Source organism: Hypanus sabinus, chromosome 5 (assembly GCF_030144855.1).
Source record: "Hypanus sabinus isolate sHypSab1 chromosome 5, sHypSab1.hap1, whole genome shotgun sequence".
Taxonomy (NCBI): Eukaryota; Metazoa; Chordata; class Chondrichthyes; order Myliobatiformes; family Dasyatidae; genus Hypanus; species Hypanus sabinus.
This window is the reverse complement of record NC_082710.1, coordinates 163,837,454-163,909,542: the sequence shown is the minus strand read 5'-3', so window position 1 is coordinate 163,909,542 and position 72,089 is coordinate 163,837,454. Positions and strand designations below refer to the sequence as shown.

At 46.8% G+C, this 72,089-nt stretch overlaps 1 protein-coding gene across 1 annotated transcript; it reads left to right on the top strand.

Moving 5' to 3' along the window:
- The first annotated feature begins 17,639 nt into the window (after positions 1 to 17,639).
- LOC132394811 (uncharacterized) lies at positions 17,640 to 71,370 on the top strand. Its single transcript, XM_059971218.1, has 10 exons — positions 17,640 to 17,694; positions 22,008 to 22,109; positions 30,424 to 30,534; positions 32,926 to 33,000; positions 37,676 to 37,789; positions 40,688 to 40,780; positions 55,963 to 56,070; positions 57,483 to 57,575; positions 69,838 to 69,884; positions 70,393 to 71,370. Exons 1-10 carry the CDS (start codon positions 17,640 to 17,642, stop codon positions 70,468 to 70,470), a joined length of 876 nt encoding a protein of 291 aa, XP_059827201.1. The 3' UTR covers positions 70,471 to 71,370.
- The last annotated feature ends 719 nt before the right edge of the window (positions 71,371 to 72,089 follow it).

Sequence of the window (72,089 nt, the reverse complement as noted above, 5' to 3'; positions counted from 1 at the left end):
AGATTCTTCTGCATGAACACGGTCAATATTCCTCCATCCCCTGCAGATTCTTCTGAATGAACGCGATCCATATCCCTCCATTCCCTGCAGATTCTTCTGCCTGAACACAATCCATATCCCTCCATCCCCTGCAGATTCTTCTGATTGAACACGATCCATATCCCTATATCCCCTGCAGTTTCTTCTGCCTGAACACGATCCATATCACTCTATCCCCTGCAGATTCTTCTGCTGGAACACGATCCATATCCCTCCATCCCCTGCAGATTCTTCTGCCGGAACACGATCCATATCCCTCCATCCCCTGCAGATTCTTCTGCCTGAACACAATCCATATCCCTCCATTCCCTGCAGATTCTTCTGCCTGAACACAATCCATATCCCTCCATCCCCTGCAGATTCTTCTGCCTGAACACGATCCATATCCCTCCATCCTCTCCAGATTCTTTTGTCTGAACACGATCCATATCCCTCCATCCCCTGCAGATTCTTCTGCCTGAACACGATCCATATCCCTCCATCCCCTGCAGATTCTTCTGTCTGAACACGATCCATATCCCTCCATCCCCTGCAGATTCTTCTGCCTGAACACGATCCATATCCCTCCATCCCCTCCAGATTCTTCTGTCTGAACACGATCCATATCCCTCCATCCCCTGCAGATTTTTCTGCCTGAACACGATCCATATCCCTCCATCCCCTGCAGATTATTCTGCCTGACCACGATCCATATCCCGCCATCCCCTGCAGATTCTTCTGCCTGAACACGATCCATATCCCTCCATCCCCTGCAGATTCTTCTGCTTGAACACGATCCATATTCCTCCATCCCCTGTTGATTCTTCTGCCTGAGCACAATCTATATCCCTCCATCCCCTGCAGTTTCTTCTGCCTGAACACGATACATATCCCTCCATCCCCTGCATATTCTTCTGGCTGAACACGATCCATATCCCTCCATCCCCTCCAGATTCTTCTGCCTGAACACGATCCTAATCCCTCCATCCCCTGCAGATTCTTCTGCCTGAACACCATCCATATCCCTCCATCCCCTGCAGATTCTTCTGCCTGAACACGATCCATATCCCTCCATCCCCTGCAGTTTCTTCTGCCTGAACACGATCCATATCCCTCCATCCCCTGCAGCTTCCTCTGCCTGAAAACGATCCATATCCCTCCATCCTCTGCCGATACTTCTGTCTGAACACGATCCATATCCATCCATTGCCTCCGGATTATTCTGTCTGAACACGATCACTATCCCTCCATCCCCTGCAGATTCTTCTGACTGAACACGATCCATATCCCTCCATCCGCTGCAGACTATTCTGCCTGAACACGATCCATATCCCTCCATCCCCTGCAGTTTCTTCTGTCTGAACACGATCCATATCCCTCCATCCCCTGTAGATTCTTCTGCTTGAACACGATCCATATCCCTCCATCCTCTCCATATTCTTCTGCCTGAACACGATCCATATCCCTCCATTCCCTGCAGTTTCTTCTGCCTGAAAACGATCCATATCCTTCCATCCTCTGCAGATTCTTATGTCTGAACACGATTCATATCCCTCCATCCCCTCCATATTCTTCTGCCTGAACACGATCCATATCCCTCCATTCGCTGCAGTTTCTTCTGCCTGAAAACGATCCATATCCCTCCATCCTCTGCAGATTCTTATGTCTGAACACGATCCATATCCCTCCATCCCCTGCAGACTCTTCTGTCTGAACACAATCCATATCACTCCATCCCCTGCAGATTCTTCTGTCTGAACACGATACATATCCCTCCATTCCCTGCAGATACTTCTGTCTGAACACGATCCATATCCCTCCATCCCCTGCAGATTCTTCTGTCTGAACACGATCCATATCCCTCCATCCCCTGTAGATTCTTCTGCTTGAACACGATCCATATCCCTCCAACCTCTCCATATTCTTCTGCCTGAACACGATCCATATCCCTCCATTCCCTGCAGTTTCTTCTGCCTGAAAACGATCCATATCCTTCCATCCTCTGCAGATTCTTATGTCTGAACACGATCCATATCCCTCCATCCCCTCCATATTCTTCTGCCTGAACACGATCCATATCCCTCCATTCCCTGCAGTTTCTTCTGCCTGAAAACGATCCATATCCCTCCATCCTCTGCAGATTCTTATGTCTGAACACGATCCATATCCCTCCATCCCCTACAGACTCTTCTGTCTGAACACAATCCATATCACTCCATCCCCTGCAGATTCTTCTGTCTGAACACTATACATATCCCTCCATTCCCTGCAGATACTTCTGTCTGAACACGATCCATATCCCTCCATCCCCTGCAGATGCGTCTGCCTGAACATGATCCATGTCCCTCCATCCCCTGCAGATTCTTCTGTCTGAACACGATCCATATCCCTCCATCCCCTGCAGATTCTTCTGCCTGAACATGATCCATGTCCCTCCATCCCCTGCAGATTCTTCTGTCTGAACACGATCCATATCCCTCCATCCCCTGCAGATTCTTCTGCCTGAACATGATCCACATCCCTGCATCCCCTGCAGATTCTTCTGCCTGAAAATGATCCATATCCCTGCATCCCCTGCAGATTCTTCTGCCTGATCATGATCCATATCCCTCCATCCCCTGCAGATTCTTCTGTCTGAACACGATCCATATCCCTCCATCCCCTGCAGATTCTTCTGCCTGAACATGATCCATATCCCTCCATCCCCTGCAGTTTCTTCTCCCTGATCATGATCCATATCCCTCCTTCCCCTGCAGATTCTTCTGTCTGAACACGATCCATATCCCTCCATCCCCTGCAGATTTTTCTGCCTGAACACGATCCATATCCCTCCATCCCCTGCAGTTTCTTCTCCCTGATCATGATCCATATCCCTCCATCCCCTGCAGATTCTTCTGCCGGAACACGATCCATATCCCGCCATACCCTGCAGATTCTTCTGTCTGAACACTATACATATCCCTCCATCCCCTGCAGATTCTTCTGACTGAACACGATCCATATCCCACCAACCCCTCCAGATTCTTCTGCATGAACACGGTCAATATTCCTCCATCCCCTGCAGATTCTTCTGAATGAACGCGATCCATATCCCTCCATTCCCTGCAGATTCTTCTGCCTGAACACAATCCATATCCCTCCATCCCCTGCAGATTCTTCTGATTGAACACGATCCATATCCCTATATCCCCTGCAGTTTCTTCTGCCTGAACACGATCCATATCACTCTATCCCCTGCAGATTCTTCTGCCGGAACACGATCCATATCCCTCCATCCCCTGCAGATTCTTCTGCCGGAACACGATCGATATCCCTCCATCCCCTGCAGATTCTTCTGCCTGAACACAATCCATATCCCTCCATTCCCTGCAGATTCTTCTGCCTGAACACAATCCATATCCCTCCATCCCCTGCAGATTCTTCTGCCTGAACACGATCCATATCCCTCCATCCTCTCCAGATTCTTCTGTCTGAACACGATCCATATCCCTCCATCCCCTGCAGATTCTTCTGCCTGAACACGATCCATATCCCTCCATCCCCTGCAGATTCTTCTGTCTGAACACGATCCATATCCCTCCATCCCCTGCAGATTCTTCTGCCTGAACACGATCCATATCCCTCCATCCCCTCCAGATTCTTCTGTCTGAACACGATCCATATCCCTCCATCCCCTGCAGATTTTTCTGCCTGAACACGATCCATATCCCTCCATCCCCTGCAGATTATTCTGCCTGAACACGATCCATATCCCTCCATCCCCTGCAGATTCTTCTGCCTGAACACGATCCATATCCCTCCATCCCCTGCAGATTCTTCTGCTTGAACACGATCCATATTCCTCCATCCCCTGTTGATTCTTCTGCCTGAGCACAATCTATACCCCTCCATCCCCTGCAGTTTCTTCTGCCTGAACACGATACATATCCCTCCATCCCCTGCATATTCTTCTGGCTGAACACGATCCATATCCCTCCATCCCCTCCAGATTCTTCTGCCTGAACACGATCCTAATCCCTCCATCCCCTGCAGATTCTTCTGCCTGAACACCATCCATATCCCTCCATCCCCTGCAGATTCTTCTGCCTGAACACGATCCATATCCCTCCATCCCCTGCAGTTTCTTCTGCCTGAACACGATCCATATCCCTCCATCCCCTGCAGCTTCCTCTGCCTGAAAACGATCCATATCCCTCCATCCTCTGCCGATACTTCTGTCTGAACACGATCCATATCCATCCATTGCCTCCGGATTATTCTGTCTGAACACGATCACTATCCCTCCATCCCCTGCAGATTCTTCTGTCTGAACACGATCCATATCCCTCCATCCGCTGCAGACTATTCTGCCTGAACACGATCCATATCCCTCCATCCCCTGCAGTTTCTTCTGTCTGAACACGATCCATATCCCTCCATCCCCTGTAGATTCTTCTGCTTGAACACGATCCATATCCCTCCATCCTCTCCATATTCTTCTGCCTGAACACGATCCATATCCCTCCATTCCCTGCAGTTTCTTCTGCCTGAAAACGATCCATATCCTTCCATCCTCTGCAGATTCTTATGTCTGAACACGATTCATATCCCTCCATCCCCTCCATATTCTTCTGCCTGAACACGATCCATATCCCTCCATTCGCTGCAGTTTCTTCTGCCTGAAAACGATCCATATCCCTCCATCCTCTGCAGATTCTTATGTCTGAACACGATCCATATCCCTCCATCCCCTGCAGACTCTTCTGTCTGAACACAATCCATATCACTCCATCCCCTGCAGATTCTTCTGTCTGAACACGATACATATCCCTCCATTCCCTGCAGATACTTCTGTCTGAACACGATCCATATCCCTCCATCCCCTGCAGATTCTTCTGTCTGAACACGATCCATATCCCTCCATCCCCTGTAGATTCTTCTGCTTGAACACGATCCATATCCCTCCAACCTCTCCATATTCTTCTGCCTGAACACGATCCATATCCCTCCATTCCCTGCAGTTTCTTCTGCCTGAAAACGATCCATATCCTTCCATCCTCTGCAGATTCTTATGTCTGAACACGATCCATATCCCTCCATCCCCTCCATATTCTTCTGCCTGAACACGATCCATATCCCTCCATTCCCTGCAGTTTCTTCTGCCTGAAAACGATCCATATCCCTCCATCCTCTGCAGATTCTTATGTCTGAACACGATCCATATCCCTCCATCCCCTACAGACTCTTCTGTCTGAACACAATCCATATCACTCCATCCCCTGCAGATTCTTCTGTCTGAACACGATCCATATCCCTCCATCCCCTGCAGATGCTTCTGCCTGAACATGATCCATGTCCCTCCATCCCCTGCAGATTCTTCTGCCGGAACACGATCCATATCCCGCCATACCCTGCAGATTCTTCTGCCTGAACACGATCCCTATCCCTCCATCCCCTGCAGATTCTTCTGACTGAACACGATCCATATCCCACCAACCCCTCCAGATTCTTCTGCATGAACACGGTCAATATTCCTCCATCCCCTGCAGATTCTTCTGAATGAACGCGATCCATATCCCTCCATTCCCTGCAGATTCTTCTGCCTGAACACAATCAATATCCCTCCATCCCCTGCAGATTCTTCTGATTGAACCCGATCCATATCCCTATATCCCCTGCAGTTTCTTCTGCCTGAACACGATCCATATCACTCTATCCCCTGCAGATTCTTCTGCCGGAACACGATCCATATCCCTCCATCCCCTGCAGATTCTTCTGCCGGAACACGATCCATATCCCTCCATTCCCTGCAGATTCTTCTGCCTGAACACAATCCATATCCCTCCATTCCCTGCAGATTCTTCTGCCTGAACACAATCCATATCCCTCCATCCCCTGCAGATTCTTCTGCCTGAACACGATCCATATCCCTCCATCCTCTCCAGATTCTTCTGTCTGAACACGATCCATATCCCTCCATCCCCTGCAGATTCTTCTGCCTGAACACGATCCATATCCCTCCATCCCCTGCAGATTCTTCTGTCTGAACACGATCCATATCCCTCCATCCCCTGCAGATTCTTCTGCCTGAACACGATCCATATCCCTCCATCCCCTCCAGATTCTTCTGTCTGAACACGATCCATATCCCTCCATCCCCTGCAGATTTTTCTGCCTGAACACGATCCATATCCCTCCATCCCCTGCAGATTATTCTGCCTGAACACGATCCATATCCCTCCATCCCCTGCAGATTCTTCTGCCTGAACACGATCCATATCCCTCCATCCCCTGCAGATTCTTCTGCTTGAACACGATCCATATTCCTCCATCCCCTGTTGATTCTTCTGCCTGAGCACAATCTATATCCCTCCATCCCCTGCAGTTTCTTCTGCCTGAAAACGATACATATCCCTCCATCCCCTGCATATTCTTCTGGCTGAACACGATCCATATCCCTCCATCCCCTCCAGATTCTTCTGCCTGAACACGATCCTAATCCCTCCATCCCCTGCAGATTCTTCTGCCTGAACACCATCCATATCCCTCCATCCCCTGCAGATTCTTCTGCCTGAACACGATCCATATCCCTCCATCCCCTGCAGTTTCTTCTGCCTGAACACGATCCATATCCCTCCATCCCCTGCAGCTTCCTCTGCCTGAAAACGATCCATATCCCTCCATCCTCTGCCGATACTTCTGTCTGAACACGATCCATATCCATCCATTGCCTCCGGATTATTCTGTCTGAACACGATCACTATCCCTCCATTCCCTGCAGATTCTTCTGCCTGAACACAATCCATATCCCTCCATTCCCTGCAGATTCTTCTGCCTGAACACGATCCATATCCCTCCATCCCCTGCAGATTCTTCTGCCTGAACACAATCCATATCCCTCCATTCCCTGCAGATTCTTCTGCCTGAACACAATCCATATCCCTCCATCCCCTGCAGATTCTTCTGCCTGAACACGATCCATATCCCTCCATCCTCTCCAGATTCTTTTGTCTGAACACGATCCATATCCCTCCATCCCCTGCAGATTCTTCTGCCTGAACACGATCCATATCCCTCCATCCCCTGCAGATTCTTCTGTCTGAACACGATCCATATCCCTCCATCCCCTGCAGATTCTTCTGCCTGAACACGATCCATATCCCTCCATCCCCTCCAGATTCTTCTGTCTGAACACGATCCATATCCCTCCATCCCCTGCAGATTTTTCTGCCTGAACACGATCCATATCCCTCCATCCCCTGCAGATTATTCTGCCTGACCACGATCCATATCCCGCCATCCCCTGCAGATTCTTCTGCCTGAACACGATCCATATCCCTCCATCCCCTGCAGATTCTTCTGCTTGAAAACGATCCATATTCCTCCATCCCCTGTTGATTCTTCTGCCTGAGCACAATCTATATCCCTCCATCCCCTGCAGTTTCTTCTGCCTGAACACGATACATATCCCTCCATCCCCTGCATATTCTTCTGGCTGAACACGATCCATATCCCTCCATCCCCTCCAGATTCTTCTGCCTGAACACGATCCTAATCCCTCCATCCCCTGCAGATTCTTCTGCCTGAACACCATCCATATCCCTCCATCCCCTGCAGATTCTTCTGCCTGAACACGATCCATATCCCTCCATCCCCTGCAGTTTCTTCTGCCTGAACACGATCCATATCCCTCCATCCCCTGCAGCTTCCTCTGCCTGAAAACGATCCATATCCCTCCATCCTCTGCCGATACTTCTGTCTGAACACGATCCATATCCATCCATTGCCTCCGGATTATTCTGTCTGAACACGATCACTATCCCTCCATCCCCTGCAGATTCTTCTGTCTGAACACGATACATATCCCTCCATCCCCTGCAAATTCTTCTGCCTGAACACGATCCATATCCCTCTATCCCCTGCAGATTCTTCTACCTGTACATGATCCATATCCCTCCATCCCCTGCAGTTTCTTCTGCCTGAACACGATCCATATCCCTCCATCCCCTGCAGCTTCCTCTGCCTGAAAACGATCCATATCCCTCCATCCTCTGCCGATACTTCTGTCTGAACACGATCCATATCCCTCCATCCCCTGCAGATTATTCTGCCTGAACACGATCCATATCCCTCCATCCCCTGCAGATTCTTCTGCCTGATCACGATCCATATCCCTCCATCCCGTGCAGTTTCTTCTGTCTGAACACGATCCATATCCCTCCATCCCCTGTAGATTCTTTTGCTTGAACACGATCCATATCCCTCCATCCTCTCCATATTCTTATGTCTGAACACGATCCATATCCCTCCATCCCCTCCATATTCTTCTGCCTGAACACGATCCATATCCCTCCATTCCCTGCAGTTTCTTCTGCCTGAAAACGATCCATATCCCTCCATCCTCTGCAGATTCTTATGTCTGAACACGATCCATATCCCTCCATCCCCTGCAGATTCTTCTGCCTGAACACGATCCATATCCCTCCATCCCCTGCAGTTTCTTCTCCCTGATCATGATCCATATCCCTCCATCCCCTGCAGATTCTTCTGCCGGAACACGATCCATATCCCGCCATACCCTGCAGATTCTTCTGCCTGAACACGATCCCTATCCCTCCATCCTCTGCAGATTCTTCTGACTGAACACGATCCATATCCCACCAACCCCTCCAGATTCTTCTGCATGAACACGGTCAATATTCCTCCATCCCCTGCAGATTCTTCTGAATGAACGCGATCCATATCCCTCCATTCCCTGCAAATTCTTCTGATTGAACACGATCCATATCCCTATATCCCCTGCAGTTTCTTCTGCCTGAACACGATCCATATCACTCTATCCCCTGCAGATTCTTCTGCTGGAACACGATCCATATCCCTCCATCCCCTGCAGATTCTTCTGCCGGAACACGATCCATATCCCTCCATCCCCTGCAGATTCTTCTGCCTGAACACAATCCATATCCCTCCATTCCCTGCAGATTCTTCTGCCTGAACACAATCCATATCCCTCCATCCCCTGCAGATTCTTCTGCCTGAACACGATCCATATCCCTCCATCCTCTCCAGATTCTTTTGTCTGAACACGATCCATATCCCTCCATCCCCTGCAGATTCTTCTGCCTGAACACGATCCATATCCCTCCATCCCCTGCAGATTCTTCTGTCTGAACACGATCCATATCCCTCCATCCCCTGCAGATTCTTCTGCCTGAACACGATCCATATCCCTCCATCCCCTCCAGATTCTTCTGTCTGAACACGATCCATATCCCTCCATCCCCTGCAGATTTTTCTGCCTGAACACGATCCATATCCCTCCATCCCCTGCAGATTATTCTGCCTGACCACGATCCATATCCCGCCATCCCCTGCAGATTCTTCTGCCTGAACACGATCCATATCCCTCCATCCCCTGCAGATTCTTCTGCTTGAACACGATCCATATTCCTCCATCCCCTGTTGATTCTTCTGCCTGAGCACAATCTATATCCCTCCATCCCCTGCAGTTTCTTCTGCCTGAACACGATACATATCCCTCCATCCCCTGCATATTCTTCTGGCTGAACACGATCCATATCCCTCCATCCCCTCCAGATTCTTCTGCCTGAACACGATCCTAATCCCTCCATCCCCTGCAGATTCTTCTGCCTGAACACCATCCATATCCCTCCATCCCCTGCAGATTCTTCTGCCTGAACACGATCCATATCCCTCCATCCCCTGCAGTTTCTTCTGCCTGAACACGATCCATATCCCTCCATCCCCTGCAGCTTCCTCTGCCTGAAAACGATCCATATCCCTCCATCCTCTGCCGATACTTCTGTCTGAACACGATCCATATCCATCCATTGCCTCCGGATTATTCTGTCTGAACACGATCACTATCCCTCCATCCCCTGCAGATTCTTCTGACTGAACACGATCCATATCCCTCCATCCGCTGCAGACTATTCTGCCTGAACACGATCCATATCCCTCCATCCCCTGCAGTTTCTTCTGTCTGAACACGATCCATATCCCTCCATCCCCTGTAGATTCTTCTGCTTGAACACGATCCATATCCCTCCATCCTCTCCATATTCTTCTGCCTGAACACGATCCATATCCCTCCATTCCCTGCAGTTTCTTCTGCCTGAAAACGATCCATATCCTTCCATCCTCTGCAGATTCTTATGTCTGAACACGATTCATATCCCTCCATCCCCTCCATATTCTTCTGCCTGAACACGATCCATATCCCTCCATTCGCTGCAGTTTCTTCTGCCTGAAAACGATCCATATCCCTCCATCCTCTGCAGATTCTTATGTCTGAACACGATCCATATCCCTCCATCCCCTGCAGACTCTTCTGTCTGAACACAATCCATATCACTCCATCCCCTGCAGATTCTTCTGTCTGAACACGATACATATCCCTCCATTCCCTGCAGATACTTCTGTCTGAACACGATCCATATCCCTCCATCCCCTGCAGATTCTTCTGTCTGAACACGATCCATATCCCTCCATCCCCTGTAGATTCTTCTGCTTGAACACGATCCATATCCCTCCAACCTCTCCATATTCTTCTGCCTGAACACGATCCATATCCCTCCATTCCCTGCAGTTTCTTCTGCCTGAAAACGATCCATATCCTTCCATCCTCTGCAGATTCTTATGTCTGAACACGATCCATATCCCTCCATCCCCTCCATATTCTTCTGCCTGAACACGATCCATATCCCTCCATTCCCTGCAGTTTCTTCTGCCTGAAAACGATCCATATCCCTCCATCCTCTGCAGATTCTTATGTCTGAACACGATCCATATCCCTCCATCCCCTACAGACTCTTCTGTCTGAACACAATCCATATCACTCCATCCCCTGCAGATTCTTCTGTCTGAACACTATACATATCCCTCCATTCCCTGCAGATACTTCTGTCTGAACACGATCCATATCCCTCCATCCCCTGCAGATGCGTCTGCCTGAACATGATCCATGTCCCTCCATCCCCTGCAGATTCTTCTGTCTGAACACGATCCATATCCCTCCATCCCCTGTAGATTCTTCTGCCTGAACATGATCCATGTCCCTCCATCCCCTGCAGATTCTTCTGTCTGAACACGATCCATATCCCTCCATCCCCTGCAGATTCTTCTGCCTGAACATGATCCACATCCCTGCATCCCCTGCAGATTCTTCTGCCTGAAAATGATCCATATCCCTGCATCCCCTGCAGATTCTTCTGCCTGATCATGATCCATATCCCTCCATCCCCTGCAGATTCTTCTGTCTGAACACGATCCATATCCCTCCATCCCCTGCAGATTCTTCTGCCTGAACATGATCCATATCCCTCCATCCCCTGCAGTTTCTTCTCCCTGATCATGATCCATATCCCTCCTTCCCCTGCAGATTCTTCTGTCTGAACACGATCCATATCCCTCCATCCCCTGCAGATTTTTCTGCCTGAACACGATCCATATCCCTCCATCCCCTGCAGTTTCTTCTCCCTGATCATGATCCATATCCCTCCATCCCCTGCAGATTCTTCTGCCGGAACACGATCCATATCCCGCCATACCCTGCAGATTCTTCTGTCTGAACACTATACATATCCCTCCATCCCCTGCAGATTCTTCTGACTGAACACGATCCATATCCCACCAACCCCTCCAGATTCTTCTGCATGAACACGGTCAATATTCCTCCATCCCCTGCAGATTCTTCTGAATGAACGCGATCCATATCCCTCCATTCCCTGCAGATTCTTCTGCCTGAACACAATCCATATCCCTCCATCCCCTGCAGATTCTTCTGATTGAACACGATCCATATCCCTATATCCCCTGCAGTTTCTTCTGCCTGAACACGATCCATATCACTCTATCCCCTGCAGATTCTTCTGCCGGAACACGATCCATATCCCTCCATCCCCTGCAGATTCTTCTGCCGGAACACGATCGATATCCCTCCATCCCCTGCAGATTCTTCTGCCTGAACACAATCCATATCCCTCCATTCCCTGCAGATTCTTCTGCCTGAACACAATCCATATCCCTCCATCCCCTGCAGATTCTTCTGCCTGAACACGATCCATATCCCTCCATCCTCTCCAGATTCTTCTGTCTGAACACGATCCATATCCCTCCATCCCCTGCAGATTCTTCTGCCTGAACACGATCCATATCCCTCCATCCCCTGCAGATTCTTCTGTCTGAACACGATCCATATCCCTCCATCCCCTGCAGATTCTTCTGCCTGAACACGATCCATATCCCTCCATCCCCTCCAGATTCTTCTGTCTGAACACGATCCATATCCCTCCATCCCCTGCAGATTTTTCTGCCTGAACACGATCCATATCCCTCCATCCCCTGCAGATTATTCTGCCTGAACACGATCCATATCCCTCCATCCCCTGCAGATTCTTCTGCCTGAACACGATCCATATCCCTCCATCCCCTGCAGATTCTTCTGCTTGAACACGATCCATATTCCTCCATCCCCTGTTGATTCTTCTGCCTGAGCACAATCTATACCCCTCCATCCCCTGCAGTTTCTTCTGCCTGAACACGATACATATCCCTCCATCCCCTGCATATTCTTCTGGCTGAACACGATCCATATCCCTCCATCCCCTCCAGATTCTTCTGCCTGAACACGATCCTAATCCCTCCATCCCCTGCAGATTCTTCTGCCTGAACACCATCCATATCCCTCCATCCCCTGCAGATTCTTCTGCCTGAACACGATCCATATCCCTCCATCCCCTGCAGTTTCTTCTGCCTGAACACGATCCATATCCCTCCATCCCCTGCAGCTTCCTCTGCCTGAAAACGATCCATATCCCTCCATCCTCTGCCGATACTTCTGTCTGAACACGATCCATATCCATCCATTGCCTCCGGATTATTCTGTCTGAACACGATCACTATCCCTCCATCCCCTGCAGATTCTTCTGTCTGAACACGATCCATATCCCTCCATCCGCTGCAGACTATTCTGCCTGAACACGATCCATATCCCTCCATCCCCTGCAGTTTCTTCTGTCTGAACACGATCCATATCCCTCCATCCCCTGTAGATTCTTCTGCTTGAACACGATCCATATCCCTCCATCCTCTCCATATTCTTCTGCCTGAACACGATCCATATCCCTCCATTCCCTGCAGTTTCTTCTGCCTGAAAACGATCCATATCCTTCCATCCTCTGCAGATTCTTATGTCTGAACACGATTCATATCCCTCCATCCCCTCCATATTCTTCTGCCTGAACACGATCCATATCCCTCCATTCGCTGCAGTTTCTTCTGCCTGAAAACGATCCATATCCCTCCATCCTCTGCAGATTCTTATGTCTGAACACGATCCATATCCCTCCATCCCCTGCAGACTCTTCTGTCTGAACACAATCCATATCACTCCATCCCCTGCAGATTCTTCTGTCTGAACACGATACATATCCCTCCATTCCCTGCAGATACTTCTGTCTGAACACGATCCATATCCCTCCATCCCCTGCAGATTCTTCTGTCTGAACACGATCCATATCCCTCCATCCCCTGTAGATTCTTCTGCTTGAACACGATCCATATCCCTCCAACCTCTCCATATTCTTCTGCCTGAACACGATCCATATCCCTCCATTCCCTGCAGTTTCTTCTGCCTGAAAACGATCCATATCCTTCCATCCTCTGCAGATTCTTATGTCTGAACACGATCCATATCCCTCCATCCCCTCCATATTCTTCTGCCTGAACACGATCCATATCCCTCCATTCCCTGCAGTTTCTTCTGCCTGAAAACGATCCATATCCCTCCATCCTCTGCAGATTCTTATGTCTGAACACGATCCATATCCCTCCATCCCCTACAGACTCTTCTGTCTGAACACAATCCATATCACTCCATCCCCTGCAGATTCTTCTGTCTGAACACGATCCATATCCCTCCATCCCCTGCAGATGCTTCTGCCTGAACATGATCCATGTCCCTCCATCCCCTGCAGATTCTTCTGCCGGAACACGATCCATATCCCGCCATACCCTGCAGATTCTTCTGCCTGAACACGATCCCTATCCCTCCATCCCCTGCAGATTCTTCTGACTGAACACGATCCATATCCCACCAACCCCTCCAGATTCTTCTGCATGAACACGGTCAATATTCCTCCATCCCCTGCAGATTCTTCTGAATGAACGCGATCCATATCCCTCCATTCCCTGCAGATTCTTCTGCCTGAACACAATCAATATCCCTCCATCCCCTGCAGATTCTTCTGATTGAACCCGATCCATATCCCTATATCCCCTGCAGTTTCTTCTGCCTGAACACGATCCATATCACTCTATCCCCTGCAGATTCTTCTGCCGGAACACGATCCATATCCCTCCATCCCCTGCAGATTCTTCTGCCGGAACACGATCCATATCCCTCCATTCCCTGCAGATTCTTCTGCCTGAACACAATCCATATCCCTCCATTCCCTGCAGATTCTTCTGCCTGAACACAATCCATATCCCTCCATCCCCTGCAGATTCTTCTGCCTGAACACGATCCATATCCCTCCATCCTCTCCAGATTCTTCTGTCTGAACACGATCCATATCCCTCCATCCCCTGCAGATTCTTCTGCCTGAACACGATCCATATCCCTCCATCCCCTGCAGATTCTTCTGTCTGAACACGATCCATATCCCTCCATCCCCTGCAGATTCTTCTGCCTGAACACGATCCATATCCCTCCATCCCCTCCAGATTCTTCTGTCTGAACACGATCCATATCCCTCCATCCCCTGCAGATTTTTCTGCCTGAACACGATCCATATCCCTCCATCCCCTGCAGATTATTCTGCCTGAACACGATCCATATCCCTCCATCCCCTGCAGATTCTTCTGCCTGAACACGATCCATATCCCTCCATCCCCTGCAGATTCTTCTGCTTGAACACGATCCATATTCCTCCATCCCCTGTTGATTCTTCTGCCTGAGCACAATCTATATCCCTCCATCCCCTGCAGTTTCTTCTGCCTGAAAACGATACATATCCCTCCATCCCCTGCATATTCTTCTGGCTGAACACGATCCATATCCCTCCATCCCCTCCAGATTCTTCTGCCTGAACACGATCCTAATCCCTCCATCCCCTGCAGATTCTTCTGCCTGAACACCATCCATATCCCTCCATCCCCTGCAGATTCTTCTGCCTGAACACGATCCATATCCCTCCATCCCCTGCAGTTTCTTCTGCCTGAACACGATCCATATCCCTCCATCCCCTGCAGCTTCCTCTGCCTGAAAACGATCCATATCCCTCCATCCTCTGCCGATACTTCTGTCTGAACACGATCCATATCCATCCATTGCCTCCGGATTATTCTGTCTGAACACGATCACTATCCCTCCATTCCCTGCAGATTCTTCTGCCTGAACACAATCCATATCCCTCCATTCCCTGCAGATTCTTCTGCCTGAACACAATCCATATCCCTCCATCCCCTGCAGATTCTTCTGCCTGAACACGATCCATATCCCTCCATCCTCTCCAGATTCTTTTGTCTGAACACGATCCATATCCCTCCATCCCCTGCAGATTCTTCTGCCTGAACACGATCCATATCCCTCCATCCCCTGCAGATTCTTCTGTCTGAACACGATCCATATCCCTCCATCCCCTGCAGATTCTTCTGCCTGAACACGATCCATATCCCTCCATCCCCTCCAGATTCTTCTGTCTGAACACGATCCATATCCCTCCATCCCCTGCAGATTTTTCTGCCTGAACACGATCCATATCCCTCCATCCCCTGCAGATTATTCTGCCTGACCACGATCCATATCCCTCCATCCCCTGCAGATTCTTCTGCCTGAACAGGATCCATATCCCTCCATCCCCTGCAGATTCTTCTGCTTGAACACGATCCATATTCCTCCATCCCCTGTTGATTCTTCTGCCTGAGCACAATCTATATCCCTCCATCCCCTGCAGTTTCTTCTGCCTGAACACGATACATATCCCTCCATCCCCTGCATATTCTTCTGGCTGAACACGATCCATATCCCTCCATCCCCTCCAGATTCTTCTGCCTGAACACGATCCTAATCCCTCCATCCCCTGCAGATTCTTCTGCCTGAACACCATCCATATCCCTCCATCCCCTGCAGATTCTTCTGCCTGAACACGATCCATATCCCTCCATCCCCTGCAGTTTCTTCTGCCTGAACACGATCCATATCCCTCCATCCCCTGCAGCTTCCTCTGCCTGAAAACGATCCATATCCCTCCATCCTCTGCCGATACTTCTGTCTGAACACGATCCATATCCATCCATTGCCTCCGGATTATTCTGTCTGAACACGATCACTATCCCTCAATCCCCTGCAGATTCTTCTGTCTGAACACGATCCATATCCCTCCATCCGCTGCAGACTATTCTGCCTGAACACGATCCATATCCCTCCATCCCCTGCAGTTTCTTCTGTCTGAACACGATCCATATCCCTCCATCCCCTGTAGATTCTTCTGCTTGAACACGATCCATATCCCTCCATCCTCTCCATATTCTTCTGCCTGAACACGATCCATATCCCTCCATTCCCTGCAGTTTCTTCTGCCTGAAAACGATCCATATCCTTCCATCCTCTGCAGATTCTGATGTCTGAACACGATTCATATCCCTCCATCCCCTCCATATTCTTCTGCCTGAACACGATCCATATCCCTCCATTCGCTGCAGTTTCTTCTGCCTGAAAACGATCCATATCCCTCCATCCTCTGCAGATTCTTATGTCTGAACACGATCCATATCCCTCCATCCCCTGCAGACTCTTCTGTCTGAACACAATCCATATCACTCCATCCTCTGCAGATTCTTCTGTCTGAACATGATACATATCCCTCCATTCCCTGCAGATACTTCTGTCTGAACACGATCCATATCCCTCCATCCCCTGCAGATTCTTCTGTCTGAACACGATCCATATCCCTCCATTCCCTGCAGTTTCTTCTGCCTGAAAACGATCCATATCCTTCCATCCTCTGCAGATTCTTATGTCTGAACACGATCCATATCCCTCCATCCCCTCCATATTCTTCTGCCTGAACACGATCCATATCCCTCCATTCCCTGCAGTTTCTTCTGCCTGAAAACGATCCATATCCCTCCATCCTCTGCAGATTCTTATGTCTGAACACGATCCATATCCCTCCATCCCCTACAGACTCTTCTGTCTGAACACAATCCATATCACTCCATCCCCTGCAGATTCTTCTGTCTGAACACGATACATATCCCTCCATTCCCTGCAGATACTTCTGTCTGAACACGATCCATATCCCTCCATCCCCTGCAGATGCTTCTGCCTGAACATGATCCATGTCCCTCCATCCCCTGCAGATTCTTCTGCCTGAACATGATCCACATCCCTGCATCCCCTGCAGATTCTTCTGCCTGAAAATGATCCATATCCCTGCATCCCCTGCAGTCTGTTCTGCCTGTCGGAATGCCTTTTAAATGTCTCTCCCACCCCTGGCAGCCTGCTCCAAACACTTGGCACTCTGTAAAATAATTTGCCCTGCAGATCTCCTTTAAATTTTTAGCCATTGACCTTCAAGCTACAGCATCTAGTTTTTGACATTTCCACCCTGGGCAAAATGACTGACTGTCTGCCCTATCTACTCCTCTCAGAATTTTATAAACTTCTGTCAGGTATCCCCCCTCAGCCTCTGACACTCCACATAAAACAGTCCAATTTGCTCAACCTCTCTTTTTAGCTCAAACAGTCTAATCCAGTCTTTACTGCACCCTCTCCAAAGCCACCTCATCTTTCCTACAACTGGGCAAACAAAACTGCAAGGATGTTGGAGGACATGAGATACAGAGAAAAATTGAATAAGTTAGGGCTTTATTCCTTGGAAAGTAGAGGTTTGTGGGGAGATTTGACAGAGATTTTGAAGGGTACAGATAGGGTAAATGCAAGCAGGATTTTTCCACTGAGGCTAGGTGGATCTACAAATAGAGGTCATGGGTTAAGTTTCAAAGATCAAAGTTTCAGTGCATTTATTATCAAAGAATGTAGAAATTATACAAGGTTGAGATTTGTTTGCTTTCAGGCAGTCACAAAGCAGGGAACTTGAAAGATCCCAGTTGAAGAATATGAGACCAACTCCCCAGTGCCCAGTGAGAAAGAGAAACAGAAATACCAAAACAAATCATATAAACAAGAGAAGTGAGCGACAACAACAGCATTCTGAACCAAATTGAGTCTTTAGATCCAAACCCTGGAGCAGCCTGGAGTAGGCCCAAAACCTTGGTATTCACTTCTTCACTTTAACGGGGTAAACATCTGCAAAGTTCACAGACACGAAGCACAACTACCAGGGGCAGTCTCACAGCCTTAGTTTCACGGAGAGAGAAACCCCCAGACCAGTGGTCGGCAACCCGCATCTCCGGAGCCGCATGCTGCTCTTTCATCTCTGTGCTGTGGCTCCCTGTGGCTTTGGAAAATAAATGATGAGTATTTAATTAAAATGTATTTTATGTTAGTTTGTTTATTTTTGAAATGTAATTCTAAATTTGAAGATTATGGTGATCTTGTACAATCTAAATAAAACGTGTTTTTTGTTGCTATTAATATATGTCACCACTGCCAATGCCTGACACCCACCAGTGCGCGATTTCTTTAATTTTTCGATCCAAGCTAGGCTAACTATGGAAAATTCTAAAAAAAAGAAAAGTGACTGAAGAAAACAGAACGTTTAATGATATGTGGGCTGATTTATTTGCTTTCACTGCTGACGAGACTGTTTTACCGGTATGCTTAATATACAATAATTTCAAGAAGTGGATGAAGTCTGGAAAATCAACGACATATGCTAGTTTTGTTGCCGCTCAGGAAATAGTCAGGCACAGGAAGCAGTATACCGATGGTGAATATATAAAAGAATCTTTCATTAAGATTTCAAAACATCTATTCACGGACTTTAAAAACAAGAGTGAAATTGTGCAGAAAATCAGTGATATGCCCCTCTCTGCAAAGACTGTCAAAGACAGAACCATAAAAATGGCAGAAGACATCATAAGACAGCAAATTAAAGACATCCGTTCAGCTGTGGCCTACTCGATTGCCTGTGACAAGTCTAAAGACAAAGGTGATATTGAACAAATAGCGTTGTTCTGCCGGTATGTAAACTCTGCCGGGCCACTGGAAGAAATGATTGAGTTGATACCTCTAAAAGGCCAAACACGGGGGGAGGACATCTGTGAGGCTGTCTTGAATTGTTTAAGAGCCAAAGGAATAAAGACCACCCTCCTGGTGTCAGTAGCTACTGATGGGGCACCAAGTATGACAGGAGCGCACAAGGGATTTGTGGCTTTACTGCAGAAGTCGCTGGACAGAAAGCTGCTGACTTTTCACTGCATCTTGCACCAAGAGGCACTGTACGCTCAAACATTTCCTCTGGAATGCACAGAAGTAATGGATGTTGTCATTCAGATTGTCAATAAAATAATGGCAAAAAGTTTAAATCACCGTCAATTCCGTTTGTTCCCAGACGAGCTGGAAAGCAGATATTCTGATCTCCAGTTGCACAACAAAGTCCGGTGGCTGTCCAGTGGGGAGGTGCTGAAACGCTTTGTCGTGTGTCTGGAAGAAGTGAAAACTTTCCTGGGCAGCAAAGGGCTCACCTTTCCTGAGCTGGAGCAGCCAGAGTGGCTGGAAAAGCTACACTTCATGGTAGACATTACAGCACACCTGAACACGCTGAACACAGCTCTTCAGGGGAACGGACGCACAGCCCTGCACATGTTGGAGGATGTTTCGGCATTCAAGCGCAAGTTGACAGTGCTTGCCAGAGATTTACAGAAAGGCACATTGTCTCACTTCCCCAATTTGAGAGAGTTCAAACAAGCTCATGACATGATAAATTTGGAGTATTTACATTCTGCAATCATCGCAATGCAAACATCGTTTGGGAAACACTTCTGTGAGTTCAGAGAGGAAAAAACACATTATCCTTCCCGGTCACTCCCCTAAGCATCGATCCATCCCTACTGAATACGACTGCATTGGCAGGTGTGAGTCAACCTGATCTTGAGATGGAACTGGCCGACATAGCCGACAAAGACATATGGGTGTCCAAGTTTAGATGCTTGACAGCAGACCTTGAAGATGTTGCCCGTCAGAAGGCTGTTCTTGCTCAGAATCACAAATGGAGTGATATTGAAAACCTCCCTAAACCGGACAAACTTGTGTTCGAAACATGGAATGCTATCCCCGACATTTATGTAAACATTAAAAAGTATGCGCTTGGAGTCCTGTCGATCTTTGGATCCACATATGTATGTGAGCAGGTGTTCTCCAACATGAACTTTATTAAAAACAAATATTGCGCACGCCTCACAGATGACAGCTTGCGATCCTGTGTAAAGATGAAGGTGACGTCATACAGCCCTGATGTGCAGACGCTGTGCGCTGAGGTCCAGGAGCAGAAATCCCATTAACCAAGTATGATAAATATTTTAATTGCCTATTATTTTACGTATATTCATATTTTTTCATTGTTCAGTGAAATAGTCTTTTTATTTTTCAGGTTGACAGCTGGCTGACGTTATTTTTGGTTTGCTGCTGGCGGACAATTTAAGTTCAGCATTTTTCATAAATACAAGAAGGACTCAAATAGACATTGAGTATTTTACTTAAAAGTAACCTTCAACCCAACGCCTTTTTTTTCGGAGTTCAAAATGTTTTTGTTGCATGCAGAAATGTAATTTCGTTTTCTCTGCAGGAGTTCATCGATTTCATAAATGCAACACATTATAGTTTGTTTATACATAGCATAAAGGCAAAACAAAACCTTGTATACAGTGTTATTTCATTTTAAATGTCAAACGGGTTTTGTGGCTCCCAGTGTTTTCTTTTCTGTGGGAAACGGGTCCCAATGGCTCTTTCAGTGGTAAAGGTTGCCGACCCCTGCCCCAGACTATCTGAGCTGGTGTTTAAATTCAAAGTACATTTTATTATCAAAGTATGTATACATTATACAACCTTGAGATTCATCTCCTAACAGGCAGCCATGAAACAATGAAACACAACCACTAACTCCATATATCTGAAAAAAGTCTAACACCCAATGTGCAGAGAGTTACAAGGAACATGTCCAGAGGAAAGTAAAAAAATAAATCAACCCACAAAAAGACCTTTGAAACTCCGAACCTCAGTGGTTGAAGTTGTTGGAACCTCACACTAGAACCCAGGCCTTGCTGCTGGTGAATCACTACGGGCTGAGATATAACTTTCGAAAGAGCTGTTCTCAACGTCTCCAAATTGGCTTGGTGCCCGAAGTGATCCAACCTCATCCGACTCTCAACATCCTGCCTTTCCAGTCTATATGGGCCAGCATTTAGATGGTCCAAACAGTGGATTGTACATCATATTAGGAGCCTTGAAAACACCGCCCACGATTCGGTTCAGACCCAGATTTCGCTGCTGAAGAAGCCGTTCTCGACCTCTCCAATTTGGCTCAGTGCACAGAGCAATCCATCCTCATACCCGGTTAGTTGGACGGGCATCCTCTGTCCCGTCTTCTCCCCTCTGAACCATTCACTCCAACCAGCACGGCTCCAACTCCAAGTGAGTTGATCTTGCAGCGCACCAGCAGAGCAGATCCAACGAATTTGCTTTGCCTTCGCTCGCACAGTCACTGGCTGAGGGTTTATCTAAGTTATCAAATGTAAAACAAATCCTGGTAGCAGCCACAAACTGTGTTTTGTGTCTCTCTGAGCTCCCCATTTGCTGCAGTGGTGAGTGAACTCCTGAACCTCCTTCAATCCAAAGCTCTGACATCTGATCCATTTCAGAGTTGTTTGGGTTGCTTGATGTTTAGGACATGCAATATCGTCACCAATCGAAACAACCCTGAGTCAAGCTCTGTTACCGGGACATTTGTCCATTGATGCATGTGTTAAATCATTCATATTGTTTGGTTATCAAATGTTGTTAATTTCTTTTTATTTTTGAAAAGGTTCTCAGATGATCACAATTTGGGGGAGGTTGAAAGCCGTCTGTGCTATCGTCCTCATCAATTGTTTCATCATTGCCTGGATCGTCAGCACTACGACTTTTGGTATGTGGTCAAATGAACTTGTATGAAAGTGATGAACTCAGTTCTCTGCAGGGTGGTTGGAATGCATTGAGTATCTCAGTCAGTACATTGTAAGATGCTTTATCAGGACCACCAGCACCTGCGGTCCTCAGCCCCACAACTGGGTGCAGGGAAACCTGCTGGAGGTTCAGACAGTGATGGCAAAACATCAACAGTTCAGAACCACCAGAAACACAGCACAGGTCAGCTGAACACTTACAGGTCAGATAAATCACTGGAGGGCACATAGATAGACCAGACTGAGTGATGGAACTTGGGTGATTCGGTGAGTTACCAGTGAAATTGTGGGACAGCCGCATAACCAATTGTTGTGGATGTCAGGAGAATCAAACCATTGACCATGTGGGATGTCTGGCTGCAGTGTCGTGCACTCCTCAAGGTGTGGCCATTGGAACACCAGAAGATGCAGCCAGTGCAGAATATTGACAGCAAGTGACCAGGATAGATTAGACTGCAGGGAATAATTTAGGTCTGGAATAACAGGTCAGCATGTTGTTCTCCCAGATCGGAGGCCATGTAGAGTCAGTTGGTTCAGTCATGTAGACAAAGTTAGCAGGTCTGGGCAGAGGTTGGTACATTTCCTGCCCTGTGGCGATAGGTGGAACAGTTTGGTTCTTTGCATCAATAGGCAGCTGTTGTGGTCATTTACCTGATGAATTGTTACAGGTTTACTTATTTGAATTTGTTTTTAATTACAGGCCTTTCCACCACGGGAATCATCACTATCGTCTTATCAATTGTACTGCCAATTGTGTTCATTTTAATTCTGACGTGCCAGTACATAATAGAGTATTTGGACGAAGGTATCTGTCATAGTATTTTCACACTTGTGTATCAACTCCAGTCACATCTCCAAGTAAATTTAGACTCATTTTAATAAAAAGATAGAAAAGAAAAAAAGCTGAATAATCCTCACCCCCACCGAACCCTCTGGATCCCTGTGACCTGTGGGATGAAATTGTCTGACATTTTTCCCAGTTATGAAATTCTGATTTACAGTGTCACCACAGCTGGAATGATTCTGGAGTCGCCTCTGATCTGACTCCAGAGGGTCGTTAGAAAAAGTAGTCTGGAGAGGAAGGTGTCTCAGCTCACTGGTGTTTGATCATGGTGTTGTCAAATTTCAGCATCATATCAGGTTGGTGTAAAGGATCCCAATGATGGTGAGGTGTGTGAGTGAGTGTTTGGGGCCTTTCTCATCCTCGATACAGTTGGGTGTGGGAGGGCCTCTCCTTCAGGCTGTTAATCATCTTGATTAGATATTTGATTAAATATTCTTGTTTCAGACTGAAACAGCTAAAAAGCACAACTACTTCCAAGGTCAGTACAGTCAACAAAGTTGTCTTAATGCATTTAAACTAACTATCACTGCTTAAAACTGACAGAAGAGACTCTGATTGTGTATGGAAGCACCCACGAAGGGAGCATGGCTGTAGATTGGGGTTAAAAGTGCGTTTAAGGAAACGGAGTTTTAAACTCCCTATACCAACTATCTTGCTGGCAAACATTAAGTCTCTGGTGAACAAAATCGATGATCTCAGAGCCAGGGTGCTGAATCAGAGGGACATTAGGACCACGTGGGTCCTTTGTTTCATGGAATCCTGGTTAATCAAACCCTGTGTGGATGAGTGTGTGCCTACAAAGACTTACTGCACATTCTCAAACAAAAAGCCCTGGATGAAACAGGAGGTACGTCGTCTGCGGAAGATCTGTGGGATTCGAGACTGGTGATCCAGACTTGTACCAGAAAACCGGGTATGATTTGCAGAGAATTATTTAAGGGTAAGAGATAATTTCTAACGAAGTTGAAAGCGACATCGGATGTATGACAACTCTGGTAGAGTTTGCAAGACATTACTCCTGCAAAGTGAAACCCAATAGCATGAATGGCAGCAATGCTTCATTACCCAATGATCTCAATTCCTTCTATGCCCGATTTGAAAGGGAGAACACAACTACAGCTGTGAAGATCCCTGCTGCACCTGGTGACCCTGTGATCTCTGTCTCAGAGGCTGACGTTAGGCTGTCTTTAAAGAGAGTGAACCCTCACAAGTTGGAAGGTCCTGATGGAGTACCTGGTAAATCTCTGTAAACCTGTTCCCACCAACTGGCGTGTATTCAAGGACATTTTCAATCTCTGACTGCTACAGGCAGAAGTTCCCCCTTGCTTCAAAAAGGCAACAATTATACCAGAGCCTTAGAGGAAGAACGTAAACTGCCTTAATGATGATCACCCGGTAGCATTCACATCTACAGTGATGAAATGCTTTGAAAGGTTGGTCATGACGAGACTGAACTCCTGCCTCAGCAAGGACCTGGACCCGTTGGAATTTTCCATTTGCCACAATAGGTCAAGGGCAGATTCAATCTCAATGGATTTCCACACGGCTTTAGACCAGCTGGACAACAGGAGCACATATGTAACGATGCTGTTCATCGACTATAGCTCAGCATTTAATACCATCATTCCCACGTTCCTGATTGAGAAGTTGCAGAACCTGGGACTCTGTACCCCGGTCTGCAATTGGATCCTCGACTTCCTAACCGGAAGACCACAATCTGTGCGGATTGGTGATAACATCTCCTCCTCGCTGGTGATCAATACTGGTGTACCTCAGTGGTGTGTGCTAAGCCCACTGCTCTACTCTCTATATATTCATGACTGTGTGGCTAGGCATAGCTCAAATATCATCTATAAATTTGCTAATGATTCGACCATTGTTGGTAGAATCTCAGGTGGCGATGAGAGGGTGTACAGGAGTGAGATATACCAACTAGTGGAGTGGTGTTGCAGCAACAACCTGGCACTCAATGTCAGTAAGATGGAAGAGCTGATTGTGGACTTTCGGAAGGGTAAGACGAAGGAACACATACCAATCCTCAAAGAGGGATCAGAAGTGGAGAGAGTGAGCAGCTTCAAGTTCCTGGGTGTCAAGATCTCTGAGGATCTAACCTGGTCCCAACATTTCGATGCAGTTATAAAGAAGGCAAGACAGTGGCGATACTTCATTAGGAGTTTAAATAGATTTGATAAGTGAACAAATACACTGAAAAACTTCTATAGAAGTACCGTGGAGAACATTCTGACAGGCTGTGTCACTGTCTGGTATGGAGGGGCTACTGCACAGGACCGAAAGAAGCTGTAAATTTAAATTGTAAATTTAGTCAGCACCATCTTCATTACCAGCCTACAAGGTAGCCAGGACATCTTCAGAGTGCGGTGTCTCAGAAAGGCAGCGTCCATTATTAAGGACCCCCAGCGCCCAGGGCATGCCCTTTTCTCACTGTTACCATCAGGTAGGAAGTACAGAAGCCTGAAGGCACACACTCAGTGATTCAGGAACAGATTCTTCCCCACTGCCATCCGATTCCTAAAAGGACATTGAACTCTTGGACACTACCTCACTTTATTTTTAATATCCAGTCGGCCCTCCTTATCCACAGGTTCCGCATGCGCGGATTCAACCAACTGCTGATCGGGAAAACCCAGAAGTTCACTCTCCAGCACTCATTGTTTGAGCGTTGTTTGCCTCACGTCTCATTTGGTCGCGACTTTGTTTCTGTGAAAAAATGGCTCCTAAAAAGCAATTAAGTGGTCAAAGCAATTCCTTAAAGGCAAAGAGGGAGTGTAAAGTGCTATCTCTCGCCGATGGAGTAGAAATCACAGATCTTTTGAAAAGTGGCAGGTCGCTTGCAGAAGTGGCAGTAAGAATGAATCGAGCATTCACAGCATAAAGCAGAAAGAAGCTGAAATTCGTGGAAGTGTTAGTGCTGCCCCTACAACGGCAAAAATGGCCTCTCTGGTTCGTGACTGAGAAAGCATTAAGTGTGTGGCTAGAGGACATGTCACAGAAGCATATCCCCATTGATGGCAAAATTATACGTGAAAAAGCACTTAGTCTCTATGAGCACTACTCTGACGGGGTTGAGGAGAGTGAGAGTAAGGGATGGCTGGCTAACTCTGTAAAGCGCTACAGCCTCAAGAACTTAAAGATCACGGGAGAATCGGGATCGGCTGGTGCCGAGGCAGCATCGGCGTTCCCAGAAGAGCTCAAGAAACTCTTGTCATTATTCCCTAAACAATCCAGTATAACAACTATTTACATAGCGTTTGCATTGTATTACGTATTATAAGTAATCTAGATATGTTTTAAAGTGTTTGGGAGGATGTGCGTAGATTATATACAAATACTACACCTTTTTATATAAGGGACATGAACATCTGCGTTTTGGTATCCACGGGGGGTACCGGAACCAAACCCCCGTGGTTAAGGAGGGCCGACTGTATAGTATTTCTGTTTTTTGCACGAATTTAATCCATTCAATATACGTATGCTGTATAAAGTATACTGAATAAGATTGACTTGTTTATTATTTATTTTCTTCTATTTTATGTATTGCATTGAACTGCTGCTGCTAAGTTAACAAATTTCACGTCACATGTCGGTGATAAAAAATCTGATTCTGATTTTTGTTTTCAACACCCTCCGAAGAATTAATACAAGGGAAACCCACCTTCTCCCTCTTCCTCAAGTTATAAACCATTCAAAGTTCAAAATATTGACATTCCTTCCTCATGGCCTAACTTTTGCAAGTCCTGGCTAAGTTCACTTTGAGAATAACTGAACCACACAGACTATAGTTATCCAAGAACAGTACCAGTAGCTACTGGTGTTTGTAGTGTAAATGTTCTCTGCTGATTCACAGACTAATTACCAAATGAAGTCTGTCACCGAGAGACAGGAATCAGGAAAAGGGCCGATGACCCCAGGTTTGGTCAGGGAGTTGTGTATTAAAGAAGAGTTTAATGGATCAGGGAGGGATAGAGAGCTTTATTGGGGGTAAATTCAAGATAAGGAACAAGACAGCTCAAAGCACAAAGTGATGACGATCAGGTTGTCTCAGGTGGACGGGAGGAAAGGGATGCAGAAATACAGAAACTTGTAGACTGAGAGAGACCGGGGAGTGAAATGTAAAGTCAGAGGGTCTGAAAGAACAGATCAGAATTTTAATATTAAGCCATTGTCTGAGGGAGAACCATGTGGGACAGTAAACTGGGTACATTACCATCACCAGGGAAGAGGTACTGAGCACATTGTCAGAGCTTCCATCTGCTGAGTCCCAGGTCAAGATGAACTTCATCCTGGGGTCTAAAAGAATGAACTAGAGTTGTAATTTATGATTGGTATTAATTTTCTCAAGTTCTCTTGATTGGGAGAAGGTTCCATTAGATTTGAAATCCATTTGACACTCCTCAGCCCTCTTCCCTAAATGGTCAAAAATCCCCCTGCAACCCATAATAGCCGCCCTCACTATCAACGACAACACCTAATTTTGTGTAATATGCAAACTTATTGATCAAGCCTTGCGTTTTTGCATCCAAATCACTGATAAAGATATCAAATAACAAGAGTCCCTACACTGATACCTGCATCACACCACGAGTCACCAGCTTCTATAATGGAAAACAATTTTCTACCTTGGAGCCAATTTTGAATCCCCCTGGAAGCCCCTGGATTCATGTCAGGATCATGTCAAAATAGATAACGTTCATTGTCCTCTCTACCCTTTTGGTTATCTCTTCAAAAAAACTCAACAATTCATCAACCATGACTTCCTGTACATAAAGCTATGATGACTCCTCCTAATCAGATTCTGTCTAATGAAATCCTGGTGGATCCTATTGCTCAGAATTCCCTCCAGTAACTTCCCCACCACTGATGTCAGGCTGACCTGGCTGTAGTTCCCGGGCTTGTCCTTGCTGCCCCTCTTAAACAACAGACCAACATCCAGCATCACCATGAGAACATCAGAGGTTCCAGTGGGAGGCTCACCATCCCCCTGTCAGGGTAAACGGAGAGGGAATATCTGTGGCTTTACTAGCATAACCCACATTCTCAGAACCAGTGTGGAGGAAGTGTTGCACGTTGAGAGATCTCCACTTTTGGATGAGACATTAAGCCAGAGTCCCATCTGCCTTCTTTGGGAAGATGGAAGTGATCCTTTGGTGTTATTCCTGTTACAAAGGATGAACAACTCTGATGGGCAGTGTGGCCCATGCCCTCCTTTTTTGGAGAATCGCAAATCGCTACTATTTCGATGCTGCTAACAAGGAAGTAAGAGAGACAAAAGGAAATCTGCCAGGGCAGTTGTTATTGATAGCTCATGAAAGAGAATGAGAGAGAGAGAGAGACAGCTCAGAGTTACCCAGAGTGGATCGTCTCCTAGTGACAAAAGAGGAGATTTACTGCTATTGTCTTTTGGAGGATTGTTTACTTGGTCCTGTTCGATTCATTGAAACCCCTCGGGACAACCAGAGTGGGCTGGTTTGATGGGTTACATCATCCCAACCTGACTGACAGCTGAGACCCCAAGAGTGGGGATAAAAGTGAGGTCTGGGGTAACACCCCTCAGACACACCAGGAGAAACGCTAGTGAGCATCAGAAACCCACGAGACAGTGTGGGACATCGGAGACCGAACGAAGGGTCGGTAAATTTTAACTCTCAGTGTTTATAGCGAGACTGGTGGGGGTGTGTGTGTGTGTCCACCCTTGCCTGGGTGACGAGTCCACCACGGAAGAATGGTCTAGCTAAAGGACAGAGGGGTCACACTTGAATGGCCACAACAACGACACATCGACGGATCAAAATCATAAAGGAAGGTTGGCAAAGACCATAGCTGTTACTGTTTGCGCGCTCTCTTTCTCTAGCCTCTCTCTCTCCAACGATTGCAACACAGCGACCAACAACTACCGCAGCCTGCATGAACTGAACTGAACTTTATATTTCCATCTGACAATTCATTATCCCCTAGACAACGATAGAGCTTGTTTTATTGTTGATTATTATTATACCCACACTTTTAGGTTTAGTATTGTTAACGTGTATTATCTGTATATTTGCATTGATATTTATTTGTATATTTTTACTAATAAACACTGTTGAAAATAGTACCACCAGACTCCAACGGACACTTCTTTCTTTGCTGGTAAGACACCCAGTTATGGGGTTCGTAACATTTCCAAATGAGCAAAGGATTTCTCCCCAGTAACCGAAAAATAATTCTGTTAACCAACGTCACAAAGCCATCTTTTATGTAACTGTTTGTTTCTTCCCCCAAGCTATCAGACTCCTCAATACCTGAAGCCTGGACTGACACCTTGCCCTACTGTCCTGTTTATTATTTATTGTAATGCCGGTACTGTTGTTGTGCACTTTATGCAGTCCAGTGTAGGTCTGTAGTCTCTGTGTTTTTTTTATTAAGTAGTTCAGTCTAGTTTTTTGTACTGTGTCATGTAAACCATGGTCCTGAAAAACGTTGTCTCACTTTTACAATGCACTGTACCAGCAGTTATGGTCGAAATGACAATAAAAATTGACTTGACTTGACAAAGGCAGCTTTGATATGACTGTTTGTTCAGCCTTACTCAGTACAAACTGAGTCTCATTCCCTCCAACAGTGACTGCACTTAAAGTACTTCACTGTCTGGACCAGAGACTGGTAAAAGATGCTGTGAGATTACAGGTTCTGTTTCTCACGTGGAGAAGTTCACTCTGCCCCCGCTCACAGGAGTTGGCTGAATTTTTCAGTTCCTGTGTGACGTCATTGAAACAATATGAAGAATGTAAAGAGCTGTCAGACACACTCCTGTTCCTGGCACGATGCAACATCAGACCCTAATATCTGAAATAAAGTCGCTGGTGACAATAAGTCTGATGTGCAGGTGTCAGTCAGCTGTCTGGGCACCAACCTGCCCTTCACAAGGAAACTTTCTCTCCTCGAATGTGCCCCTGACCAGATTGTGGATATCAGCCTGAGCTCCTCTGGCTAAATGAGTGGGAGAACTTTTGTGACAAAATGTGGAATCGAGCCAGAGGTTGAGAGTTTCAGTGACTTTCCAGTGAAATTGTGGGGTAACGTCATAACCAATTGTTGTGGAAGTTGGGAAAATCAAACCCTGTATCATGTGGGTCAGTGTAGTGCACTCCCAGAGGAGTGGCCATTGCAACACCAGAAGGAGCAGCTGGTGCAGAATATTGGCAGGAGGTGACCTGGAAAGATTGGACAACTGATCAGGATTGGGAATTGTCTGTTCCAGGTTTCCCACTGTACAGGACATGCAGTCGATAAGACTGGGCAGAGGTTGGCACATGCCCGTCCCCGCAGGGTGAAAGTGGAACAGTTTGGTTGTTTGCAACATTGTGCAGCTGTTACGGTCATTTCTCTGGTGAATTGTTACATGTTTTCTTATTTGAATTTATTTTCACTTGCAGGTTATTCAATCAACGACACTTTAATTGATGCCTTGCAGTTCGTTGGCCTGATGTTGCCATTGGTGAATGTTCTGCTTCTGTTTTACTTGATCTACAAGAAGAAGTATTATGGTATGTGACTTTACTTTCGTCTATGAGCTCCAGTTATCTCTCCAAGTAATTTGTGAATAATTTTAATGATGACATTAATGAAATGAAAACTTGAAAAATCATCCCCCTTCCCCCACAGAACCCCCCCCCCCCCCGACACACTGTGACCTGTGGGATGAAACTGCATCATTTTTCACCCCGTTGTGAAGTGTTGGTCACAGTGATACCATCTCTTACCTGACTCCAGAGGGATCTTTAGAAGACGTCGGGTTGAGAGGAAGCTATCTCAGCTGTCTGGTGTTTGACACGTGGTGTTGTTCAACTTCAAAATGAAATCAGCTGAGGAACGAGGGACAGAATCTCCTTTATCCCAGTGATGGTGAGGTGTTTGCATGATAGGTATCCCTCTGATCCTCGATAGAATTCAGTGTTGGGAGGCCTCTCACCGATCTTTCCTGGATATTTACAATAGTTTTGTTTTCAACAGCACCTTCCAGACAGTCAGCACAAGGGAACACATTCCCCCTCTTCCTCTCCAAGTTGTAAACTATCCAGGGTTCAAAATATTGACATTCCTTCCTCATGGACTAATTCATGCAAGTCCTGGCTAGGTTCAGTTTGAGATCTACTTCATCATACAGGCTAAAGTTGTCCAAGAGTAGAATCAATGTTTGTACAGTAAGCACCCCCGGCTGTTTCACAGGCAAATGACCAAATGAAGTCTCACCAAGCCAAGTAAAGCAAGATGAGGGCAGATGACCCCAGGCTCGGTCAGACAATGGGGTATCAGAGAAAAGCTTGAAGGATTAAGGAAAGGTGGTGAGCTTTAGTGGGGTAAATTCAGAGATAAAGAACAATTTGCTGAAAGCACAAAGATCAAGCTTGCTGAGAAGGAGGGGATTAGAACAGAAATATAAAGGTTTATAGACTGCAGAGAGGAAGGGGGAGTGAGTTGTAAAGTCAAAGCGGTTTCTGAAAGTTTTGATGAGCATTGAGCTGTAATCTGAGTAAGAACCAGTGTTGGGCAACAAATCTGAGAAAATGACAATCACCAGAGAAGAAATACTGAGTCAGTTGTTGGAGCTGCCATCTGACAAGTTGGATATCCAGACAGATTTCATCCTGGGGTCTGAAAGAGGCAGCTAATCACATACTTCATGCAGCAATTTAAATGTTCTCCCTGTTCTGAAAAGTTTCCATTAAATTGGACAACAGCAATCGTGATTGCTTTATACAAAGATACCAAGAAACGACAGGAGGGTATGGGTGAGGGTGATGTGTGGATGTGAAACTTGACAAGGAAATGGGGTAGAATATAGAGACAGATGAATCTGGAGACAGATACAATTTTCAGTACTGGAGTGATGGGTAACATTTCGAAGGGTTGTTCCTGTGGGCAGATTGAAGGAGCAGAGACAGATGTATGATCTCGATCACAACCATCATGGCATTCCTGATAAGTTGCTGCAAAAGTTAAAGGATGGAACTAGGGCATTATTTTTATATTCAGGATAATCTTTCAACACGTCTACATAAAGTGTTCCAGCATGTGGACTGTTCAGCCTGCACCCTCGTGGAGTTCAGTTTTCAATTTGAACCAGAACACTGTCCGATGCCATTGAACAGCTGGAAACAGTGATGTTGTGATTCTCTGCATCAGAACAGGCTGTACTGTCAGACATGGAACTCAGTCACTGGCAAAATGTTTAATTGCCGTCCTCCAGGTCACTGGGATAATTCAGCAGAACTGATTTACAGTGGCCTGATATCCCATCCACTGGATGTACACACGGACAAACTACAGAGTACCTGTCATTTCCACATGTGATGCCTGTGGGTCAGTAAGTTATCAAATGTAGTGTTTCCAGAGGGAACCAGAAGATGCTTTTGGTCCCTCCCTGGTCTCTCCACTTGTTGCCAGTGTGTGAGAGCTCTCTGAACCTCCTTCAGTCCAATGCTTGAATGTCTGGTCCAGTTCTGAGCTGGTTGATTGCCTCATGTTAGGACACTGAATATCACAATGAACCTGACCAAGCCCGGGTTCATCTCTGTTCACTGCAGCACTTCATTGATGCAAGTTTTGAATAAGTTGTGTAGATTGTAACTCAGGGGGATTACTACCATCGGGGAGGAGGCACAGGAGCCTGAAGACACACATTCAATGATTTAGGAACAGCTTCTTCCCCTCTGCCATCAGATTTCTGAACAGTCCGTGAACCCATGAAGACAACCTCACTATTTCGCTCTCTTTTTCACAACTACATATCTCAGTGTAATTTATAGTCTATTTTATTTATTGCTCTGTTCTGTTGCCACAAAACAACCAATTTCATGACACACATCAGTGATGATTAACCTGAGACTGTATTCTGATTCTGCGAATTTCAAACAGTTTTTATTTCTTTCTTTTAGATTGGGTGATCTTCCAGACTAGTTTCTTTAACCTGATATTCTTACTTGGCATTTCTGTCAGCAATTCGATTTCAGGTAATTGCTCGAACATTATTCTGTATTTACATGAAATGATGTACTTGGTACTGAGCAGAGGGATAGAATGAAGTGTCTCTGTCAGAACATTGTGAGCTGCTTCATCTGGACCACAAACACATACAGTTCTTGGCCCCACAGCTGAGGATTGGGAAACCTGCTAGAGGTTTAAAATATCTGAATGTCCATTTTAGTTTAAATCTCTGTTTAGAACAACTGGCCACACACAATTTCAGACAATTATAGACAAATTATACAAAGTCAGATTTTATTTCTGAACATAATCTCAGTCATTCCTTTCTGGACTCGGTATTGAATTCAGTAACATTAGGTAACTTGCTTTCTCTGTTTATCTTTGTCAGAAGTAGCCAGATAGATGATATAGATGACAAACAACGGACCCGACACCAGTCCCTCGGCCCTCCACTGGTCACAGGCCTCCAGTCAGACAGGCAACGGTCTACTACCTGTAGTCTGTATAGAGTCCATGAAGTTGATGCCATTTTGCCTTGCTTCTATAGCCTCTGTGACTGTCTGCTGAGTAAATACAGATGTAAAATATGCATTTAAGATCTCCTCTATCACTTTTGGCTCCACACATGTATTACCATTCTGATCTTCCAGAGGAGCAATTTTGTCACTTGAAATCCTTTTGCTCTGAACGTATCTGTCGAGTCCCTCAGGATTCTCCTTCACCTCGTCTGCTAAAGCAACCTCAAGCCTTCTTTTCACCCTCCTGATTTCTTTCTTAACTCTTCTCTCATTTCTTATACTCCATCAGCCCCTCATTTGTTCTTACCTGCCTGTACCTGCAATGTACCTCTTTCTTTTTCTTAAACAAGGGCTCAATATCTCCTGGAAACCACACCTGTTATCTTTACCTTTTATTCAGACAGGCTTTGTATTCTCAAAACTTTATTTTTGAAGACCTCCCACTTACCAAGTGCACATTTGCCAGAAAACATCCTGTCTGAATCCACACTTACTAGATCCTCTCCTATACCATGAAAATTGATCTGTCTCCAAATTAGAATCTTAACTTGCAGACCAGACCTAGCTTCTCGCAGATTTTCTTCAAAACTAATGACACTGTGATCACGAGATGTAAAGTGTTCTCCCACACACACTTCTGTCACCTTTCCTATCTCATTCCCTAACAGCAGATCAAGTGTCACACATTCTTTTGTTGGGACTTCTAATACTGATTAAGAAAATTTCCTGAGCACCTTTGACAAACTCTATCTAGTATGGACCTTTGACACTTAGGGAGTTCAAGTCAATATATTGAAAGCTAAAATCAGCAACTATAATAACCTTATATTTCTTGCCACAGTCTGCGATCTCTCCATAAATTTGTTTCTCTAAACCCCACGGAGTTTCGTATAATGTGTAATGTGCCCCATTAACGTGTTCACACTTTTCTTATTCCTCAGTTCCACCATAATGCCTCACTAGATGAGTTCTCCAGTCTGGCCTGGCTGAACACTGCCAGGATATTATCCTTGAATAGTAAAATATCCCCTCTTCCTTTAATCCCTCCCGCTCTGTTGTGTCTAAAACAACGGAACCCTAGAATATTGAGCTGCCAGTCCTGCCCCTCCTGCAACCAAGTCTCCCTAATGGCTACAATACCATATTCCCAGGTGTTGATCCATGCTGTGAGCTCATCTGCCTTTCCTGTGATACTTCTTACATTGAAGTATACACAGCTCAGGACATTAGTCGCTCCATGCTCAACCTTTTGATTCCCGTCTGTCCCCACAACCTCTCCACTATCTGTTCAGACACTCTGGTTCCCATCCAGATGCAACTCCAGTTTCACAACTCCTCCCAAACCCCGTGCAGCACTCGAAAACTTTCCCAAGAGTTACAGCCTTATGATGGTGTATAAGGAAAGTTCAGTTCAATGCACGAGATTACTGTTTTTGGTAAGAGAGAGAGATTTGTAATCCAAAGGTGAATGTTGTGAGAAGGCAATTACGTTGAAATTCCACAGATTCTACATCAGCAATACAAAATAACAATAGCAGTAGGTTTTATCTGCAAAGTTGTTCCACTCCACACACGAAGTATCACCGACAGTGACTTTCAACACAAAGGTACCACACCCGAATTCAGATACGGGACATCTGAAAGTGGTGGCCACAGAATTATCACCAACAGTAGCTTAACACAAAGGGGACCATCTTCAAGGGAACCACCACCCAGGCAAGGGTCAACACACCAGTAGATTCCACAGGGTCACCCCAAACACACAACGTGAAACCCACCTATCCAGTTCCACGAAATACGAAATAACTCCAACAGTGATTTGCCACAGGGGTGCCTTTCTTCAGTGAAATACCACACGCAGACAAAGGGTAAACACACACATGGTACTCGCAAAGGTTTTCCCCTCACCAGAGAACCCACTCCTGTAGATTAACTAAGTGACAATCACACTTCCGTAGCTGAATGGAAACAAACTCACCCTTAGGGGCTACTTAGAGAGAGAGTCCAAACAGCGATGTCTTTGTCACTGGGCTTCTTCTGTTCCAAACCTTCTTCTCCTCTCTTCTCTTCCTGCAAAATTGTTCTAGTTGCAGAAAACTTGTGAGAGTCGTATATCAAATACTCAGGATCGATCTTAACTCACCCCTTTTGGGCCACTGAAAGTTTAAACCAGCAACTGACTCACTGGTGTCTTTCATTGAACTAATCCATCTTGACTCTCACTGTGTGTGTCTGTGTGTCTCTTTGTCCATAAGAGGAATCACCTGACCCTGCTTATGCAAAACAAGCTGCCACTTGTATGAACAATCACTGCTCACCATAGCAACCCAGGTGTCTGAAAAGAGGATGCTGTCCAAGTTGCATGCCATCTTGGAGACTGTCTCCCATCCACTCCATAATGTATTGGTTAGACACAGGAGTACATTCAGCCAGAGACTCATTCCACCAAGATGTAACACTGAGCGTCATAGGAAGTCATTCCTACCTGTGGCCATCAAACTTTACAACTCCTCCCTTGGAGTGTCAGACACCCTGAGCCAATAGGCTGGTCCTGGACTTATTTCCACTTAGCATAATTTACCTATTATTATTTAATTATTTATGGTTTTATATTGCTATATTTCTACACTATTCTTGGTTGGTGCGACTGTAATGAAACCCCATTTCCCTCGGGATCAATAAAGTATGTCTGTCTGTCTGTCTGTCAATGAGTGGGTGATAACTCAGCACATGGAGTTTAATACAGGAAAGTGTGAGGTGGGGCCCTTGAGTAAGAGGAATCAGACTGTAATGTCAATGGAGGGGAACTGTAAATGAGTGAATTGCAGAGGGATCAAGATGTTCTTGGAAAGGAATCACAAAAGATCTGGTGCAGCAAGGAATTAGGAACAGGGGTGACGTATAAGGATTTGGAGTTTAGAAATGGGGAAGTACTGTTACAGTTGTGCAGAGTGTTGGAGACCTGCTTGATACTGTGCACAGTTCTGGTCCTCTTGTTTAAACACAATTGCACTGACACTGCAGGCAGTCCAAAAGTGATGCATATGAGTAATTCCTGGGATGAGTGGCTTTTCCCACCACAAGCAGTTGGGAGGTACTTAAAGAAATGGATAAATATTTGAAGGATTGGGGAATTCGGGATTGTGTGGGACTGGGACAGAAGAGGAGATAGTTAAATATTTGAAAGATTGGGGAATTTGGGATTGTGTGGGACTGGGACAAAGAGGAGATGGATAAATATTTGAAAGATTGGGGAATTCGGGATTGTGTGGGACTGGGACAGAAGAGGAGACGGATAAATATTTGAAAGATTGGGGAATTCAGGATTGTGTGGGACTGGGACAGAAGAGGAGATGGGGCCTGGGGCAGATCAGCACCAATTGTATTGAATGGTGGGGCAGGTTTACGGAGCTGAGTGAGCAACTACCCTCTTATTTTCTAGTGTTTATTATCTTCTTGCAAAAGAACAATGGATTGTGGTCCTTAACACAAGAGATTCTGCAGATACTGGAAATCCAGAGAAACTCACACAAAATGCAGGAGGAACTCAGGAGGTCTGACAACATCCATGGAAAGGAATAAAGAGTTGATGTTTCGGGCTACCCTCCATCAGGACCAGAAAGAAAGGGGAAAGAGCCAGAATAGGAACATGGGGGGAGGGGAAAGAGTACAAGGTGAAAGGTGAAGCCATGTGGAGGGGGAGGTAGGTGGGTGGGGGAGGGGTGAAGTGAGAAGCTGGGAGGTAATTGGTGCAAAAGGCAAATGGCTGACAAATGAATCCAATCGGACAGGAGAGTGGTCGATGAGAGGAAGGGATGGAGGAGCGGCAGGGGCTTCTGATAGTGAACTCATCAAAATTTGGCCGTCTCAACACCAGAAGGAGCACCCAGTGCAGAATATTGGCAGCAGGTAACCAGGAAATACTGACTGAGGAAGAGAGAGTGAGTCAGTCTATTCTTGGCCGGCGTAACAAATCAGTGGCTTGTTCACCCAGCACAGCAGGTAGAGTCAGTCGGTGCAGACCAGAAGTCGAGGTTGACAAGACTGGGCAGTGATGAGCACATCTCTTCCCTGCAGGAGATAAGGGGAACAAACTGGTTGTGGCAACAATTGGCAGCTCTCCTGCTCATTTTTCTGGTGTATTGTTGCATGTTTGCTGATTTGAATGTATTTGTAATTGCAGGTTTTTACAGCAAGGACACTGTCACATTTGCTGCGTCAATCACAATGGTGGTGTTGCTTGTAGTGGCTTTTATTTCATTTGCGATTCTTTGGTGGAAAGTATTTTGGTATGAAGGTAAGTGTTATTGTCTACACTTGTGTTTATACTTCAGGCATCTCTCCGAGGAAATTGCAGTTCATTTTAAAAGAAAAATCACCCCCCCCCCCCCACCACCACTGTGTGTCCCTGAGACATGAGCGATGAAATTACCCTGTATTTTTGCCCAGTTGTGGAGTGGTGTTTCACAGTGACACCACTGCTGGAACGATTCCGGAGTCACCTCTGACCTGGCGTCAGAGATGGTACTTGAGGGTAAAATGTCTCAACTCAATTGTGTTACACACATCATGTTGTCAAAGGTGCTGTGAGGAGTGATGTAGAGGTGAGGAGTGAGGGACCACTCCTCACTGCACACACGTGGCTCCTCCATGGAGAGAGTTAAGAGCACCAAGTTTCTGAGAGTCACATAACAGATGATCTCACCTGGTCCCTCATCACCACCTCTTTGGTTAAGAAAGCAGAGCAGCATCTCCATTCCTTGAGGAGATTGTGTCTAACCCCCACCCCATCCCCCTTGGTAATATCTGCACCTTGATATTGGTTAATTTATTTGTGGTGATATTACTCTGTGTTATGCACGTGAGTTACATGTACTGTGTTGGGAGGGTTGGTCCAGAGGGCAAAGGGAAGTGGGGAAACTACAGGGGCAGATGCACAGTCTGAATCCCAGACATTCATGGGCTCAGTGCACATTTTTAGAATATTTCAGCATGGTGAATTGTGGAAACTGTGGTGAATTAGGGGTTCTTTTTGCGTTTCTGCATCGTCTTTGAATAAACAGTTGGTGAAGGAGAGCAGGACCTGATGATGCTGAATAGGGTGCAGCCAGATCTGACGATGGGCGTTTAAAGCCATTTTTCACTGACACACCCACACTTGCATCTCTCATTTGAGGGAGTGCAGATGGAGGCTCCACCACAGCAGACACTCAGATGAGGGATTAATGTAGGCGTTCACAAATAAAATGAAGTGAGACATTTAAAGTTTAATGAAACCCATAACACATTTTATTGAACTCCCAAACCAACACACAAAAACGTGCTAAAACTCTTTACATAATAATATCATCTCGTCAGACCAGCCTCTTAAAGTGAAACCCCAACTCAATGTGGATGGTTCTGAATTATGTACATTTCTGCCAACCACGTTACCCTACACAGGCCCCTCTGGGATTAACTAAAACCAGCATTGTGAGCCTGTCTGAAGCTCGGATCAGCAGCCCGGCTCGGGTCCTGTGCTCGTCCAGAGGTGATGGCAGGGGCATGGCAGTGGAATACTCCAAATCTCGGTGGGCTGGTTTAAGGCGATCTTCTGAAATATGTTCAGGCTTATCCCTCTTATCAATGATAAAAGTCTTTTCCCTCCATTCCAAAACGCAGAATGGGCCGTCGTAAGGGGGCCTAAGGGGATGTTGGTTTGCATCAGAGTGGACAGAAACAAACAAAGTGGAATGTGAAGGCACTTGGGAATCCTTGTGCAGAACACCCTAAAGTTTATCTTGCAGGTTGAGTCTGTGGTGAGGAAGATAAATGCAATGTTAACATTCATTTCAAGAGGACTAGAGTATAAGAGCAGGGATGTGATGCTGAGGCTTTATAAGGCACTGGTGAGGCCTCACCTTGAGTATTGTGAACAGTTTTGGGCTCCTCCTCTAAGAAAAGGTGCTGGCATTGGAGAGGGTTCAGAGGACGTTCATAGGGCGGATTCCAGGAATGAAAGGGTTATCATATGAGGAAGGTTTGATGGCTCTGGGCCTGTAATCACTGGAATTTAGAAGGATTTTGAATTTTGAAAGGCCTAGACAGAGTAGATGTGGAAAGGATGTTTCCCATGGTGGGGAAGTCTAGAACAAGAGGGCACAACTCCAGGACAGAGGGACATCCATTTGAAACAGAGATGCTGAGAAATTTCTTTGGCCAGAAGATGGTGAATTTGTTAACACAGGCATCTGTGGAGGCCAGGTCACTGGTCATATTTGAGGTGGAAATTTATAGATTGTTGATTGGCCACGGTATTAAAAGTTACAGCAAGAAGGTCTGGGGGTGGGACTGAGGAGGGGTAAAAAAGAATTAGCCATGATTGAATGGCCGAGCAGACTCGATGGGCCAAATGGCCTAATTCTTCTCCGATGTCTTATGGTCTTGTAGCCTTCTAAACAACAATTACTGAACCCATCAGTCTGAATGAATTAAAAATCTGGGTGAAGGAAAAGTGTCCCTTGGATCTTATGGTGGACAATCCCTCAGACATGTATCACTGGTTACCGATGGACTTCCTGGACAACACTATCCTTATCCATGTTAAATGTCCCAGCATCTGCACAGTTTAGTCTGCACTCACAATGAGTTCAGTTTTTTCTTGGACTAGAACACTGTTTGAAGCCTTGAGCATCTGGGTGTGGTGATGGTTCAGTCCTCAACAACAGAACAGGTTTCACAGTGGAACTTCAGTGCTGTAGCTGGGGCTGGGTATTGTCACCACAGGCAGGACCACATCAACTGAAACCTTCACCATCTCTAGAATAATACAAAGCTGATCCGCAGTGGATTGTTACCTCATCTGCTGGATACGTACACAGGGAGACTGCAGTGTATCTGACAATTCTGCATGTGCAGACACTCAATAAGGGATTACAGAAGTTATCAAATATGTGTTTGTTTGTGTTTATCTGTTGTTTCCTGGATTCTCTGCTTGCTGCCAGTGTGAGAGAGATCCCTGGACTTTCTTCAGTCCGATGTTCTGATTCCTGCTCCATTTCTGAACTGGTTGGGTTTCCATGTGTTTAAGAAGCCTGACTGACGCAGGCTCCATCTTCATTACCAAGAACACATTGTAAATTGATGCTTATGTGAAATAATTTGTGTAGATCTGTTACTATGGCTTTCAAACTGATTAATTTTCATTTATCCAAAGATGATGATACATTTCAAAGATGGATGTCGGTCTATAATGTTGGTTTTCTCATTGTTGTCGTCATTGCGACAATTACCTGGATGGCATTTAAAGGTATGTGCTGAAATATTATTCTGTATTTTCATGTAAATGAGGAACTCGGTTCTCTGGAGTTTGGTTGGAATGAAGTGAGTATCTCAGTCAGGATGTTGTGAACTGCTTTACCAGGACCACCAGCACCTGAAGTCCTCAGTCCCACAGCTGAAGTCCTTTTCCACAGGGGGATCTGCTGGAGGTTTAGACTTTAATGGCATTTCACTGATGCTCATGGAACTGAAGGCAAATGTTGACCTGAGCAGACAGTTGCCTCAATGGGACAGGGCAGAGTGTGGGGATAATTTGCAGGAGATTACGTGGCCCATGTTGGGAGAATGTGACTAATGGTGTCCTGCAAGGATCTGTGTTTGCATTACAACTTGTCTCAGATTGACGGATGGGTAACAGGTTGCAAGTCCACAATTCCCAGTGAAGCAAGGAGAAGTGGGACCAGCTTTGTGGTCAACGGGGATTAATAGATGGGAATGAGCAAAACCAGGGATAAATGCCACTCTTCAGCCAGACAAATTCATGTGGGCATCAGGATTCTGACATCTTGGACACCTTAATAGATCTTGCAGACAGAGAGGAATTTTATGTCCCAAATCACAGGAGGGAGGAATCGGTCTTTCATGATTCTGGTGTACATTTACTGAACAGAATTTGCAGAAACGAGGGCTGTGCTGAATGGATCTGAGACAGTTAAAGGGTGAAGTAGTTAAATTTTACAAGAAGACAAATTTTACAAGAAAAATAGCTTTGACAAGCAGCCAATCCAGGCATCAGAAGTTTGGAGAAGAGGGGGGATAAATCAGGTTTATTTCTCGAGGATAAAAGACAGCAGCAGGTGACGGTTTAGTGACCAGTCACCAATCGATGTTTGGGATTGATTAGTGAGAGCAAGTTAAAGGAAGGCAGGGATAAGCACAGTGTCCATCGTCTCAGTGGACGTCGTCAGAGTGGTGATCTCGAGGCTTTAGCTCTTCAAAGAGAGGCTTCACTCAGAGAAAGCAATGAAAACACAATTTTAAGTTTTTTTTTCCCTTCTCTTCTTTATATACGCCCAGTTAGAACAGTAGCGATGCCAGGCAGGATAGTGAAATGTTCCTCTTGTGGGATGTGGGAAGGCAGGGAGACCTCCAGTGTCTCTGGTGACTACAACTGGGAGAAGTACATCCAGCTGCAGCTTCTAACAAACACTGTTAAGGAATTGGAGCTGGAACTGGATGAATTCCAGATCCTTTCTGATGCTGAGAGGGAGATAGAGCAGACATATCAAGTGGTAGTTACACTCAAGGTGCAGGCCACAGGAAACTGGGTGACAGTCAGGAAGGGGAAAGAGGTGAAGGAACCAGTGTAGAGAACCCCTGTGGCCATCCCCTTCAACAACAGGAATACCACTTTGGTGAGACCAATACAGAAGGGACGATTTACCCCTGAACTGGAGAGGGAGAGTTTGTTAATGCTTCATGGTTGGATTAAACTGGAGTTGCAGGGAGATGGGTGCCAGAACAGTCAGTGGAGAGGTTGTGGAGGCAGATGTTGGTAAGAACACAGATGAAGATAGAAAGCTTGAGCACAGTGCGACTGGTGTCCTGAGCTGCATATGTTTCAATGTAAAATGTATTGTAGGAAAGGCAGATAACAGTGGTGACTAGTGGTGTTCCAGGGGTCTGTGTTGGGACCGATTCATTTCACGTTATATGTCAATAATTTGGATGATGGAATTGATGGCTTTGTTGCAAAGTTTGTAGACAATATGATGATGATAGATTGGCAGGTTGTTTTAAGGAAGTAGAGAGACTACAGAAGGATAGTGAGATTAAGAGAATGGGAAAGAAATGACATGGAATACCATGTCGGGAAGTGTATCGTCATGCTCTTTGCTGGAAGAAGGGAAAGGGTTGACTATTTTCTAAATGGAGAGAAAATACAAAACAATGAGGTGCAGTGGGGCTTGAGAGTCCTTGTGCAGGATTCCCTAAAGGTTAATTTGCAGGTGGAGTCTGTGATGAGGAAGGCAAATGCAATGTTAGCATTCATTTCAGGAGGACGAGAATAGAAAAACAAGGATGTAATGTTGAAACTTTCTGAAGCACTGGTGAGTACTGTGAGCAGGTTTGGCCCGTTATCTTAGACAGGATGTGCTGAAACTGGAGAGGGTTCAATGGAGATTCATGAAAATGATTCCAGGATTGAATAGCTTGTCATATGAAGAACGTTTGATGGCTCCAGGTCTGTATTCACTGGAATTCAGAAGAATGAGGGGTGACCTCATTGAAACCTATCGAATGGTGGAAGGCCTTGATGTAGTGGATGTGGAGAGGATGTTTCCCATGGTGGGAGAGTTGAAGTCCAGAGGACACAGTCTCAGAATAGAGCAGAGTTCTTTCAGAATGGAGATGAGGAGGAATTGTTCAGACAGAGAGTGGTGAATCTGGGGAATTCTTTGCCACCTGCAGCTGTGGAGGCCAAGTCTTTGTGTACGGCATATTTAAGGAAGAAGTTCATAGATTCTTGATTGGTCTGAGCATGAAGGGATACAGGGAGAAGACAGAGATTGGGGCTGAGGGGAAAATTGGATCAGCCATGATGAAATGGCAGAGCAGACTCGATGGACCAAATGCTTAATTATGCTCCTATATCTTAATAAAAGTCACTGTACGAATATAACCGGGCACTGTGGGTGCCAGTCACCCTCATTGCCCCACATTTCCATGTCAGAGACACGTGATGTCATTCCCTGTACAACACCTCCCTCTAGTGGAAAGGCAGGGTAACTGCACCGTGTGTTTTTGGCCTTCCCTATAACAAACAATTGGCTTCTCTATGGCAGCTATGAAACTTGGACAGCTGCAGCTAATAGTTATTGACCTTCATCCCTCAGGGCTCCCGAACACCCTGACGACAACCATTTGTTGTGGTCGTGGTACATATTGGGACCAATGACATAGGTAGGAAAAGGGAGGAGGTCCTGAAATCGGAGTACAGGGAGTTCGGAAGGAAGCTGAGAAGCAGGACCTCAAAGATAGTGATCTCGGGATTACTGCCTGTGTTATGTGACAGTGAGTATAGGAATAGAATGAGGTGGAGGATAAATGTGTAGCTGAGGGATTGGAGCAGGGGGCAGGGATTCAGATTTCTGGATCATTGGGACCTCTTTTGGGGCAGGTGTACCTGTACAAAAAGGACGGGTTGCTCTTGAATCCAAGGGGAACCAATGTCCTGGCGGTCAGCTTTGCTAAGACTGTTGTGGAGAGTTTAGACTAGAATTGCTGGGGGACGGGAACCAAACTGAAGGGACGGCGGAAAAGCCGGTTGGCTCACAAATAGAGAAAGATTGTAGACAGTGCGAGAGGGAGGATAGGCAGGTGATGGAGAAGGGATGCGCTCAGACTGATGATTTGAGATGGGTCTATTTTAATGCAAGGAGTATTATGAACAAAGAAGATGAGCTTAGAGCATAGATAAGTACTTGGAGATCTAATGTTGTGGCCATCACAGAGACGTGGATGACTCAGGGGCAAGAATGGCTACTTGGAGTGCCAAGCTATAGATGTTTTGGAAAAGACAGGGAGGCAAAAGAGGTGGGGGAGTGGCACTGCTGATCAGAGATAGAGTCACGGCTGTAGAAAAGGAGGAAGTCATGGAGGGGTTGTCTGCAGAGTCTCTATGGGTGGAAGTTAGGAACAGGAAGCAACACACACAAAATGCTGGTGGAACACAGCAGGCCAGGCAGCATCTATAGGAAGAAACACTGTCGACTTCTCAGGCCGAGTCCCTTCGTCAGGACTAACTGAAAGAAAAGATAGTAAGAGATTCTCTTACTCGGAAAATGACGTGGTGGCGAGTAAGTCCACCCCTCCTACAAATGACCAGGTGCTGTGTCTCACTGTGGCCGATGTGAGAAGAACCCTGTGCAGGGTCAACCCACAGAAGGCTGCTGGACCAGACAACATCCCTGGTAGAGTGCTCAGAGGATGTGCAGACCAGCTAGCAGATGTTCTCACTGACATCTTCAACATCTCCCTGAGCAGCGCCACCATTCCAACGTGCTTCAAGGCCGCCACCATCATCCCCGTGCCGAGTGTTCAGTGTCCTGCCTAAATGACTACCGTCCCGTTGCCCTCACGTCCATCATCATGAAGTGTTTCGAGAGGCTCGTCATGAGGCATATTAAGACCCTACTGCCCCCCTCACTGGACCCCCTGCGGTTTGTGTGCTGTCCCAACCGCTCAATAGACGACGCCATTGCCACCACCCTCCACCTGGCCCTAACCCACCTGGACAAAAAGACACGTATGTTCGAAAGCTGTTCATAGACTTCAGTTCAGCACTCAACACAATCATCCCTCAGAAACTGATTGGAAAGCTGAGCCTACTGGGCCTGAACACCTCCCTCTGCAACTGGATCCTAGACTTCCTGACGGGAGACCTCAGTCAGTCTGGATCGGGAGCAGCATCTCCAACACCATCACACTGAGCACGGGGGCCCCCCAGGTCTGTGTGCTCAGTCCACTGCTGACCCACGACTGTGCTGCAACACACAGCTCAAACCACATCATCAAGTTCACCGATGACACGACCGTGGTGGGTCTCATCAGCAAGAACGACGAGTCAGCTTACAGAGAGGACGTGCAGTAGCCAATGGACTGGTGCAGAGCCAACAACCTGTCTCTGAATGTGAACAATACAAACAAGATGGTTGTTGACTTCAGGAGGGCATGGAGCAATCACTCCCTGCTGAACATCGACAGCTCCTCGGTAGAGATCGTAAAGAGCACCAAATTTCTTGGTGTTCACCTGACGGAGAATCTCACCTGGTCCCTCAACATCAGCTCCATAGCAAAGAAAGCCCAGCAGCGTCTCTAGTTTCTGCGAAGGCTGAGGGAAGTCCATCTCCCACCCCCCCCCCCATCCTCATCACATTCTACAGGGGTTGCACTGAGAGCATCCTGAGCAGCTGCATCACTGCCTGGTTCGGAAATTGCTCCATCTCGGATCGCAAGACCCTGCAGCGGATAGTGAGGTCAGCTGAGAAGATCATCAGGGTCTCTCTTCCCACCATTATGTATATTTACCCTACATGCTGCATCTGCAAAGGAAACAGCATTATGAAGGACCCCACGCACCCCCTCATAGAAACTTTTCTTCCTCCTGCCGTCTGGGAAAAGGCACTGAAGCATTCAGGCTCTCACGACCACACTATGTAACAGTTTCTTCCCCCAAGCTATCAGACTCCTCAATACCCAGAGCCTGGACTGACACCTTACAGCCCTATTGTCCTGTTTATTATTTATTGTAATGCCTGCACTGTTTTTGTGCACTTTATGCAGTACTGGGTAGGTCTGTAGACTAGTGTAGTTTTTTTCCTGTGTTGTTTTTTACGTAGTTCAGTCTAGTTTTTGTACTTTTTCATGTAGCACCATGGTCCTGAAAAACTTTGTCTCGTTTTTACTTTGTACTGTACCAGCAGTTATAGTCAAAATGACAATAAAAGTGACTTGAGTTGATCAAGTTGGATAAGTCACCAGGACCGGACAAGATACCCCAGACTACTATGGGAGGTGAGGGAGGAGATTGCTGAGCCTCTGGCAATGATCTTTGCATCATCAGTGAGAGGTTCCGGAGAATTGGAGGGTTGCAGATGTTGTTCCCTTATTCAAGAAAGGGAGTAGAGATAGCCCGGGAAATTATAGACCAGTGAGCCTTACTTCAGTGGTTGGTAAGTTGATGGAGAAGATCCTGAGAGGCAGGATTTATGAACATTTGGAGAGGCATAATATGATTAGGAATAGTCAGCATGGCTTTGTCAAAAGCAGGTCGTGTCTTATGAGCCTGATTGATGTGACTAAACACATTGATGAGGGAAGAGCAGTAGATGTAGTGTATATGGATTTCAGCAAGGCATTTGATAAGGTACTGTGGTGAACTATGTGCCTGTCGGGACACGCCCCTGCTGACTGCTCCTGTGGCTCCTCCCACAGGCCCCTGTATAAAGGAGACCTGCGGCCTGAAGATCGGCCTCAGTCTCCAGGACCTTGTATGATAGACACTCACTCCTGGTTCCTTCTTCCAGTCAATAAAAGCTGATATCTCGCCTACGTCTCAGTGTGAGTTATTGATGGTGCATCAGGTACCCCATGCAAGTCTTATTGAGAAAGCAAGGAGGCACGGGATCCAAAGGGATGTTGCTTTGTCGATCCAGAACTGGCTTGCCCACAGAGGGTAAAACGAGGTTGTAAATGGGGCATATTGTGCATGGAGGTCGGTGACCATGTGGTGTGCCTGAGGGATCTGTTCTGCGACCTTTACTCTTCATGATTGTTATCAATGACCTGACTGAGGAAGTGGAGGAATGGGTTAGTAAATATGCTGACGACACAAAGGTTGGGGGTGTTGTGGATAGTGTGGAGAACTGTCAGAGGTGTTTCATTTTGGTAGAATATAGTTGTACAATGTTCTGGGTAGGTTACTCAAAATGGCCTCTTTGGTTTGTTACAAGTAGGAATGTTTCTTTGTCGGATAAGTGTTTCTCTCGCCGTTGTTTCACTTTAGAATGGCTGATATGATAATTGTATTCATTTGTTAATCAATGGGGAATGCTATTGTGTCTTGTGATGCTGGGAACTTGGGGGAGGGGTTTTCGCGGGTTTTTTGTGGCGGGAGGAAGACGTCGAGGAAGGGGGACGTGCGCTGCACTGCTCGGAAGACCCCCGGGCGTGGTCCTCGGTGCGAAGACGTGGAGGTCGGAGGCAAGCGACGAGGGGTCGAATGGTTCGTTGATTGAGCTCCAACGAGTGCACTAAACAGACTGAACCTTGATAAGTTGGCGCCTTTTGTTTTTCTCCTTGTATATATATATATATATATATATATTGTATTGTCTACTACTCTTTTAATTTTAGTAAACTCTTTAAAGTGTATGTCATAACGGTATTTGTTGTGGGTTTGATACTGTTGGCGGGCGCGAGGCATAAAACTCGATTCTCACAGCACCTGCGTGTACGGGAGGTGGGTTGGTGAGTGGCTGGATCTCCTTTTCCCCTAGACATATACCAGCCTGTTGGGTAAGGGTGGGGTGCTCGTCCGGGATTGGATTGTCAGGGGCTGTGGAGTCGCGCAGGCAGCAGAGCGGAGATGGACAGAGATAAGTTTGTTTGTTGGTGCCAGTTTGAAGGTGTACCGGTACAGTACGCATGCGTAGTGAGCGGAGTGGATGTTCGAGTTTCGGGGGACGCGATAGTGCGGGGTTTAAGTTCGGTGAAGGGTATTGGGCAGGTAAAATTGGTAGCTAGACGGTGTGGTAAAGAGGTAGATTCTAGCTGGGTGTTGGTTCGTACGAGTGCTGAAGTCAGGACGGTGGAACTGCCGGCGACGGTCAGTGTACCGGGGGAGGAGGGGCTGTGGGGGCACCACTCCTACAAGGATGAGGCTGAGGAGACATCGGGGGAAGAGCTAGAGCTAAAGGTGGACCCCAGAGAGGTGCCCGGCACTAGTAAAGGGAGGTGGGAGGAGGGAGTCGTGGGGGCTCCACTTCTACAAGGATGAGGCTGAGGAGTTAGAGCTAGAGTTGGACCCCAGAGAGGTGCCCGGCACTAGTAAAGGGAGGTGGGAGGAGGGAGTCGTGACTAAGCCCCGCTCCCCAGGTAGGGTGGAAGCCTCGGAGCTGGCAGCCGCACTTAATTCCCTGGTGGGGGTGGCCGAGAGGCCACGGCTGAAGCTGGGGGTGTTCTCCGGAGCCAAGCCTACTCCGGATGGGGAGGTGGACTATGAGACCTGGATCGAGCATACGTCTTTGATGTTAGAGGAGTGGCCAGGCTCGGAGGAGGAGAAGAGGCAGCGATTGCTGGGAAGTTTGAGGGGTTTAGCAGCCAAAACCATCCGGGAGTTAAAAGCTGAGAAGCCTGGGGCCTCAGTGGAGGACTGCCTAGAAGTTTTGGAGGGAGCGTTTGGGTTGTCAGGGGAACCCTGGCTGCTTTTAGCAGAGTTTCAACGCCTGGAACAATGGAGAGGGGAAAAGTTCTCGGAGTACATATTTAGGATGGAGGGGATGCTCTCGGGGCTGCGGCGCCGAGGGGTAGTGAAGGCGACTGACGTGGCTAGCGTGAGGATGAGTCAGCTATTCAGTGGCTCTCTGGAGGAGGACAAGGTGGCGTGGACTATCCGGCAGGCTTATAGGAAAGGTCCCCCTCCATCCTTCGGGCAACTGATTAGAGAGGTGCGAGAGGAAGAGAGAGCGTTGGGGCGGAAAAGGGGCGCGGGCCTACGGGAGCGATCCTCAGCGATACAGGAAGTGGTGGCTGGGTGGAGGAATGACAATCCCCTGGGGAGTAGGGAACCCCCTTTGGGGGGAAGGGACAGGGGAGGTACCTACTCTCAGGGGCGATCAGTGCAGTGGATTGGGAGCAGGAGCCGTCCCGGGAGAGGAGGGGTGGCAGGCAGCGTGTGCTTTAACTGTGGGAAAGAGGGGCATTTCAGGCGGGACTGTGGAAGGCCGAGGGTGTGCTATAGCTGTGGAGAGGAGGGACACTTTAGGTGGGATTGTGAGAGACAAGGAGTCCCCCGAAGGACAAGCCCCCCCCCCCTATGACTAAAAAGGGAGAGGTGTCGGGAAACTTAGGAGAGGCTCAGTGAGGGAATGGACTGGAGCCTCTGGAGGAACACGTTCCCAGAGATCAGCCGGAAGACCACCGGGTGCCCACGCCTCTATTCCGGATGGGCTGGTAGGACCCCGTGCCAGTGTGGGTCTACGGATAGAGGGAATTTACGCAAAAGCCGTTCTTGATACGGGATCGCAGGTGACCTTATTGTACCGGTCTTTCTACAATCAATGTCTAAAGCATTTGCCCGTAACCCCATTTGACGCCCTGCAGATTTGGGGTGTGAGCGAGGGTGACTACCCGTACGATGGGTACCTATCGGTGAGATTGGAGTTCTCGGAGGGCGATGTGGGAGTGTCGGAAGCTATTGAGACGTTGGTGTTGGTGTGCCCTGACCCGGTGGAAACCAGTGGTGCTGCCCTCCTGGTGGGGACTAACTCCCCAGCTGTGCGACGGCTCCTGGGAGCTTGTAAGGAGAAAGGGGGGGAAGACTTTCTGGAGACCCTCTCGGTGCATCCAGTGTTTCGAGCAGTGTTCGCAGAAGGGGTTGCCTCCCAAGGGCTGGACCCGGAGTGTAAACGAGGGACGGTGTGGTGTACGCAGGCGAGGCCCAAGGTGATCCGACCAGGGGAGGTAGCACTAGTGATGGGGACCCCCAGATTCCCAGGAGTGCCGTCGGGAGAAGCCCTATTAGGTGACGCACCAGACGATCTTGAAGGGGAGACACGATTTCCGGCGGGGGTGCTGGTGAGGCCCGAAGTGCAGAGACCAGGGGTGGTACATGCAAGGCGTATAGCTATAGGTGTCAGGAACACCGCGGCAAGAGAAATCATCTTTAAGAGGGGAATGCCGCTGGCACATCTGTTCCCGGTGACGGTAATGTCTAGCGGACCAGTGCGGACCCCTAACGGGGAGGGATCGGAGCATCGAAGGGAGCTGACCGCTGAAGCCTTTAACTTCGGGGATTCCCCAGTGTCGCCGGAGTGGAAACACCGGCTAGTGGAGAAGATGCTGAAGATGGAAACTGTTTTTTCTCGGGGCGAGTTTGATGTTGGCTGCGCCAAAAGCACTCGCCACACCATCCGGGTGACGGAGGACACCCCATTCCGAGAGAGATCCCGGCGGCTGGCTCTGGCAGATGTTGAGGACGTGCGACAGCACTTGTGCAAGTTGAAGGAGGCCGGAATCATAGCTGAGTCTCGAAGTCCTTATGCGTCCCCAATAGTGGTGGCACGGAAGAAGAATGGGCGAGTGCGCATGTGTGTTGACTACAGGACGTTGAATCGGCGAACTGTCCCTGATCAATATACTGTCCCAAGAGTCGAGGATGCGTTGGCCTGCCTGAGCGGTGCGAAGTGGTTCAGTGTGCTGGATTTAAGAAGTGGGTATTACCAGATCCTGATGAGTGCGGCCGATAAAGAGAAGACCGCTTTTATCTGCCCGCTGGGGTTCTTTCAGTTCGAATGAATGCCCCAAGGCATATCCGGAGCCCCAGCCACCTTCCAGAGGCTCATGGAGAGAACTGTGGAGGATATGAATCTGTTGGAGGTGCTGGTGTACCTGGACGATTTGATAGTGTTTGGATCGACTATGGAGGAACATGAGGAGAGGCTGTTGAAGGTGTTGGGCCGGCTTAATGAAGAAGGGTTGAAGCTTTCCCTGGACAAATGCCAGTTCTGCAAGTCGTCGGTTAACTACATTGGCCATATCATTTCGCGAGAGGGAGTGGCTACTGATCCAACCAAGATAGAGGCCGTGACCACCTGGCCGAGACCCCAGAAAGTGGGCGCTCTGCACTCATTTTTGGGGTTCTGTGGGTATTACCGGCGATTTGTGAAAGGATACGCCAAAGTGTGTCACCCGTTGACTCAGCGGTTGTGTGACTATCCCCCGGTGGGGAAGAAGAGGATGGGGAACCAGAGGCAGGATGCTGGAGGATACTGGAACCCGGCGGAACCTTTTGGCTCAAGATGGGATGATCAATGTGAAGAGGCGTTTCGATTTTTGAAAAGGGCACTGACCCAGGCCCTGGTGTTGGCTTTTGCCGATCCCCAGAAGCCATATGTGCTGCACACGGATGCCAGCCGAGAGGGTCTCGGGGCTGTTCTGTACCAGGAGCATGGCAAAGCATTGAGACCAGTAGCCTTTGTCAGCCGAAGCTTGTCGCCATCGGAGAGAAACTATCCCACTCACAAGTTGGAGTTCCTGGTGCTGAAGTGGGCGGTGGTGGACAAGCTGGGCGATTACCTGTACGGAGCCAAGTTTGAGGTGAGAACGGATAACAATCCTCTCACTTATATTTTGACTTCGGCGAAGCTGGATGCCACAGGACATCGGTGGCTGGCGGCATTGTCGGTATATGATTTCAGCCTGAGGTACCGCCCCGGAAGCAAGAATGTCGATGCGGATGCGTTGTCTCGTCGGGAGCCGGGGGAGGAGGAGAGGGACAAGGAGTGGGAGAGTGTCCCTGCCCCTGGAGTGAAGGCGATGTGTCAGTTTGTTATCACCGTGAAGGCCGAGGGAAGAGGGAGGCTGGAACGAGCCGTGGACCATTTGGGGGTGTTTGACGACGCCATACCCCTAGTTTACTGTGACCTGACCGCACTGGGGACTAAACAGTTGCCGGAACTGAGTCCGGGGGAGGTGGCAACTGCTCAGCAAAATGACCCGGGCATTGGCACAGTGTGGAGAGCGGTCGAGAAGGGGGATGGGGCGTTGGCTGAGAAGGCGAAACACCCATGCGTGCCTCTGTTGTTGAAGGAGTGGTCTCGGTTGAAGTTAAAGAACAAAATGTTGTACCGGGTAACGACGCCTCCGGACCAACCCCGCTGTTGGCAACTGGTCCTGCCGGAGGAGTATCGCCAGGCTGTACTCCAGGCCTTACATGATGATTCTGGACATTTGGGGGTGGAAAAGACATATGGATTACTCAAAGACCGGTTCTACTGGCCCCGGATGAGGGGGGACGTCGAAGAATACTATAGGGGATGCCGTCGTTGCATCCAGAGGAAGACCCTGGCAGCGTTGGCGGCTCCACTGTCGCGCTTGCAGAGTGCGGGACCTCTGGACCTGGTATGTATGGATTTCCTGTCGATTGAGCCTGACACCAACAACACCGCGAATGTATTAGTCATCACCGATCATTACACTCGCTATGCTCAGGCATTTCCCACCAAGGATCAGAAAGCGACGACAGTGGCGAAGGTGTTATGGGAGAAGTACTTTGTGCATTACGGCCTTCCCAGGCGAATCCATAGTAATCAGGGGCGGGACTTTGAGAGCCGCCTTATCCAGGAATTACTGACTATGCTTGGGGTTGAGAAATCCAGGACTACCCCTTACCACCCACAGGGAGATCCTCAGCCAGAGAGATTCAACAGGACCCTGTTGGATATACTCGGGACGCTGGAGATTGGGCAGAAAAGCAGGTGGAGTCGTCATATTGGACAATTGGTTCACTGTTACAATTGTACTCGCAATGATGCTACAGGGTATTCGCCCTATTATCTGATGTTCGGGCGGGAAGCGAGGTTGCCCATTGACGTGTGTTTTGGAGGTGGAGTGGGTGAATTTCCCGGGAAGTGCCATCTAAAGTACGTGTCCGTCATGAGGGAGTTACAGCGGGCGTACGAGTTGGCCGAGGCGGCGGCTACCAAACAAAATCAGAGGAATAAGATGCGGTATGATCGAAAGGTGAAGTTTGTACAATTATTACCGGGCGACCGGGTCCTTTTACGGAATTTGGGACTCCCTGGTAAGTACAAGTTGGCAGATCGATGGGCGGCCAGCCCCTATGTAATAGAGAGCCAGATGCCGAACCTGCCAGTTTACCGGGGGAAACCCGAGGAAGGAAAAGGGCCTATCAAGGTACTCCATAGGAATCACCTGCTGCCACTGGGTCAAGCGGTGCAGGTGGATAAGGAGCCCGAGTGGGAGGTTACGCCCAGTACAAGGACTCTGCGAGGGCGCGGAGAACAGGAAGAGCCCGCTGCTGAAGAGCGGGGACGGGTCCCTCACCCGGGAATGGCTACCGATTCAGAGGAGGACGACTCAGATGAGTGGGCCCTGTTCCCATTCGCTGGTGCTCCAGTACCAGGAGAGGAGGCTCCTGGCCCTTCCCATACTGAATTGGGTGACAGGAGGGTAGGTCTTGAGGGTCAGATGGAGAGGAAGCCTACATTGGTGGGAGAGAGGGTGGAACCCGAGCGTGAGCCGCAGAGATCTCAGGTGAGGGAGGACCCCTGTGAGGAAGGGGGTGCGGGTCTGTCAGGTAGACCTGGGGTGTCCGAGACAGTGGGTTCACAGGTGACGAGGGAGCCCAGTGGGGCAGAAGGGGTATGGAGATCTCAGAGGATTAGGCGCTCCCCGGAGCGGTTGACATATGTGGTACCGGGAGAACCGAGTGTGATTTCTACTGCTCTGGGTAGTTATGTCACTGCTTTCTGCACCTGGGTTGGGTTTTGTGTGTTGCAAGAAGCTTTGGGGACCTCTAGTAATGCCATGAGGGCATGACATTTGCTGGTGGGGAGAGAATGTACAATGTTCTGGGTAGGTTACTCAAAATGGCCTCTTTGGTTTGTTACAAGTAGGAATGTTTCTTTGTCGGATAAGTGTTTCTCTCGCCGTTGTTTCACTTTAGAATGGCTGATATGGTAATTGTATTCACTTGTTAATCAATGGGGAATGTTATTGTGTCTTGTGATGCTGGGAACTTGGGGGAGGGGTTTTCGCGGTTTTTTTGTGGCGGGAGGAAGACGTCGAGGAAGGGGGACGTGCGCTGCACTGCTCGGAAGACCCCCGGGCGTGGTCCTCGGTGCGAAGACGTGGAGGTCCGAGGCAAGCGACGAGGGGTCGAATGGTTCGTTGATTGAGCTCCAACGAGTGCACTAAACAGACTGAACTTTGATAAGTTGGCGCCTTTTGTTTTTCTCCTTGTATATATATATATATTGTATTGCCTACTACTCTTTTAATTTTAGTAAACTCTTTAAAGTGTATGTCATAACGGTATTTGTTGTGGGTTTGATACTGTTGGCGGGCGCGATGCATAAAACTCGATTCTCACAGCACCTGCGTGTACGGGAGGTGGGTTGGTGAGTGGCTGGATCTCCTTTTCCCCTAGACATATACCAGCCTGTTGGGTAAGGGTTACATAGTATTAACGTTAAGACTCTTGGCAGTGTGGCGGATCAGAGGGATTGTGGTTTCCGCATCCATAGGACACTCAAAGCTGCTGTGCAGGTTGACTCTGTGGTTAAGAAGGCATACAGTGCATTGGCCTTCATCAATCATGGGCTTGAGTTTAGGAGCCAAGAGGTAACGTTATGGCTATATAGGACTGGTCAGACCCCAGTTGGAGTACTGTGCTCAGTTCTGGTTGCCTCACTACAGGAAGGACGTGGAAACCATAGCAGAGTGCAGAGGAGATTTACAAGGATGATGCCTGGATTGGGGAGCATGCCTTATGAGAATAGGTTGAGTGAACTAGGCCTTTTCGCCTTGGAGTGACAGAGGATGAGAGGTGACCTGCTAGAGGTGTATAAGATGGTGAGAGGCATTGATAGTCAGGGGCTTTTTCCCAGGGCTGAAATGGCTAGCACGAGAAGACATAGTTTTAAGGTGCTTGGAAGTAGGTACAGAGGAGATGTCAGGGGTGAGTTTTTTACACAGAGACTGGTGAGTGCGTGGAATGGGCTGATGGTGACGGTGGTGTTGGCATTCCCTGTACAACACTCCCCTCTAGTGGATCCGCAGGGTAACTGCATCATGTGTTTCTGGCCACCCCAGTAACAATTGGCAGCTCTGAACTGGGACACCTGCAGCTATTAATTACTGACCTTCATCCCTCAGGGCTCCCAAACACCCTGACAACAACCATTTACTCTGCCGCTGCTGATTTTCTTTCCCCCTCCCTCCATTCCTTCCTGTGACTCTGTTGATTCTCTGTTTTAGTTTTGCCATTTGAGTGAATGTGGTGTAGGTTTCCCAGATCTATATCCGGATCCCGGGGGTTCTGGTCTCAATCCCCGTCCCCACAGAGCCTCCGTAACACTGGCCGTGTGGAGCTGGGTCATTTGTCAGCCAGGAACAGTTCGAGGGACTAAATCACCTGCTCCTGGAATTAAAAACTGAATCTGCTGGGAATCCTCAGCAAGTAGCAGGTGAAGCACGGACAAGAAATAGGTTGCAGGGAAATAGGGGGGTGGTTGGGAATGGGGTTGATGAGATTTGCTCTGAGAACTGACAAAGTGTCAGTGACGTCCCTCTGTATTATGAGGAAATATGAAACCAGCATCACTCATCAGCTTGTCGGTTTCTGTCACACTGCTTTTTGTTCAGCCTTGCTCAGTATAAACCACGTTCCACATCCCCTCCCACACTGACTGCACGAGATCATTGGCAGAGATCTGCTCTTGAACAGAGTGTGATGAAAGTTGTGTGAAATTGGAGAAGGTCACTGCTGTCCCTCTTCACAGGAAATTAGCTGAGTTTTTCAGTTCATGTGGGCATCAGCCTTCTGTTCAAGAGGCAGCATTCTCTCCTCTTATCACCTTGATTTGGTTACAGACACAGTAATTCAACTGTTTTTAATCGCAGGCCTCAGACCAGAGGATGTAGGAGTTGCCATTACATCGATGGTGGGACTGGTGTTTTCTGCAGCATATGCTATTATATTCACGTGCTGGTCATGGAAAGGATCTCCAGGTACCTGTTATTGTCTAATTTGCATTTCAGCAGAAATACCAAGTGACTCCTCCCACACCCCCACCTCTCCCATCCCCACAGCGTCTCTGGATTCCTGTGGTACCCAGAATGCAATTGTCCTACATGATTGACAGGTTGAGATATGAAGTGGTGACAGAACGTCTGGAGTTGTTCTGGAGTCAACTCTGACCCGACTGCAGAGGGGCTTTGGGAGGAGTGACCGTGGGGAGGGAGGGTCAATTCATTAATGATTGACACATCATGCTGTCAAATCATAATATAACACCAAGTTAGCTTCGAGGTGAGGATCAAATCAAATGAAATCAGGTTTAATTTTCATTCAAACCATACAGCTGAATGAGACAGTGTTCCTCTTGGGCCAAGGTGCAAAAACATGTCCGCGCATTCAAAATAAAAAAAAGTAAATAAAAGTACATAATCAGGTTGGAAAACTCATTTTGGTAAACCCACCCCCTCACCTAGCCCGGACCCCACACTGTAACACAAGCCCAAGGACGGAGGCATAGACATCACTACAACTGAGGCGACACTGCTGCCTCGCTGCCTGGGAAGCAGCCCTGCGGCAATCAATGTCCAACAGGGTCTTGCGATCACAAAAGAAATGTCCAAGACAGTCACTCGTGGTTTCACTACAGGCTGCCATCACGCCAACTCGAAAGCACAACTCCAAGTAGCCGGCAGCTGCATGGTCTGCACTCCGATCAGCCTCGACCTTCATTTACCGTTAAATGCCCAATCTTTCATGCTGACCTGCCTGTCCCCATATTGTCACGTTTTCACCTTGGATTAGAGCATCTCCTGTCACCACCGACACCTTTGAGCATTGAGGTGCCGTAATGTTCCAATATTCACCATGGGGACAGGGTTCCCAGTCAAACAGTGTAACTCCATTGCTGAAGCTGGGACTGGTTATTATCACCACTGGCAAGACCATGTCAATTGCAGCACTGGATCACTGGGATAATACAACTGAGCTTATTTACAGTGGGGTCTTGTCTCATTGGCTCAGTGTTTACACAGGGAGACTGAAGTCTCCCTGCCATTTCCATCTTCACAGCCTGAGGATAATGGATACCCAGGTTTTACAATATATTTCCAGAACTAACTGCAGGTCTTTAGTCTCTCCGGGGATCTCCACACGCTGACAGTGGAGTGAACTCTCTGACCCTCCCTCACTGCATTGCTCTGACACCTGGTCCTTTTCCAACCTGGTGGGATTGTCTCATGTTTAGGACATTCATTATCACAGCCAACCTGACCAAGCCCAGTCCATGTCTGTTATCTGGAACACTTGTCCACTGAAACGTATGTAGAACTGTTTGTGTTGATCGGTTTTGAAACAGTTTGAAACAGTTCTAATGTTGTTGTTCATTTCTCCCTGTGGACTCTAGACGACAAGCAGTGGTGGTGGTGCCTGAATATTTGTAACATTGTGGCTCTTGTCTTCATCCTCATTGCCCTCATTTGCTGGATTGTGACTAAAGGTATGTGCACAAATATTCTTAAATTACATTAAAATGTTCGCTGTATTACTCAATGCAGGAATGGAATGAGTATCTCAGTCAGTACGTTGTGAACTGCTTTATATGGAACACCAGCACCTGCCATCCTCAGCCCCACAGTCTACAGCTGGGGACTGGGAGACCTGCTGGAGCTTTGACCCAATATAGATTGATTACAGACAGTGTGTCAGGGAGTTAGCCACCAAGTTCAAAACAAGAATTTGAGCTTTGTCATATCTGGATTATCCCCCAATGTGCAGGGAAGCTGAAGGCCAGGAGAATTGGAGAAAAGGGGGAGCTTTTCATAGATACTGGCGCCAATGCTGGGATGGCAAGAACTGTGCCAACTGGATAGAGTCCACCTGAGGTAGGACCTGTGTTGTAATGAAAGGCAGAGTGGTAAACGGGGAGCTGGCAAAGGCTATAATCAGTAAGAAGGGAGAAGGATCTACAAGAAACTAAGTATTCTAAATATAAACAGAGCAGAAGTGAAAGGATTACTGGAGTTTAGAAATGATTAACAATAAAATGAGAGGAAATCCTGTTCCAAATGAATCAAAAATTCTCTTCAACAATGCAGTGCCTTGGGAAATTCTGTACTGGGGGTAACCAGGCACGGTAGTAAAGGGAAGGGGACAGGGAACTTAACTTTGCAGAGTATAGCAAGGGTAGAGAAGGTGAAGATGCAGAGTGGTGCTGTTTCTCAGGAACAGTATGAAGGGAAGATGAAACAGTGATGTCAGTGTTGGTGTTGAGTCCAATTCCTCCCTCCTCACCAGACCCTCCCCTCAACAGTAGTTGGGATTGGAGCAGGAAGGGTCGTCTCCATCTCCTGCAGTGGTGGATATTGGGAGAAGTCTGGGCCCAGTTGGTGCTTTCTGTGCTTCTGTCCACTGATCACTGTGGACGGTGTGAAGGATTGGGGGGAGAGAGGTCTGATGGCAGGGGGTGTGTTTCCGTACATCGTCACATTGTGTCAGGTTGGATGTGGCCAAACAAAGTTATTGAAGATCTGAGTTTTATGTTAATTGGTTCTGCAATTAATCACATGGTCTTATTGGTGATAAATTGAGAGCCTGAAGTGTGTTCTTACATTTAAAGTGGGAATTCCAGACCAAACTTGAATTGTAGAAGGATGCTTGACAAATAGGAGAAAATCTGCAGATGCGGGAAATCCAAATCAATGCAGACAAAATGCTGGAGGAGCTTCAAATTGCCGACAGACACAACAGGTCAACAACAGATGCCATTTCACTGGCATTGCACTCAGCCCTGGAACATCTGGACAGTGAAGATGCAAACATCAGGATGCTCTTCATTGACCACAACTCAGCATTCATCACTATCATCCTCTCGAAGATAATCACTAAGTTCCAAGACCTAAGCCTGAATACTTCTTGTACAACTGGATCCTGAATTTCCTCACTTGTAGACTCTAGTCAGTTCGGATTGGGAGCAACATCTCCTCTGCAATCACATCTGTACAGGTGTGCCACAAGGCTGTGTGCTTCGCCCACTGCTCCACTCGCTTTATTGAAATGAATTTATTTCTTACATCCTTCACATACATGAGGAGTAAAAATCTTTACTTTACGTCTCCAACTAAATGTCCAATGTGCATTCACAGTAAGCTTAATATAATTGATAATAAATAGAACAGTCAATGTAATATAGAGTACACTCAATTCAGCGAGAGTTCATCAGTCTGATGGCCTGGTGGAAGAAGCTGTCCCGGAGACTCTTGCTCCTGGCATTTATGCTGCGGTACCGCTTCCCGGATGGTAGCAGCTGGAATAGATTGTGGTTGGGATGGCTTGGGTCCCCAGTGATCCTTCGGGCTCTTTTTACACACCTGTCCTTGTAAATATCCTGAATAGTGTGAAGTTTACACCTACAGATGCGCTGGACTGTCCGCACCACTCACTTGTGACTGTGAGGCTAAGCACAGATCCAATGGCATTTTAAAGTTTAAAGTGGTCAGATTGGCACAGTGTCCAATGCTCCCTCAGTCAACATCTTCCAGTAAGCCCACAAAAATGTCTTTTACATCTGTTTTTCATATTTAATGTGTTTCTGGACCTGTTAGAGCCAGTGATTCAGTCTGGAGATCGTTTGTGTGATCCGGCACTTCACTCTCTTCAAGAAGATTCCAGGAAGCAAGCATGTACTCGGAAAGCCTCAAGGTGAAGAACCTTTGAGACGGGATGTGAGCCAATGTTCGACTCCATTTCACCGATTAAAGCATCCACTAATTGTTGATGAAAGCACGAGGAAGATTGAGACATGAAGATGAATGCCAAAGGAGCGCAAGAGCTCAGTGCCGACTACCTTCCTTTTGATGAGACAGACAGACAGACATACTTTATTGATCCCGTCGGAAATTGGGTTTCGTTACAGTCGCACCAAACAAGAATAGTGTAGACAATATAGCAATATAAAACCATAAATAATTAAATAATAATAGGTAAATCATGCCAAGTGGAAATAAGTCCAGGACCAGCCTATTAGCTCAGGGTGTCTGACACTCCGAGGGAGGAGTTGTAAAGTTTGATGGCCACAGGCAGGAATGACTTCCTATGACGCTCAGTGTTACATCTCGGTGGAATGAGTCTCTGGCTGAATGTACTCCGGTGCCTAACCAGTACATTATGGAGTAGATGGGAGTCGTTGTCCAAGATGACATGCAACTTGGACAGCATCCTCTTTTCAGACACCACCGTCAGAGAGTCCAGTTCCACCCCCACAACATCACTGGCCTTACGAATGAGTTTGTTGATTCTGTTGGTGTCTGCTACCCTCAGCCTGCTGCCCCAGCACACAACAGCAAACATGATAGCACTGGCCACCACAGACTCATAGAACATCCTCAGCATCTCTGGCAGATGTTAAATGACCTCAGTCTCCTCAGAAAATAGAGACGGCTCTGACCCTTCTTGTAGACAGTCTCAGTGTTCGTTGACCAATCTAGTTTATTGTCAATTCGTATCCCCAGGTAATTGTAATCCTCCACCATGACCACACTGACCCCTTGGATGGAAACAGGGGTCACCAGTGCCTTAGCCCTCCTCAGGTCCACCACCAGCTCCTTAGTCTTTTTCACATTAAGCTGCAGATGATTCTGCTCGCACCATGTGACAAAGTTTCCCACCGTAGCCCTGTACTCAGCCTCATCTCCCTTGCTGATGAATCCAACTATGGCAGAGTCATCAGAAAACTTCTGAAGATGGCAAGACTCTGTGTTGTAGTTGAAGTCCGAGGTGTAGATGATGAAGAGAAAGGGAGACAGGACAGTCCCTGTGGAGCCCCAGTGCTGCTGACCGCTCTGTCTGACACACAGTGATCGCAGTCGGGAAGGAGTCTGTGAGCGGCCTATCACGGTGTGGCTCGCAGAGGCAGGCGGGGAGGCCTCTGCACTCGCGGGGTGTTTCCCCCTTCATTGCAGAAGGAAGATGTTTCCGTGGTTCCGTGTTATGGGTTGGACTACTGTGTTTATGGACCTGTGGACTTTGACAGATTTATGGTTTTTATATTCTGCGTCTCTCACCCATTTCTTTCTGAGACGAGGGTTTGGGGTCAATATTCTTGTTCTGTTTGGTGCAGGGAAGAGGGGGTGTTGGGTTTGAATTCTGGACCAAGCTTGAATCACAAAAGGAAGCTTGACAACTGTGACTGGGCTTGAATGCCATCACCTCCGACAAGCAACAGCAATGACCACAAGGTTGTTGAAGAGCTCAGTGGTGTCTCTGCTTTGACCGACAGGACATGTGGGCACCTTCATGAGCTCCCTCAGCCTCTGCCGACCCTGTGATTTTAGTGTCTGTGGCTGATGTCAGAGCATCCTTCAGACGGGTGAAAGCGGTGTTAGTATCTGGCCAGACAATGTACCTGGTCAAGTAGAGAAGACCTGTTCTGATCAACTGGCAGGAGTGTTTCTGACATATTTAACCACTTTGGCAATCTAAGGTACTGACTCAAGCAGAATTCAATGACACCGATGCCCAACAAGAGTGTGGTGACCTGCCTCAGTGACTATCATCCAGGTGCATTTATATCCACAGTGACGGAGAGCTCTGAGAGTTGGTTATGAAGCATATCAACTCCTGCCTAAGAAGTGACTTAAATTCACTTCAATTCACCTACAGTTACAACAGGTGAACAGCAGATGCCGTTTCATTGGTTTTCCACTCAGCCCTGGAAAATCAGGACGATGAAAATGCAAACATTAGGAATTCATTGACTACAACTCAGCATTCATCACTATCATCCTCTCGAAGATAATCACTAAGCTCCAAGACCTAGGCCTCAAAACTTCCTTGTGCAACTGAATGCTCAATTTCCTCACTAGTGGACTCTAGTCAGTTCAGATTGGGAGCAACGTCTCCTCTATAATCGCCATCAGTACAGGTGCACCAAAAGGCTGTGTGCTTAGCCTACTGCTCTACTCACTTTACACTCATGACTGTGAGGCTAAGCACAGATGAAAAGGCATTTTAATGTTTAAAGTGGCCAGATTGTCACCAGTGTCCAATGCTCCCTCAGTCAACATCTTCCAGTAAGCCCACAAAAATGTCTATTTTACTTCTTTTACACCTGCTTTTCAAATTTAATGTGTTTCTGGACCTGTTATAGCCAGCGATTTACAGTCTGGAGATTGTTTGTGTGATCCAGCACTTCACCCTCTTCAAGAACATTCTGGGAAGCAAGCATGTACTCGGAAGATCTCAAAGTGAAGAATCTTTGAGACGGGGTGTGAGCCAATGTTCGACTCCATTTCACCGATTAAAGTGTCCATAGTTGTTGATTAAAGCATGAGGAAGATTGAGACATGAAGATGAATGCCGAAGGAGCGCGAGAGCTCAGTGCCGAGAACCTTCCTTTTGATCGCAGTCGGGAAGCAGTCTGTGAGCGGCCTATCACGGTGAGGCTCACAGTGGCAGGCGGGGAGGCTCCCTCTTCATTGCAGAAGGAAGATGTTTCCGTGGTTCCATGTTATGGGTTGGACTACTGTGTTTATGGACCTGTGGACTTTGACAGATTTATGGTTTTTATATTCTGCGTTTCTCACCCATTTCTTTCTGAGACGAGGGTTTGGGGTCAATATTCTTGTTCTGTTTGGTGCAGGGAAGGGGGGGTGTTGGGTTTGATGTTTCTGAACAATTTTCACGTTCTTTCTTTGTTTTGTGGCAATCTGGAGAAGATGATTCTCAGAGTTGTAATAGATACATCCTTTGATAATAAAGGAACCTTTCAACCTTTGATGACACCACTGTTGTTGGTCAAATCAAGGTGGTAATGAATCAGCACATCGGAGGGAGATTGAAAACCTGGCTGAATGGCGTCACAACAACAACCTCTCACTCAGCATCAGAGAAACAAGGAGCTGATTATGGACTTTAGGAGGAAGAATCCAGAGGCCCGTGAGCCAGTCCTCCTTAGAGTGGATAGAGTCAGTAACATTAAATTCCTGGTTTTATCACATGACCAGCATGTAGGTGCCATCACAAAGAAGGCATGGCAGCTCCTTGACTTTCTTAGGAGTTTGCAAAGATTCAGCATGTCATTTAAAACTTTCACAAACTTCTATAGATACACAGTGGAGAATACCCTGACTGGTTGCATCATGGTATGGTATGGAAACAACAATGCTTCTTTTAGTTTCACAGTTTGTTTTCTGTTGAACTGGCTGTTTGTCTGTCTGTGTTTGTGTGTAGTTATTCCCTGATTCTATTGTACTTCCCTGTTCTACTGTGAATGCCTGCAAGAAAGTGAATCTTAAATTAGCAAACGGTTGCATATACAAACTTGGGTAATAAATTTACTTTGAATATGATTAACTTATTGCTTTGTCTCAAAAATGCCATTGGACATATGACTGTGTTAAATGTACGTTTAAACAGGGAGTAGGTGTGGAGAATCAGTGTGAATTTACTCAGTGGGTTCACTTCTGTACATTTCAGATCAAAGCTGCACGACCAACATTCCAATCTGGATCATATTGACTGTATCAGCGATCACATTTGTGATAGCATTTTCCAGATACTTTCCAGTTTGCGGTAAGTATTAAAATCAAAGCATTTTCCAAAGATCTCAATCACTGTGAAAACTTTCCGCTGGTCTCACCATCACTTCAGCTTCTAAAGGGAGCCTTTGTGGGGAAATCTCCAGCACATTATCAACTCTGTCCCAACTGCTTGCTGTCACTCGGGGACAGATCTGGCCCAAATTTTACTGTTTCTGTTGGAAGTTCTGCTCAGAGATGCTGGAATCTCACAGTTGGTGAGCTGATGGGGTTTCGGTCTCCTGTGGAGTGTGGAAATCTGGAACTTTTGGGCTGAGTTCAGGTGATTTCCTTTTGTGCCTGCTGGGAAATTATTGGAGAGAATTCTAAGGCATTGAAGTTGTGTACAATTGAAAAGGTCGGGATCTGATTATGGATTTGTCAGTAAGTCCCAGAGTCCGGGAAACGCAATCTCTCTAATCTGAGGAGAGACAGCAAAGAAAATTGATGAAGAGTAATGTCAAAGTTGTTCTCCATGTGGACTTTAGTAAGTCATTTGACATGGTCCCACATGACAGACTGATCCAGAAGCCTAACACACCCAGGATCCAAGGTGACAGAAGGCAAAGGTCGTTTTGGAAGAATGTTTATTTCTGATTTGAAGTCTGCACCTACTTGAGGATTCCAAGTTCATAGCAACACACACAAAATGCTGGAGGAATGCAGCAGGTCAGGCAGTATACATGGAAATGAATAAATAGTTGGTTTCAGACCTAAACCCTTTTTCAGGACTGGAAGGGAAGGGGACGGAAGCCAGATAAGGTGCTGGGGAAGGGGAAGGAGTACAAGCTACAATGTGATATGTGAAGCCAGGTGGGTGGGGGAGTGGGATGAGGTGATAGTTGGAAAAGGGCTGGAGAAGGAATCTGACAGGAGAGGAGAGTGCACCATGGGAAAAAGGGAAGGAGGAGGGGCACCAGTGGGTGGTGATAGGCAGGTGAGGAGAAGAGAAGAGGTAAGGGGAGGGTGGTGACAGAGTAGGTATAGTAGAAGAGGGAAGGGGAGGGGAAAAATACTGAAAGTTGGAGAAATTGTTATTCATGCCATCAGGTTGGAGGCTACCAGATGGAATAATGGGTTTTGTTCCTCCAGCCTGAGAGTGGCCTCACATTACAGTGGAGGAGGCCTTGGACCGACATGTCAGAATGGGGAATAGAATTTAAATGGTTGGCCACTGGAAAACTCTGCTTGTTTGCAGATGGAGGGAAGGTTCTCAACAAAGTGTTTCCCGATCTGCATCATGTTTCAGTAACGTAGAGGAGACTGCATCAGGAGCACCAGTTACAGTAGACAAGCCCAATAGATTGGAGATGAAGTGTTGCCTCACCTGGGGGCTTGACTGAGACTGAGCTGAGTGATGAGGTGAATGGGCAGGTTTAGCACCTTTTTTGCTTGCAGGGATGTGCCAGGGGGGAGATTAATGGGGAGGGATGAATGAAAAAGGAAATCACAGAAAGCAGAAAGGTGAGGGGGAGGTAAAAATGTCGTTTGGTGGTTGGGTCCCATTGAAGATGGCAGAGGTTGCAGAGAATGATCTGCTGGATGTTCGTGAGTGGTAGGTGAGGACAAGGAGAACTTTCCCCCTGTTAAGGGGCTGAGATGATGTGGTGAGGGTGGATGTCCAGGAAATGGAGAGGATGCAGGTGAGGGTAGCATCAATTGTAGGGGAAGGAAAACCCTGTTCCTTGAAATAGGACTTCTCTGATGTCCTGGAAAGGGAAACCTCATCCTGGGAATAGATGTGGTGGCATTTTTACAGGAGACTGGGTGGGAGGAGCTGCAGTCAAAATAGCCAAGGGAGTCAGTAGGATTACGAAAGATATCAGTAGATAGTTTATTCCTAGAGATGGAGACAGATAGATCGAGAAAGGAGAGAGAGGTGTCAGAAATGGATGAAGTGAATTTAAGGGCAGGGTGGAAGTTGGAGACAACTATTCAAGTTCATAGTTCTCTTAAAGAGGGAAGTTTTCTTAAAGAAGCCTTAATGTGAATAAGAGGGTGAAAGTGTGGAGAAGAATGTACACAGTATGCTTGTCTTCATAATTTGGGCCATAAAATATAAGAATTGGGACACTAAGTAAGGTCAGAAATTGAAAGATGGGCTGGATGAATTCATGGTGGAGAAGCTGGGGCAGTGGCAAATGTTCAGGTTCTTGGGTCATTGGGATCTCCTCTGGGGATGGAGGCAACCTGTAGAAGATAGACAGTATACACTTGAGCCAGAAAGGGGTCAATATCCTTACAAGAATGTTTGGGAGTGGGATGGGACTCTGAGCAGGAGCAAGGCATGGGGATAAAGCAGTAACTTGCAAGAGCAAGTTTGGTCATCTGGATAGCCAGGGTAGTCTGTTATAGCACAGAGGCAAAATTCACCAGGGTGAAGAATGAAGGACTGAAGGTGCTGTATTTAAATGCATGTATCATTCGGAATATTGTGCATGAATTCATGACGCAATTAGAGATTGGTCGATATGACATAGTGGGCATCTCTGAGTCATGGCGGAAAGAAGGCCCTAGCTGGGAGCTTAACATCAAAGGATATACCTTGTATTGAAAGGAAAAACAGGAAGACAAAGGCAGTAGTGTGGCCCCATTGGTAAGAGATGGAATTACGTCTTTAGAAAGAGGTGACATGGGGTTAGAGAATGTTGTATCTTCGTGGATGGAGATAAGAAATTACAACGTTAAATAAAAACCATTATGGGAATCATATTTAGGCCTCAAAATAGTATCCAAGATGTGGGGTTAAGTTTGCAAAGAGAGCTGAAGAAGACATAGAATAAGGCTAGTGACACAATTGTAAGGGTAGACTTCAATATGCAAGGGGATTGGGAAAATCAGGTTGGTGTCAGATTGTAAGAGAGGGAATTTGTTGAATACCTACAAGATGACTTTTTAGAGTAGCTTGTGCTTGAGCCTACTTGGGGAAAGGTTATCTTAGATTGGGTGTTGTGTAATAACCCAGATCTTATTAGGGAGCTTAACGTAAAGGAACCCTTAGGAGGCAGTAATCATAATATGATTGGATTCATACTGCAATTTGACAGTGAGAAGCATAACTCATGTGTATCAGTATCAGAAGGGAATAAAGGGAATTACAGAGGCATGAGAGAGGAGTTTGCCCAGGTGGATTGGAGGAGGCTATTGGTAGGGATGACGGCAGACCAAAGATGACTGAAGTTTCTTGGTATAGATCACAAGGCCCAGGACAGATATGACCCACAGAAGAGGAAGTTCTCAAATAGCAGGGGTAGGCAACCGTGGCCAACAAAGAAAGTTAAAAACTGCATAAAAGCCAGGGAAAGGTCATATAAGGTGGCAAAAGTGAGTGTGAAGTTGGCTGATTGGGAAGCTTCTAAAATCTAACAAAAGGCAATTAAAAAGCTATAAGAAGGGAACAGATGAAATATGAGGGTACACTAGCCAATGATATAACACAGGATACCTAAAGTTTTTTTCTCTTATAGAAAGAGTAAAATGGAGGTGACAGTTGATATGGGACCACTGGAAAATGATGCTGGGGAGGTAGTAATGGGGGAGAACGAAATGGCAGATGAGCCTATTGGGTACTTTGCATCTGTCTTCACAGTGGAAGACACGAGCAGTGTGCCAGAGTGTCAGGGAGCAGGAGTGAGTACTATTGCTATTCCAAAGAAAAACGTGCTAGGCAAACTGAAAAGTCTTAATGTGGATAAGTCACCTGGGCCAGATGGACTACATCCCAGAGTCCTGAGAGATGTTGCTGAAGAGATAACGGATGCATTGGTCATGATCGTTCAAGAATCACTTGATTCTGGCATGGTCCTGGAGGACTGGAAGATTGCAAATGTCACTCTACTCTTTAAGAAGGGAGGAAGTCAAAAGAAAGGAAACTTTAGTCCAGTTAGCCTAACCTCAGTGGTTGGATAAGTGTTGGAGTGTATTATTAATGGTGGGGTTTCAAGGTACTTGGAGACTAATGATAAAATAAGTCAAAGTCAGCATTCTTTCCATGACGGGAAACCTTGCCTGCCAAATGTGTTAGTGTTCTTCGAGGGAGTAACAAGCAGTGGTAGTGGATGTCATTTACTTTGATTCTCAGAAGGCATTTGATAAGGTGCCACACATGAGGCTGCTTTACAAGATAAAATCCTATGGTGTTACAGGAAAGATACTGGCATGTATAGAGGAATGGCTGACAGGTAGGAGGCAGCAAGTTGGAATAAAAGGGGCCTTTTCTGGTTGGTTGCCGGTGACTCATGGTGTTCCTCAGGGGTCAGTATTGGGATCGCTGATTTTCACACTGTTTGTCAATGATTTAGATAATGGACTTGATGGCTTTGTGGCAAAGTCTGCAGATGATATGAGATAGGCGGAGGGACAGTGCCAGGATCCAACAGGTGTTGATGGGAAGGGGTTGTTTGATGGGTAAAAAACAAATGGAACACGTGGGGGGATTTTAAGAGAATGATAAGTGGAGTTTAACATGCTGACCATCTTCAATCAGGACATTGAGTAGAGGGGTTGGGACATTATGCTGCAGTTGTATAAGTCATTGGTAAGGCCACACTTGGAGCACTGTGTACAGTTTTGTTCAGCCTGTTATAGGAAAGATGTAATGAAACTAAGACGAGTGCAGAAAAGTTTTACAAGGATATTGCCAAGACGGGAGTTATAGGGAGAGGCTGGCCAGGCTGTCTTTATGGATTAGGACACAGCTGTCATTACCTCCAGTTGACCTCTGTCTGTTTGTGTGTTTACACCTCGCTGTGAGTCTGTGGTTATGTATTGCCATGTGCTCCTGTCCCCACTCCTGCTCTACTCCAGCCTCTGTATTACTGACTACTCCCTCTCTCACCTGTTTCTCATTATTACCTGTGTTGCTGCCACCTGTATCTATTGCTCAGTGTATTTCAGTCCTGTGTTTTCACCTGCTTTTTGCCAGATTGTGCCGGTGACTTTTCCTGAGCCTTTCCAGCATTTGTATCTGTACTCCGTCTGTCTGAATATCGATTCAGCCTGTTTCCTGATTCTGGTTTTTGGATTTCTCTGTATGTTTTGATCTCTGCCTGAACTTTGATGTACCTCAGGATTTGTTACTCAATTGGTATCACTGTGTGCACAGTACTGGGTCTGAGATGGGATCCCTGCTCCAGCACCCTGACATTAGGGGAAAGAGGCCATATGGAAATGTTTAACATAATGAGAAACATAGACAAGGTGGATGGAATCAGCCTTCCCCAGGGAGGGGAGCCCAAAACTAAGGGGCAGAGATTTAGGGTGAGAGGGGAAAGATTTAACAGGGATCTGAGGAGCAACTTTTTACACAGAGGTTGGTGAGTAGATGGAATGAACTGCCAGAGGAAGTGGTTGTGGGAAGTACAATCTTTTCATGTGGGAAATACTTGGATCGGTACATTCAGGGACAGTGCTTGGAGGGATATGGGACAAATACAGTAAATTGTTACGAGCTGGGAGAACAGTGTGGTCAGCATGGACTGGTTGGACTGAAGGGCCTGTACCCGTGCTGTATTCTCTATGATTCTACTTTGCAACTTTACAAACACTGGATAGGCCACACTGGGAGTACAGTGTGTAGTTCTGGTCACAACACTACAGGAAGGATGTGGTTGCACTGGAGAGAGTGCAGAGGAGATTCTTCAGGATGTTGCTGGATTGGAGGAGTTTGGTTCTGGGGAGAGATTTCATCGGCTGGGCTTGGTTTCCCTGGAGTGAAGGCAGCTGAGGAGTGACCTTTATAAGTATACAAGGTTGTGAAAGGCATAGATGGGATAGAGAGTGAAAATCATTTCCCGTGGTATGGCAGGGGTATCAAAAACAACTTCTAGGTTTAAGCTGAGAGGAAGGAGTTTTGAAGGAGATGTGTGGGATTAGTTTTTAAAACAGTGATTGAAATCTGAAACACACTGTCAGAGGAGGACACGTTATGTTTAATATTGCATGAAGGATTTAGAAAGGCATTTAAATAGACATGGTTTAGAAGGGTATGGACCTCGTGGACAAATGGGATTGGTGTCAATGGGCAAAATGCACAGCATGATGAGATGGGCCAAAGGGCCTGTTTCTGTGCTGTAGAAATACGTGACTCAGCTGTGAATAAATGGTTGGTTAAAATAGTAACAAATAATCTTCAACAATGTGTATCATTCATCTAGAATTTATAAGGGATTATTTCATACGTTACAGGCAGAAACGAAGGAACTAATGAGAACAACCGTGCTGAGATAGAAAAGGTATTTTGTTCATATAAATTCCTGCAGTTTTCTTGTGTTTAAACAGTTTGTAAATTCACTGTTATTTCTCCCTCTCTCAATTCACACATGTATAAACTCACTGGAATCTTCCTGCTGTATTTATAACGCCACTCTCTCTCATTTATTGACACATGGGTCAGTGGGAATCATGACCTCTGTTACTGTCGATAATATCTGGTTAAATTTAATTTAATGGACAGTATCCCTTAGCGTTTCATGACATTCTTGTTTGGACACGATTATGGATATTTACCATTTCCCCCAGTCTGTGTCTGGTTCTGCAGAAAGTGGTTGTTTCTGTCTGACCCCTTTGTAACATCAGTTATGTCCAATTAGTCACCTCTGCCTCTCCCTCGTCCCACTCCCCTCCCCTGCCCTGTCCTTCACCCCTCCCCCCACTCTGCCCGTCACTCTGTCCCATCTTTATCTCAGTGAACAAAGTGAAGGTTTGTCATTATGTATAACAAACGTATTCTGTCCATTTTAGGATCATGGAGAAAAGCAGGAATTACAAACTCTCAGCCCAGGTCACGAAGCTGAACCGGAAAATCATCCGGCCAGTTAGAAGGGACACAGCAGCCTTCAGTTCCAGAGGTGACTGTGAGGGCAGGTTCTGTGTCCCTGCTGTAGACTGGAGCCTGGAAAATCCTTCCCTCCAACAGTGGGAACATGGTGCTCTGCAGCTGTAACTTGTCTCACCCTGAGTGAGAACAACACTGCACTCATTTCAGCTCTCAGCTTCCAGTGACCCTTCATCCCGGATCATTAACCCTGAGTATAATAATGAGGCCGGCATCATCCAACTCGGAGTGACACATCAGTGATGAGCATTTTCTTCATCAATCTACAAACATCCAACAATTACTCCTGAGCCACTCTGAGAAGGGTCACATATTCACACAGCACAGAAACAGGTCCTTCGGCCCACCAAGTCCATGCTGATCTTGTTACCCATCTCCACAGATCCCATTTGCAATCATTGTGGGATCTGCATCAAATTTGTCATTTTCCTGCCCAGATTGTCTGCTGTTAGTCAAACTGAGGACATTGTGTAGACTCCACCCCACCTTTGTGTTGTTGTATCAGACTAAACCGGTGAATCCAAGCCCAGAAATTCTTTCCATTTTGTACAAGTATTAAAACTGCTCTGGATGTTACACTAATGCTGTCATCAGAAATCCCATAAAGATTGTGATTTTCCCCAGTACAGCACTTCCTCACAAAGTCTCTTCCATTTCTGTACAGTGAGCAGTGAAACTGCAATAAAACTCTGAGTTTGAATATTGTATTGGAGGGTGATTTTGGGATATTTTAATCCTATACTGTGTGTACATGTGTACATTTGTATTTTAAACATGTTACCTGATGCCTCTTTCTGATCATTGCTGATTAAATAAACTGCTTCTGTTTAGCTGTTGGTGATAATTCTTTAATGGGATCAGCCTAATTATGGGATAATTTACAATGTCTAATTAATCTCCCACCTTTGGACTGTGGGAGGATAGTGGAGCACACGAGGAAACCCATACAGTCACAGGGAGTGTGTACGAGCTCCTTACAGACAGTGGTGGGAATTGAACCTGGGTCGAACCCGATCACTGGTACCGTAAAGCATTGTGCTAACCACTACACTACCGTGCCACTCCTTACACCTCAGTGACCTTGTCTATGTGTCCACCCTTGCCTGGGTGACGAGTCCACCACGGAAGAACGGTCTAGCTAAAGGATGGAGGGGTCATACTTGAATGGCCACAACAACACATCAACGGATCAAGAACGTAAAGGAAGGTTGGCAAGACAATAGCTGTTACTGTTTGCGTGTTCTCGCGCTCTCTCTCTCTCTCTCTCTCCAACAATTACAACACATCGACCAACAACTACCTCAGCCTGCGTGAACTGAACTGAACTTTATATTTCCATGTGACAATTCATTATCCCCTAGACAACAATAGAGATTGTTTATTATTGATTATTATTATACCCACATTTTTAGGCTTAGTATTGCTAACGTATATTGTCTGTATATTTGCATTGATATTGTTTTGTATATTTTTACTAATAAACACTGTTGAAAATAGTACCACCAGACTCCAACGGACACTTCTATCTTTGCTGGTAAGACACCCAGTTATGGGGTACGTAACAGTACGAACTCCTTACAGACAGTGGTGGGAATTGAACCCG

What these genes read in the sequence shown, in the direction of transcription:
- LOC132394811 (XM_059971218.1), top strand. Translation starts at nt 17,640, where the DNA reads ATGACTGACTGTCTGCCCTATCTACTCCTCTCAGAATTTTATAAACTT. An exon ending in GTCATGGAAAGGATCTCCAG is followed by an intron (nt 56,071 to 57,482) that starts GTACCTGTTATT and finishes TGTGGACTCTAG; the next exon opens with ACGACAAGCAGTGGTGGTGG. An exon ending in TTGCTGGATTGTGACTAAAG is followed by an intron (nt 57,576 to 69,837) that starts GTATGTGCACAA and finishes CATACGTTACAG; the next exon opens with GCAGAAACGAAGGAACTAAT.